We start from the raw sequence: 72,089 nt of genomic DNA, 5'->3' as shown, positions 1-72,089 counted from the left end.
ATATTAAAAAATACTGAATTTACAGTATAAATTAATGTTAGATATTGATAGGGAATTAATCCATGAAGGCAGACTTAATTAATAGCAATTCATATATGACTCGGTCTATAAAGCAGTTCTTAATGACTAATACCTTAACTCATGATGTTCTGTGCATTAGTTCAGCATTAATGAATGCATATTAACGCAACAGTATTGTCAAGTGTTACCATACAAACAATTAAGGGTAGGGCTCAAAATGCATATTTACAATCATGGCTTATGTCCAAATCTTATGATGATTGGACAAACGGTTGATGAGTTATGGCTCAATATTTGCTTAAAAAAATAGAAATATTAACCTTAATTGTGGTTTCAATTGGATATGTAATTAATTAACTTACATTTTTACCTTTGATTATGTTGTTTAATTATGTATATATTTTAACTGTAGCAAAACATACAGAAATGTATGCACGTAAATTAACACCAGAAGTTGTATTTCTATTTTAACTTGACTGTGTGTCATCTCTACCTGAACTCTCACCTGTGGTTTTGTCACCTCATACAGAATGAAAGATCAACAGCAGTTTAATGCTCTTTTTCCTGCTGTATTTTCCATTTTTAAATCTCTGCACAGTTAAATGTGACTCTCACATCTGCGCCATTGTTTTGTTTAAAAACTGTTATGTTGAGAAAAACCCTGGCTTTCTGCTGCAGACCTCGTTCTTCTCTCCTCACAGCGGTAGTGTAACTACCACATGAGTAATAAATAAATGCATTAGTGTCACAGTAACCTCCATATGACCACATCACTGACATGAGTTCAGTCTCAGTGAGTGTAGATTTGTAAACTTTGGGCACTTGGAGAATGATTAAGCCCACAAATGTACATCCAGCTCCATCAATCTCCCATGAAGTGGTTTGTTAATCCAAACTCCTCTGGCTGACAGAAGTGTTGGGTGGAAATGTTTTTCCAGCTGTTTATGCCTCCTCCCATTTTCTTCCTGACTGCACAAGTAGGGGATTAATCTAATAAAGAAACAATTAACAATCTTCTTTGTCAGCAGTAAAACAGCTGGCTCGACCCGGGCTGGGCGGCCAGTGGCCTCTGCTATGGTATTTGTTAGTCATTTGCTGAGGATGGATTAACTTGGAAACGGCATTTGACTTGTACTGTAAACTCTGGGCCCCCTTATTAGGTCAACATGTTTCCTGCTGCTGAGACGGATGGGGCTGAGTTTAGCAGTGGATGTATGGGTGAAGCAGAGGAAGAGGGTGGAGGGGTCAAGTGGGCCAATAGCAGGTGGTCACCAGCTTCGTGAATGAACAATAATGGACTGCATCTGTTCTACCGAGAGGTTTTGTTTAAGTGCTTTCTGACTGTACAAGCCTCCAATGTGAAACTGGTTACACTGGAAGCCAAGGTTCAGACTCTGTTGCTTTCTGTTCATTCAAGCAGAAAAATCAGCTTCCTCTTATGTGGTGACAGAAAGCAACTTTGTAGTTTTATCAACTTTTATAACAGTATGATGAACCACCCCCTCCAAAGAGTGATGATTCCTGAGAAAATATAATAAATAAAAGAAGAAAAAGATGCATTTCACAAGCTGATATTCAATCTGATGCATTGATTTCAAGAATTTATAATCAATAAAAACTGAACTTCTTATTGCAATCCAGTCGATCCTGATCCGATGTAGAAATACAAACATGCACATGTTTCATCTACAGCCAAAAATTCATTTATTAGAGCAATGTTTACATCTTTGGAGCCATTTGTTGGATGCAAAAAAGTACAAAAAGAAAAGCAACAATGGAGCTGCATTGCACAAATAAAGCACTAAACACGAGGCCATATTTATCTAATAACATCTGAAATGTTTAGACCAAAACCATCAACTATTAGAATGAAAGGAGAGAATGCAGTTGCTGCAAGATGATTATATGTAAGTGTAAGTACATGTTTTGTAATGGAATGGAAGAGAAACACAGATGGAGGAGGCTGTGTGTGTAATTGTGTGTTGTATTTGTATACACAATTGTATACACAATAACAGTTATTTATCCATCTTTGACTTGAGGTTACTGTGTAAATAATAGCACCTTCTGGTAATGTGTTGCTCATACTAATATCAGGGAGCTGAGCACCAACTGAAACTGAAGACATCTGCAAATTTAAACTCGTCCTCAACTGCTTCCTCTAGCACTTTCCGAGTTCAGATGATACTGTGGTAAACCTCTCTGCGTAAATCCTGTAATAGTCACTCTGAACATTACAGGAACTCCCTGCAGCATCAATAGCAGTAGTTAGCATCTCTGTGTTTTCTTTTGGCCCATTTAGAAAACTGCCATGTGATGGATCAGCAGTTTAGAGTATTAACCACTAACCGGCTGCACTGGTTGGCCCGGATCACTTTGTCTCAGCTGTCCACTGGGGATCAGAGGATAATTCACCCATTCAACACATGGCCAATGTCTTGACGTGCACACCACCATGGTCCAAATGCTCAACTAATGTAGAAATATGCCTTTAGTACACCGTAAAATGCTGCAATGGGTTGTGTTCACATGAAGCTCCTAAGTTCCTGTACACCATCTCTGCACACTCAGGATGTATACAGAATATTGTGTCCCAGCTAAAGTCAGCTACGTGTAGTTGTTATTGCATGTAACTGTAAGCAGCAGATGAGGGGGGTGGGGGATGGGCGGGGCGTAGGATCGATGCAGAGCCCGCGCTCTGGCCAACGCTGGTGTCTGCCACCAAAAGGCTAGTCAGCAATGGTGCTTCTCTGCGACTGAGTGTACATCGAACAACTGCAACTGAAATTGAACTGATCATGTTGGATACGATAAATGAGAGAGAAGACATAAGGGAAAACAGATCTATTTCTGTATTCATTCATTTTTTATCTTTTATTATGACTTTTATTGTTGTTATTAATGGCTCCTCTGTTTGTACTTGTCTGTGCATATGTTCGTTCCTTATATGTTCTTACTTTTTCCCAAAATCAAACTGCCCTGGTGGATTAATGAGACATGCTACCAAGTGGACCAATCACAGCTGTTGCTGTCAGTGTTGCTGTGACCTGTAGTTACATTTCTGTAGAGTTGCCTCTCAGGCTATGGTGCACCTACAGAGTCGAATCTACACAGAAGTATAATTTGTAAATCCTGCACTGACAACAGACACTTTATGCACAATGAAATACAATAAAGTATGTTTAACCAAGTTGAATGACTCATGGATTGAGGTCACTCTATAAACCGCCTTCTTGCACATTTCCTTTAACACTCAAAAATGAATTTTAGAACCATATTAAAGGCAGCACATACTGCTAATCTCCCAGTAACCACAGATCAGGTGATTTGCAGGTTAAGAGATGTTTGGAGGTCTAAGTTAATCAGATAAATGTGATTGAAAAGTAGAAACTTTTTTAGAACGCCCGGTACATGTATAACCATTATGTTAAAGCATTTAACGTACTGTACAGTTTTACTTTCTGTTGCATTGTCAGAGCTCCAACTTTTACTTTAATTCTTAAGTGCTTTCGGGCTGGATAAGGAACTGTTGCTTGGGTCAGCTATCATTACCCCAAGATGCCTTGTCACTCAGACACCAGTTTTCTTTCAAAAACTCATTTTCATTTTACTGGCTCTGTTCTTCCATTACAACGCTATTCAAATTCTCTGAACTGCTAGATTTGGTTGCTGCTTCTTTTTTTCTGCACATACATCTTCCGCTCTGCACTGTGAGGTCATCAGGTTTGTGAGTCAGCCAGACTTCTGGCTCACAGTGAGCTGTTGAGACAAAGTCATTACGAGTAGCCTGTGGTTCACAGTGAAGTGTTCCCAGGTGTAACTGGAATAAATTCTGTCTCTGTTTTTGTTGGACGCCACGCTGGAACCCTACCTGCACCTGAGCAACAGTGTGTGTTTACTTTGTGAATTCTTTCTACCACAGATCCTCAGCAGATGCAACACAACGAGGAGTGGACGCTGGCAGAGCACATACAGCAAGGTAAAGCTAAGACACCCACAAACTGTGAACCACTCACACAGACTCACACAGACAAGCCAGTCCGTCTGATTTACATCTCTCACACTGGCCATAATCTCGATGTTTTCGTCCAACAGTCGAAACAGCTTGAGCTGACATTTGTTTTTGCATCCACATTTCAAAGTTGACAACCTGCTTCCTTCGAACTGGAAATGCGACGGCCATATATGTGTGTTTGCGCTGCCGTTTCCCACGCTACCTTTGCTTTCGCGGTTGCCTGCGATGTTTAAAAATCTATCGATGTGCACACCTTTGGCACACATGGTCAACAGTTTGTGTCATCTCCAGAAGGATGCAAACTGAAAAACACATGGTTGCTATGCGCCAGGCTACAGCATGGTCAAGTAGCACCTCCGTGCTCCCTCTCTGACTCTGCAACATGCACTGAAATGTGGCACACACCTGCAAACCAACTCTAACTTTAGATTTCTGCACATGAGGTGACTCATACTCAACATTCACGACATTTCAAACCCTTTTTTTCCCTTCTCCTTCACGTCGTAATTGAAAGCTGAGGAGCGTGTTTGCTAAAACTGCAGTTTCAGAATAAATAGAACAATAGCTCCACTGATCTGTGCCGTATTTAGCCTTATTATGAACATGGGCTCAAATTCTTGGTGGCTGATTTAACCAGGCTTGATTTCAAAATCTTTTCACATTTCCTGACCTAGATTTAGTGAGAAGAAAACAAGATGTGATGGCAGCATGTGTAGACTCTCATAAAGTACAACAGATTCTGCTGAATGCAAAACAATCAAATGGGAAGAAGAACTTAAAGCTGCTCCCAGGCTTGGTTAAAAATTTAGCATAGATATCTAAAATATGCTACAGAAGAGTTTAATGTCAATGCAGATTACTGGCAGTAAAAGAATTATATCATTATATTACAAAATATATGTAATTGGTAAAGATTGTAAAGGTTAGAAAAGCTGTGCAGTTAAAGTAGAAATGCTCTGTCCAAATTGAGTTATTCTGAATATTTTATGGGTTACACGGCCGGGTCCAGATCTGGACTGTAGTCCGGCTATTAGTGACCTGATATAAAGTCTATTAAACTATTTTTTAAAATAAGTAACTATACCAAATTTAACTAGTTTTCCAAAATGTATTGCACATAAAAAAATATGTAGATCTTTTTGGTTACTGTGGCACAATTTAATAGAACCTGTCCTAATCTGAAAATTAATAATATTCACCTGCAACTTCATTTCATCATTTGGCAGTAAAATCACAAACCAAACTTTTCTGCGGTAGCAGTTTAGGAGCAAAGCATGAAACTGACTGATGGTTATAGACACATATTGGTTAATATTGGTTTATTTGGTCTGTTTAAAACCACTGGGAGTTTTACACAGTAATGCCGAGTACAAGGGGAGTCTCTGGGACGTCACTGGTACAAAATCTTTGCTATCTGATGTGGTAAAAACCTGCGGAATGTTTTGTTTTGTTTCTTCAGTGAGTACTATCCAGGCCACAGTGGTAACAAGGGAGATTCATCGTGTCTATATTTTACTGTAGCTGGTGTTTCTTTACATTTACACCCACGTGGGACACCGACAGCCATTGGCAGACACGCAGCGATCATCACGGGGGTAACCGGAGCTGATCATCATCATCATCATCGTCTCTGCAGCAGATGAAGACCTTGACGATCCCCTGTGAAACATCCTTTGAGTCAGACGTCTTCCCAAGACAGTGTAGGTGTCTGTACAGTGCACGCTTCTGCCACATTCATGTGGTTCACAGAGGCAGGCAAGCGGCAGCGTTTCAGCGTCAATCACACAGGTGCGTGTTGTGTTTACCCAAGTCCCACAGTGAGAGGTGTCAGTCTCCATATACACGCTGTATCTGTGGCAGCTTTGTCTGCTGACAGGAGGAACTGCGACAAAACAGCAGGGAGATTGGCATCCATCTCGCCCCCCCAGGCGCTCTGCTTGATGCTGTACACATCGCTGGATGCTTGAAATTCCTCGCCCTATAAGAACTGTCTTGCAGGATCTTCTTCCAAAGCTTGTTCTGTCTTCTGATTGGAAAACTGTCAGACTGCTGACTTTTTGTCATCTGGGGAGGGGAAGGGTCGGGGTGGGGGTTTCAAGTAGGTGAAAGGAAGGGTGTGCAAGGATACCGCTCAGAGAACTGTGGCTCAGAAATGGTCCACGGAAGTAAAGTCACAGACACCATTTCAGACCTAAAGTAGTTGAACAAAACGACTCAACTATAAGAGTTTTCTTTTTTTAAACACAAAAATGAAGCAAAACACTCACAATTTCCTGACTTTTCTTACTGTTCCTGTGCTGACTGTTTTCTTCTCTCTTTCCTTGCTGTCAAATAACACACACACACCCAAATCTAAAAGTTGAGCAGTAGATCCCTTTCACAACCACCAGACCTGCCCAACAAAGTCAGATCAAGCAGATGGTAAGTGCTCTGCATAAAAGGGCAGGAAACTAAATCTGTGGGGCACCTGCATGGCAGAGGCCTGGCTTCCATTGAAAACCAACACCGTCTCTACAAATGTGACCAGGAAACCAGAGCACTAATAGCCCCCTGACAATGGACAAACTGGGAGAGCCCTCTCCCTCTTTTGGACTCAGCATGAATGAGGTCATTATGGATTTTGCTGTGTAGTTGGAAGGATAACATCTGTACGGACACAGACTGAAGGTTGAGCTGTATGAATATTTAAAGGTACTATGTCCTGCTTTTTACTACTCTGCACTTTTCACTGGCGTAAACACAGACTTGAGAGCCTCTTTGGACCTCGGCACCGACATTTCTTGTGTAATTTGGAGAGAAAAATGCAGGACTGCATGATGGCACAAACCAGACTAAGGATGCTGTTTTGCCAGAACACTTTAGTTTCTGCTTTTATTCTGGTAAAGTGTTCAGGGTTTCTGGTAATGGCAGCAAGTGGCAAAGAATAGCGGGCTACGTGCTTCTTGCGTCAGGCTTCACCAAACAAACGTTAATCCTCTGCAATTACATAACTGCAGCGATTCTGCAGACCCCCCCCAGTTGAAATAGCTACGCTGACTCCTTTCAGCTCCTTGTTAATGACTTGCTTACTGGTCTGTGGAAACCCTGATCCAATCACCTCCTTTCCACCTCCATCCAAAAGAGATATCCAGTAGCTAACAAGTAGGACCCCTGGTGTGCAGTGTCAACATATACAGAGACAGAAAAAGTTTCCTCAAAGAATCATTATATTTTGTTTTTCCCACTTTCTTCTCCTTCAGCAGGCTTCCTGTGAGCTTGCAACAACGGTACTTGACGAAAGCCTGGATGAGAGCATGGATCATGCACAAGTATGTACACATTGTTGCAGACAATGTGAGGAAACCATGCACGTAGCAAGTTGGAGCCTTGCTCAAAGTGATGATAACGCTGCATCAAGAAATGCATCTCTCTTCATTCCTGTCATTGAGGCTACTGCTTTGGTGCTGCTGGAGTCTTGATGTGCAAGGTTCCAGCAAATAAACACAGGATCGTCTTGCAAAATAAAGTTGGACCTGACTCAGCTCACGAACCCTCATGACGTTTCAGCAATGAAAGAGGGAATGAGATTAACGTTACAAGCATCTTAAATCAGTATCTTTTGCATGGCGGCTGGGCTCACCCTTAGAGATAGGATGAGGACCTCAGACACAAGGAAGGAATGGAACCACATGTCAGTGGAGGTTGTGCAGGCATCTGATTATGATGTGTCCTGGATGCCTTCCTCTGTAGGTATTCCAGGTCAACTGGGAGGATACAACAGTACAAACCCAGAACATATATCCCATCTGGCCTGGGAATGCCGAGCAGAGCTAGAGGATGTTATGTAGGCGAAGGATGTCAGGTCAGGGCTACGTTGTTTAACCTGCTGCCACAGCAACCCAGATCTGTGCATGCCAGCACACATTACAGGCAGATTACATTGTAACGTGACATTGTGACTCCACTGTTTACTTTGCAGTTATGCAGACAAAAGATGAAATGTTTGTTGTTGGGATAACTGTATCTATATAATCTAACCAGTGCCTGTAGCAACACATCCACCTGCTACACCAGACCTTTTCATTTTTTAAGCATTGCTTTTTTTGTATGAAACCTCCATTTGTGACGCAAGCATGGCTAAAGAAAACACCAGCCACCTCCTTAATTTTAGTTCCACCTCGGAGCATGTTGCCTGCCAACAACACACTACTGAGTATGTATGTTTCTATTATACACTATTTGACCTGAATTGATTTTATGTTGTACATATTATGAAGCCCCTTAGGGTACATTTGTGATGGGCTATAGAAATAAAACAGATTTTGACTGTTTTGTGTGGATACCACACACACACACACACACACACACACACACACACACACACACACACACACACACACACACACACACACACACACACACACACACACACACACACACACTAAACCTGAGTTTGAACTGCTTTCATTTGACCATCAATTCAGGGCCCCAAGGGCCAGCCGGGACATATACAGTAAGTCTTTTATTCCCTGTGTCATACAGATATTGAACACAAAATGAATGCGTCAAGGAACACTTGTTACGTGTCTTGTTATTTTATAAGATTTGCTCTCTGGTATTTATAAAACCTTTGTCTGCTGCTACCTGCTCATTTGCACTATTGTATGTTGTACATGTACATTTTAAATGGTGTGTCATGTGGATAGTTTGTATTTTTTTTACTCTACTTTAGCAGAAGCCAAAGACTTCTGTCCACCTCAGAGCAAATTTAAGTAAATCAATCAATCAATCAAACAATTAGCATAAACCTTTATAAGTATAGGTTTTTTATACATTAGCACTTTTTCAAATTAATTTTAATACCTACATTTCCACCTGAGCTCATTTAAACCTTACAGTCTATCTGTATATCTATGCATCCATTTATCCACATCTGTCTGATCCCCTCCTCTCCATTTTAACACCCCATAATTAATTCATTTATGTTTTACACACAGGCAGGAAGGCAGCGCGTCAATTATGCGTCCAGGCTCCCAGGCCACTCCCAGCCATTCAGTGTGAGCCCCTTTAGAGAAGAGGACCTCAGGCTTTAGTCCTTATTCTGTCCACAGATTTGCAAAAGACACAGTCCCATATGCCTCATTGTGTGCTGGATTAGACCTGCCTCCATTCAGCCAAACCTTGAGAGTAACCCTTGGCCGCCTCTCCGCCATTGGAAGCAAACCAATTAGAATCAATTGGCTGTATTCTCTGGGGTGATTAGCATACATGCTCCACTCGTGGGACTTTGACAGTTATTGAAGCTGTCCGGTTTGAGTGCCGTATGCGCGGCTGTGTCGTCACCTCGCTAACTATGGGTGATAATAATGAGGGCTAACGAGCTGGTTTGAAATGGGGACGTGTAAGAATAGGCCATGAATCCATATGTCAGAAATGTGTTTTACTGTTGTGATTATGAATTCTTGAGATATGTTTCAGGGAGGAGGCTGAGTTGTCTGGCTCAGTTCATTTGTAAAAGTCTAGACTAGATGAGCCTCATTTCAAAATAAAACATCCTCTGCCAGAGAGAATGAAATCATAACATGATTTATCTCCTAGAAGCAAAGCTTGTGAGGATCTACACCTGGTGATTTACTCAATTATATTTACTTTTTGATTATTCTCTTAGTGCACTCTTTTGTATAATTTAATATTTTAAAATACAAGCAACTGCCCCATACATCAATTAAGTATTGGTTAAAAATATGTAAAGAATGGACTAAATATGCAAATATGACCAAAAAAGAGCTGATGCCTGACTCAATAAACCTGAAACCTTGTCAGTACAGAGAGCCAGAGTTTATATTAACACAACCACTAACACTGTGTCTGCCACTGCCAGTCACAAGCTAACAAGCAACAAACAAATTAAAGATGCTAACTATGCTCTATGTTCTGATGCGCAAATTTTGGTCACAACAGACTCCTCATCTGAGCAGGCGGTGCTGGTGGGCGGGGCACAAGGCCTGAGCAGATGAGGAGTCTGTTGTGACCAAAATTTGCGCATCAGAACATAGAGCATAGTTAGCATCTTTAATTTGTTTGTTGCTTGTTAGCTTGTGACTGGCAGTGGCAGACACAGTGTTAGTGGTTGTGTTAATATAAACTCTGGCTCTCTGTACTGACAAGGTTTCAGGTTTATTGAGTCAGGCATCAGCTCTTTTTTGGTGATGTGTTTCAGATGTGTTTCAGACCCAGTTTTCCATTTTTTTTCACTTTTTATGTGGGAAAATCCTGTTAAACAAAATATTAAACATAGCAGAGGTGTTTTTTTTTTTTTTTTTACAGAATTTAAAACATGTCTGGAGGATTTAAAAGCTGCATATCACAGATGTCACAGAACATACCAAGCCATCTTGACTGGCCTTGCAATCTGTATCCTTATGTTCAGTCTACAGCAATTATGATGTAGTGTCACATGGAGTTTATGAAGTGTTTCACCTCATTCTTGTTGGTTTATGTGATGATGTTTGCTAATTTAGCAATGCTAATTTAAACAGATTAAGTTAGATAGCTGAGATCTGATCAACATTTTGTCAATAGCAGACCATTGTGAATTCATCCAATCACAGTAAATACATTTTCAGCACGATTCACAATACTGATATCGCATATGTATAATGATTACATATTAATGAATTAGCATAATGGATGACAACTTTCTCTCAGCCATTTGTTTTCTACAACAGTTTGGAAATGAAACCACTTCTTTCCTCCAGCTATGGATGAATGTCATTAAATGCTAAACTGCCAAAGGGTAGTAACTGGAAAACCCATTAACAACAATGACCGGCTAATTAAAAGACAATATTGCTTCTACTGAATACAAAATGTGTCAATAACACACTAATCATCTAAATAAAGAGCCTTGAGCTCATTGCATGGCTAAGCCTTCAAATTTACTGGGATCTGTGTTGGCTGATAATGTGGATCCAGTGGCCTCTGGCATAAATGCAGGCATAACGAATGACGGGAGTCCTCCAGAGGATAGTCCAATGGATGTTTTCCAGCCGATCTTCATTAGCCGCCATCCAGCTGAAACATCTGTCACTGGAGTGCTTGGCACTGTCCCATGGCAATTAGTGAGCTGCTCGCAACAGGTTCTGCTGGAAGATAAACAGGACACGAGCAGAGCCCAGGGCGTGCACACAGCAGCTCCGCACAGGCACAGTGAGGCAGATAGAAGCTTCACCAACAGTGTTGTCATGTGTGTACACACACACACACACACACACACACACACACACACACACACACACACACACACACACACACACACACACACACAGGCTCATCTACATGCTTGCGATGTCCATTATAATCTTGAAATACACAAAACTGAGCTGGCTGCACAGTGCATCTGTTGACACACATACTGAAATATGTAACATCATTCTGTAAATATGACTTCATTCAGTCTGATGCTCATACACATATATAGAAGAAGAAAATAGACATAATTTCTTTGAGCACACACACACACACACACACACACACACACACACACACAATTTTTACATACAGTAACAATCTCTTACTGTACATAATTCTGTTCAATTAGCCCAGTGGTAGGTTTATGAATGACAAGAATAATATATATATAGTCTGTGTTGGGTTGTAGGTTCATGGCTCTAATGCTCTGCCTGAATTAACATGTAAAAGTTTCTATTAAAGAAGCACTGATTGGAACAGTTTTTGTGCAAAATGGAAGTGATTTCTTCTTCTTTTTAAAATCTTATATTTTTATTTTATTTTATTTTTTTTTAGAAAAGTCAACAAAACACAATTGCAAATGGTTGCAGGCACAATTTTGAGTAGTCTGAAAAACTACCTCATTAGCTTTAATTTAATTTAATGTTTTTCAGAATTCACATGTTTCCATTACTCGTTAAGTTTGCAATTTAAAATTGCAGAAAAGAGATGACAAACTTTTCACTTTCAAGTTTACAAAGTGAATGATTTTCAAAAGTAAAAAAAAGGTCTAAAATTCATTGAATATATTTTCAAGTTGCTATTGTGACAGAAAAAAATTTGACTTTTTTTTTTTTTTTTTACTTGTTGGCTACACATACATTAACAACCACAACATGATGATGATTACATGTCATACAAAGCTAGTGCTCTAAACTTGCTGCTGTGTGTCCAGAGTGGCACCAGAGTAAATATGATACAGAAAGAGGAGCTGTTGCTGTCACTGACTTGTGATCATTTGTGACTGGAAACTCTGCAGGTGCTGATTGGCCAGTGGTAAGTGTTTGAGATGATGCTGTGCCCTGTCTCCTTATTATCATTACTGCTTTAGGCCGGAGACAAACTTGATGCGTCACGTGTGTGGCGGCTGCGTAACGTCTTGGTTTTTATTTCGCCATCCATGTTAACAGCTTACAGTGGTCTGTGTGAGATGCCCACCTCTCGCGTGATCAAGAGTTTTAGCATGACACGCATCTCGCGACATTATACCAGCAATATTATATAAAACTGACACGTTCCACTATAGTCTCTGTGCCTAGGCTGCATCGGAACATGTCATAGACATGAAAAAATATAAATGTATATTTTTTCAACCAGGGTCCTGTCGCCTCACAGCAAGAAGGTTCTGGGTCTGAACCCTGGGCCTGGGGCCTTTCTGTGTGGAGTTTGCATGTTGTCCCCATGTCTGTGTGGGTTCCCTCCGGGTACTCTGGCTTCCTCCCACAGTCCAAAGACAAGGCAACATTAGGTTAACTGCTGACTCTAAATTGCCCTTAGGTGTGAATGTGAGTGTGACTGGCTGTTTGTCTCTATATGTCGGCCCTGTGATAGTCTGGCGTCCTGTCCAGGGTGTTCCCCACCCTTGTCTATAAAGACAAGATAGAGCTGCAGTAGCTGCGGCATTGGGTTTACCTGCCTTTTTGCCTGTATTTCACCACTACATCACCAGGCTCTATAATACAATATTGTGTGTATTAGCATTGCCCTTGTACCACTGTGAGAGCAGGTACATTTACACATGCACACACAAAGTTTGAAGATAATTTAGAAGCAGAAATTTAGTGAGTGACAGGATATTTTCTCTTTCTTTAGCATTGGATTATTTATTGTGTTTCGGGGGGGTGTGTGCATCTGAATTCTTGTGTGAGAGCTGGGAGTGAGAGCTTTCTGTTGATGTTGTTCAAGTGGTCGAGAGCTGACCCCCATACCACCACCACCATCACCACCACAACCACATCCACCTCTTTGTCAGTTTTCCCTCCATTGCTGCTTCCCTCTCAGGCAGCAGCACACAAAGAAGCAGTGGAGCGAGAAGAGGGCAGCTAAACATCAGAAATCCCCACTAAGCAACGCAACACACACACACACACACACACACACACACACACACACACACACACACACACTTAAAAACCTCTTTAACAACCCAATGTTGAGTGCTGCATACCTGAGCTGAAAGTAAAATGGATGTCAGGATCAACCAGGAAGGCTTTAACTCTGAGCGTTCCTCTAATGGATGTCACCGTCAGGTCAAAAACATGTTGGTTTAGAGAAGCTGGAGTGTGTGTGTTTGTGTGTGTGTGTGTGTGCATAAGTATGAGTGCCAGTGAGTGAGTGAAAAACAGACTCATCCAAATTATTCAAGATGTGCACTAGACTATATTTTCTCTTTTTTTTTTTTTTTTTATATAATGTCAAATTCACCAAACTGCTTTCAGCTCATAACTTTTACTACTAGATACTAATCAACTGTGCAGAGCCAACAAAAGCTGCACACAATGAGTAAGCAAAGTGAAATTCATGACAAAATGTTGCATTTAGTCATAAAATACAACGTAAAGAAAACTTCCAATTTATTCATATAGGTGGTTTCCAGATGCCCAGTGGCTAAGTGTCAAGTGATGTCAATACCTAATTTAACATGTGGGCTGGTGTAACTGTCAGACTTTTACTTTAGACTTTAATAGAAAAGGTTTGAACATAAAGAAGATATTGCACAATAAATGCAATATCATTAACAACACACACAGTGGAGCTCATGTTTTGAGGCACATCTTTAATGGTTGCATGTGTATTTCCTTTTTAAGATTGTGCCCTGTAATTCATGTTGATAAAACACACAAAAAAGAAAATAAATAAATCAATACATATGTTGGGCTCCAGTCATTTAGCAAGGTCAAATTCATTTAAATGCCGGGCTTGTGCTGTGAGACCTGCTTTAATGTTAATTTTCCAAATAAGTTACAGTAAATTCTTGAGAAAATAACTGAGATGAGAGAAAGTGAACGCCTTCAAGGATGCTCCATTTAGCCAACTCAAAACAACTTTTGATCAGAGCTTATAACTAACAGTTGTCTGTCTTAATTTATCTTAACAACCTCATGCTATTTCATAGTAACACTGGCTGTGTTAATGCTTATAAGTAGTAATTTCATTTAAACCACACTCACAAAACTTCCTTTTGTACATGTATATTTTCAAACCGGTGTTACTGTTTTTTTGTTTGTTTTTAAGTTTATTAATTCAAATCTTGACAGAAAAATGGCAGATGTTTTCCTGTTTTGTTTAAAAAGGCTTTTAGGACTCAATAATAAACATAGTGACACTAATATTTTTTACTACTTTTAACTGCATCTTTTTACACTGATTACATCAAATGCTAATAACCATCCATTCACTCCCGTTCTGTCAGTTCAGCAGGGAAAACGACGACTCGCAGGTCAGCTCTGGAAGGCACCACGTCTCTCCTATAGGAACCCGATGCCCCCCACACAAGCACAGGAAGCCTTCATCTCAAATAAACAAAGTGTGGAATGATGGGAGATCCTTATCGAGATACGCACAGTCGTACACAAGGAAAAGACAAAAGCAAACAAAAAAAAAAAAAAAATGCCACACAGTTTAGCGAAGGCAGGCAAGCAGACGCACGCCCTGACCTCATCCTAGCTAAACAATCGGCTGTGGAATCTGCAAGACAAATCTCAACCCTTCCCAAAGCTAAGATCTGTGGCAGCCATTATTTTTTCAATCTGCCTGACAAATCAGGGAAGAGGGAAACAAGTGGACACTGGTGAAAAGTAAATTAAGATAGGCAGCAGTCACTGAGATTCCGGAGATTATCTGAAAATGTATGGCATTTGGCAGGTGCTGGTGCGAGGACAGAGGCAGATGATCGACAGTATAGACTGTGACCTGTGTAGGAAGCTGTTTAAAAGTAAAAATAAAAACTGTTTGGGGAGAAATGTGAATGAAGGCTGAGGATAGAGACATTTTTCCTGCATGTGGTAACGTCGCCTCTCGCTGTATGCCAGATAATGAGCAGCTAGTCTGGCCCTTTGTATAATTTAGGATGGTAGTTTGTTATTGCACGACTGTGATTATGAATAACACAGAGGCTCACTCCTCCAGGAGTTTAGTCTATTCCTTCTTTCCAGCATTGCGCCAGGCAGACACCCAGATCCCACTGATTAACTGGGACACAGGAAGCCAGCATGTAAACACAGAGGAAGACAAGCAGGCTACTGTTCGGGCACTATATCTGTTTTTATGTGGTGTATTGTGCTTTGTGTGCTATTGTTCGACTTGAAACCTGTATCAGATGGCGTGCTGAGAAAGGAGACAAGGTGACGGTGATGGGAATAAGCTTTGGGCCTCGTCACTACCCTCTGATAAGACCCATGGGAGCGTTTCCTGAATTCTTACCCCTGAGGCAGACAATGCTGTAGTAAAGGTTTGGTTAGGTTGAGCCAGAAAAACATGGTTTGGGTTAAAATAAATATCTGTTAAGATTAGAAGACATTTGTTTCCCGTAGTAAACGCATGTTCAAGGAATAGTTGTGGCTAAAAGAAACAATAACTATCAGGTTGGATAGGGGAAGCAGCAGTCTCCCATGTTAAAGTCCAATTTTTTGTCAAATCTGTTGCCTGTCCTAATTGTCCTGTCATAATTAGTATGGCTGCTTCAGAGTTTGGTCACTTAAACCTAAACATATCATTTGCATTTGCTAAAAAAACTGATGCTGTCTTGACCACTGGATGTTGCTTTAAGGTTGCATAAAGTGACAGAGTTCGATTATAAAGCAGGTCTAGGTTCTGTATTAATACTGTGAAAGTATCAAAGCCTCAGTCCACAGAGAAATGCACACAGCCTGTATTCAGAAACTGAGCCTTAAAACGAGCTGTCAGGACTTTGTGATGTCACAACAGCCACAAATATATTTTTATATGGACATCAAAACATCAGAAAAGTTTAAAATATGGGACCTTCAATGACAGATGACAGGACATGATGGGTCATATTAAGCTGCTTGCACCAACCAACAGTTTTTTTTTCTTTTGTTAAATTAGGACTAAGATCCTTCAAGTATTTTAAGATGCCTACACTCACTTAGACATTATCCAGGCATAATTTTACTTTTAGATTTAAACAAATGTTAGTGTGGCCCATGGGATGTAGGCTGTATGTGTAAGCCTGCCATTGGTCGCCAGTTGCTTTCCGCTTCCTGCCTGTTATTGTTTTCAAAATCTGCTTTGCTACAGGAAAAAACAAAAACCTCCAAACCTGGCAAAAATGCATTTTTTAAAAATAATTATGTATATTAAATTAAAAATATATTAAAATTCTTAAGTATTTGCTGAATGACATACCCTCCTGTAAAACCTCCAGTCACAACGCATACATTAATACAGTAATTTGTCCTGTTGTAGAAACACATTGATTACACAGACACACACATTCACACTCCCTCTAAAGCTTTATTTTGTTAAATTCCCCTGTTCCTCAAGTCAGGGAGTAGATGAATGCATCCCTATATGTCACCCCCTCCCTTTCCTGTCCGTTTTCCTCTTCCTGTGCGCGACCCTCCACGTCTCTTGACACCAGCGACTCCCCTTGTCCACCCGAGACGCAGCCATTTTTACTTAGGTTCACTTAAACGCACCCAGCAGATTTATGTGAGGAATCCAGTGGGTTGTTTGATTCAGGAAGCTAAGGGGATCAGTGCGGGAATTAGAAGCTAATACACACACCCGCAGAGTTGTGTATACATGTGGAAGAAACACAACATGAATTTTCACATGTCCAGGAAACACTAAACCGCAAATACCTACACAACGACGGATATATATTTACACAGACGCACAAACATGCAGAGGAAAGCCTTGTACACAAGACGAGCATTCACGCACACAGGAAACACTCGACCACAAATCGCTGGACACACACACACAGGCAGATCTTATGAGACCCTTATTAAGACAAGTGTTCTCTCAACAAGTCCAACTCCGGCATCGTTTCCTTCCTGAGGTTCACCACAAACATTACACGCCTTCTGGCTGATTCAATACATGGCAGCATTGCTAACAGGGTTGCCAGGTTGGTGGGAGGTAATGGCTTGAACGCCCGAGTGGAGTGGGACAGATGAGAAACACTCACGCACATTCTCAGACGCACATGTAAAGATTAAGATAAGTGCAACACATGCAGAGAGGCAGAAACAAAGAGCGACACAACGCGCCATCACACGACGCTGACAAAGATACAGCACGAACACACACATATCCGCACACGGTCGGAGGGAAAACCCAGAGAGGAGGATGAAGAGATTAGTTTATCATCCACAGTGCTGACAGGTCCTGCTGATGTGTGACCACAAACCAAACAACCATCAATCTTCTCGCTGGAGGAGAAGCCGGACGGAGGAGAAGAGGACGGTGAAGAGTTTTACATGTGAAGGTCCAAACACTCAGGAGTATTTAGCTTGAGTTAGAGAGAGTGCACACGCACCGCTCTGGGAAGGAGTAAGTGTGGTTATTCATCAGGAAAAAAGGCAGCGGTGTAAGAGGAAATTCTGCTGTGCGTCCACTTTAAATGTGGAATGTATGTGTGTGTGTGTGTGTGTGTGTGTGTGTGTTTGTAGTGGTGGAGGGTATGAGAGCAGATGTAGAATTTATGCTGCTCTTTCTCTATGGAGTGGGTGTGTGTTTGTATGTGTGTGTGTGTTAAAGGAGGTTTGGGAAATCCTGACATATGGTGTAAGTAAACTGAACACAGCCCACTGATGTTTACCTACCTGGCCGGTCAGTGATGCTTAAATAGCAAAGGACACCAAATGGGGCAGAGGAGGAAGAAAATGTCATGTTGATCAGTCCAGGTCACGCTGGATGGAGTTCTTGCTGCTGTTTAGGAAAAGTTGTTTTGATGTCATTTCCTTTAGGTGGTGACGTGAATTTAGACACCACAATGGCATTTTAGAAAATACTGATACAGTGGTTGAAAAGTGGAAAGAGGGCCAGTCAGTTCTTGTTGAATTTAAATGAAAATAAATGAATATTTATTTAAGGGTAGCAAGCAAGGGTAGCTCAGCACTTTTATTTTGAAGTTCCTCCTGCAGGGGTGTCCTATTGGGAAAAGGAAGCTAGCTACCTTCGGGGCAGGAGAAAATATCACTACTACCAAACGAAGTCTTGTTCCAAGAACTGATGCTAGCAGATAATATAAGCAACACACACACATAAAATCTGGCGGTCATGAAAGTGTGCATTCACGTGATAATTCACGACACATTGTTCTTCCCTATAGTCTTAATTTAAACTAGTTTATTTATTTTATTTATTTATCAACATGTTGTTGTTTTGCTTGCTTGAATAGGCCTGTCTAAATCCTGATAGATTTTATTTCATTTTTGAGTTTTAAGCCCCAGTTTTAATTAATTTCTTACTTTGCTTGTCATTTTGTGAAATAAATTTAATTAGGAGGAACTGATGACAGAGACACTGCTGTACGTCAGCTAAAGATAGGACATTGTGGCTGAGAAGACAGGATGTATTTTTACACCCAAACCTCATCTACTGCAGATTTATTCCACTGTGTCCAGCTCAACATGTAATCCTGTAAGGTGGCAAAGGCAGTCCATTGTCACCTCACCTGTTTCTGATACTCACGGGCCTGATACCAACACATACTCAAGGACTTTGAGAGTGTGTTGGCATCTGTGTCATTTGTAATGATGATGATGATCCTTTTGGCGTCTCTTGACTGTAACCTCAGATGTGTAGTGGAGCGCACTACAGCGAAGTGTGATGCAGTCGGAGTGAGGATCAACACCTCCAAGTTTCACATTAGAATAAATGTAGATTTTATCAGGCAGGTGAAGCAAAAGCAGCACCATCAAATGCAGGACTTAGTTTTTTAGGATCTTAGTAATAGGAGTATTAGACCCTGATGGTAAAGTTATGGATGATCTTTGACCATTAAGGTAAAAAAAAATGGAGAGAATTTGATCCTTTAATCTATAAATGCCTGTTCCTGCACGTTCCATTTGTCATGATGTGTCTGGATTCCTGCATGTGTCCCTGAGAGTGTGTCCGGCCACAGCAACAGACGACCTAATATTACGAGAGCAGGCTGAGAGGAAGGAGTAGCCCCCCAACACGTCTGCGTGGTGAAAGCACCTCTTCAGCATACAGCAGCTGTTCACATTTCCTGCGTATTGGATGTCGAGCGGTGGCTATCGCTCATTTGCTGAGTGCATTATTAACAGATGGACTTCCCGCGCGGCGCTAATATTGGGAAACGGGAGAAATGTGGACAGCACTGTGGACACACATACAGACAATCCTTGAGCAGCTGTTGCTGTTGCTCAAGAGATGCGTGTGTGCGTGTGTGTGTGTAGATATTCATTGCTCAGTGCACCCTGTGTGTGTTTCTGTGTGTGCTTGTACATGCCTGTGTAAAGGCATGACTGAAAGTCATTTTTTTGTGCATGAGGGCATGTACTTGGTTTGTGTGTGTGTGTGTGGTTCAGCAATGCAGCTTGTGTGGGCCAGCTATGTGGCAGAAGAATTCCCCTTTGACCTTCTCCCCGCTTCATTGATTCACATGGAGTGATTTGATTACCAGTAAATGCATGACTGTCAGCACTGTACATTCAGCTGCAGGGAGGCAGTTGGACGACACTGTTTTTGCTGTCATGTTGGATTGCACCATGATAAAGGGCTGTTTCACCAGTTTCAATCAAGTAAACAATGCAACACAAATGGTGACTTGGGACACAAGTAGAAAACAAGCTGTTCTAACCAGCCAGTTGTCACAGACAGGAAGTGATGAGTTTCCATTAGCAGTCAGGAGTTGTGTGTTTGGAACTTGAGTGAACAGCAGAACTTTTGATGGCTTGTAATGGACACATGTGACTGTATTTTTTAAGGTCCCCTATTTTACACTTTTCAGGTGTTTTATTTTAAGTGTTGATATCCATAAGAATTGTGATTTTAAGAAGTAAAAATCATCTCCAGGCAGTTTTACATCTCCCCTGTCAGGCTTCTCTCCGGAGCTCTAGTAACAACAGGTACCGCTTGTACCTCTCAGGTATTGGAAGGTTGTATTTAGGCCTAATATATAAAACCCAGGTAAGAACACAGTAAACCCATTAGAGGATTTGAGATGTATAAGTGCTGATATAAACAGCCTGAATACAGACAAAGCTGTGAATATCAGTGAACCAATCAGAAGAGAAGATCTGAGCCTCTCTCCTGATTGGCTGACTGTTTTTTTTTGAGTGATCCAATAAAATTACAGGAGATTTAAGTTAAACGCTCACAGAAACCAAATCCTGCAAAGCTGGATGGTGGGGCACGACTGAGAGCAGTGACTGCTTTGTTGTGACATTACAAAGTTACAGAAGTCCTGACGGCTCGTTTTAAAGCTCAGTTTCTCTGTGGACTGAGACACTGATACTTTTACAGTATTAATATAGAACCTAGTAGTTGAATCTCACTTTATACAATATGGGACGTTTAACTCCTTTTGGACTTGAAGATGGATGCGATTGTTAGTTTTGTACCCTACTTCTCCTTTTGTCTGCTGCTTGAATTAATTGAGAGCCTTTTCTGTGAACTCTCAGTAAATATTCTATTATCTTCTGTGGCTTGGATTGTACCTAATTTGCACATTGGTTTTGACAAAAGCGAAAATAAAAAGTAATGCAAATCTAAGTAATTATGCAAAATTATATAAAAGAAATTGATAACTGCTCATTACCAAACAAACAGTATAGACCCAAAAAAACAAAATTCCTCAATACAAAATCCAAAGAAGATACAACAGGGCCAAAAACACAGTTTGACAGGGGATCTCTGCAGCACTGCAGTCAGCATTTGGCACATTTAGAGACAAAATAAAAAATTTCAAAGTGTTTCAAACTTTAAGTTTAGTCTGAAAGCACTGAAAACTCTTGAGTATTGCGAAGGATTGAGTTATCTTAAGGTCACAACTCAATCTGCCCCAAGCAATAGAGACACAGTAGATACACAATACAACACAATGTTGTTCACTGTCCAACACAGATATCAATACACAACATGTTCAGTCAACAAGTGTTCAGTCTTCAGAGATCAATTATCAAAGAATACCAAGCAAGATTTGGCTCCGTACAGTTTCAGATATTTGGGAGCATTCAGTAAACAGCTGCAGCTGACCTCACTGTGATGGATTACACAACTCAAACAAGATTCACTAGTCTGCCAAATGATTTCGATACTGTATTGAAATGATGGAGACCAATTATTGTTGTTATTGTATTGTCTAAAAAAATGCTAAATCCAATGCTTAGCTGTGAGGTCAAGTGTACTTTTTTGGTAGTAACAAGGTCAATACCTCTGGTGTGCTGCTTTTAATCATGTTAAACACTGACTCACATCTGAGGGAAATTGACTATTCTAAGAGTCTGCATGTTTTCCTGCTTTGTTTGTTGAAGTCCATTATTGAAAATATCCACATTCCCATTCTTATTATCTCCTGCATCTGTTCTTTGGTTTCTTGAAACTTAACCTGGCATACAGTCGCTGGCAAAGCATGACTCATTACAACCTCTTCATCTTTCTAACCTTCCTATGTACTTTCTCTGATGCATTTGTCACCTGGGTATGTAAACACAACGGAGCACTTCCTCCATGTTGCCATTCCTAAACTGGGTATTCATTGAGAAGGACATAAACCAGGCTACTTCCTGTGTACCTCAAGCAGCTTGTGATGGCACAGGAACTACACTGAGGCCAGGTTTATCTGAAATGTCTCCTGCCATCCAAAGATGCATTTGTTAACTCAGCCAACCATCAAGAGTCCTGGTACAGTGGAACAGGACACTTGGCGCAGTGCTTTCTGCACAAGGGTTTAAAACAAACAGCTGTGGCAGGAGCACAAGAGCGAGGTGGAAGTAAAGGTTTGATAAAAGCTTTCTGATGCCATGATGCCAACTTCTTCTTTACTAATAATGACCAGTCAGAATTTACAGCCTGGTCTAAAGGGATCTAACATGATGTCACCTATGTGCTGCAATCTCCATGGTTTTAACAATGTAAATAAATTCTAAGTGAGTGTGATTTGTCTCATTACTGGCTCAACTGTAGTTGGTTGTATCTACGCAAAGAGCAAAAGTAGAAAGAATGGTATCATGTTCAACAAACACCAACTTTTCTGAAAAGATATGAAAGCCTTAATAGGAAGTAATATGATGAAAACTAGGGAAAATCACTCACTTTTTTTGTCCTATGTTTAGGTTTGTCTTGAGTCAATAGCAGTGTCTCAATTCAGGGTCTTCATCCTTCGAAGACTACATTTGACGGCCAACTGCATCACAGTTGCGTGACCAGCCTCTCCCATTTCGTAGGCTCCTTCAAATTCTGCAGAGAAATGCATCCTTTGTTTCCCAGACAACGGAGGATCCAACGATTCATTGCTTGCAGGTGATTAATCACTTTGCAAAAAGAGAATATGGCAGACTCCAAATAAAACAACACCTGTGGATATAGAGTAAATACTTCGTAGACCAGACTCTCTTATTTCTGTTTGGCCTTTCGAAGGATGTCTCCCCTGAATTGAGACACAGTTGACATGTGTTGTGGTGAGGTAGGATTTTATCTCAGATGCACTCATTAAGCTGAAGTTTCCAGTTCAGTGGGATGCTTCATTAACTTCTCAGAGCCGAGCAACAACACAGCAATTTACTAGCTTCACGCTCACGGTAATCCTATAATGACTGAGGTAAAGCCATGAAGTTTAGGGGCAGTTGATGCTATATATGGGTAGAAACTGGGACTGGGATAAAGAGGTTGAAGAGGTTGCATTTGTGAAGCAATAGAGAGGGTAGATTAACCAATATGATTTCATTGAAGGGAAGAATTCTGTGTGCTGGGTCTTTGGAGGTGTGTGCTAAGCAGTCAAAGCTGATAATCCATTCAGTCTAATCAACAGGGCATGTGGGATTTCTACAATGATTATTGAGAACCTGAAGGTTTATAACTTGATGAAGTATCACATTTGTGCTGTCTTAAAAATCTTAAAATGCATCCTGTATTTTTGGTTCTGCCAAATTCTCCCTGCTACATATTTTTGAGTGCAGATCATTTGGGAGCTTTGATTGTCATACTGCATCTACATGCCAAAACAGTTATATAACCAGAAAAGTGCAGCATTTTATCATCCCCTAACATCTACATAAACAGTCTTTTCAGGAGACCTAATATGTCTCATGGCCAGTTGGCATGGCGACAGCAGTGCCAGGGTAATAACTAACCGAATGAAGGCCTGGACCCCGGCGCTGGCAGAGTTGTGGTTAGCGAGCCTGGAGTCCGGAGCCAGCGGTCCTCTTGCTGTCCTGAGAGGCTGCCAAAATCATAACCCTCTTTCGACAAATGGAGCGTGACATGGGGATCCATCTCTGTGAGTGCGGTGGCGCCGGGGACCGATTCCGTCGGGCCTGGCCTGTCTCTGTCCCCACTTTGTGTCTATGGCTCATATGCAACTGTCAGCTGGACACTTAACACGCTGCGTGTCAGGGCCAAACACAGCAACAGATGTCAGGATGAGGTATTGTGTATGTATTTGTTGTGTGTGAGTTTTGAAGAGTGCTGTGAATTCCTGCACAGTTACTATGATGAGTAGGGTCTGTCATTCTTATTGATGCATTGACTGTCTAAACACATTCTAGTCATTTTTCTTTCTATATTAGGTTTTCTTTATTCCAGCCATTTTATGTGCTATCTCTATCAAAAGATGTGTGATATACAGTGACACTGGCTACATAGTAGTCATGGTGTGAATTATACAGTGAAAAGCGGGGAGGGGGGTCAACTGTTTCTCAAAGGCAAAAGAGAACCCAGTAAGTGCAGGAACATGCTTCAGTGAATTGAGGTGTTGGACGTGTGCATTTTAATATTGTTAAATTACCTGACCAAAACTCCTGAATTCCTGAGTGAAAACAAAGGGATGCCTATTGTAAAAAGTAATGTTAAAGGGAAAAGACCAACTGAACTACCACACCAAATGAAATACAAAACATGTATCTCCAACAACTGATCCTTCATTGTCTCACTGTCCATGACTGAGTACCAGTGTTTGCTATCATTAGATAATATGACGTTTCATATTGGTAATGAAATGACAAGTTAACACTGGAAATGAAAGGGCATGCTATCAACTAGCTAACACTTAGCTAAACTGTAATTTAAGGCTAAAGTGAGAAACATTAAATGCTATTGTTAGCTAGCTGATTAGGCCTATATGTTTCAACCACCCCAAACTGTAGTTTTTAATCTCTTTTGGTGGGTCCAAGTCTGAATCAGGGGGGTCAGACCCCCCCTCAATCCCACCTGTAATTTGAACCCTAGGAGTCTTGAAGTAAAGCTTTGTGTCTATAGCACTTTTGTATGGAGTCAAAACATGAGGCTCCAAGGGCTTTACCATTCAATATTAGAGCACAAGTAAATACTAAAAAAGGAAGACACGTGAGAGCATTATAACAAATCTCAGGACAAATAAAGGATCAATTAAAAAAATCAATCTTGAATAACCCAGTGTGGTGGGGCAGCACTGAGGCAGTGTGGCATGGCTGTTTCTAAAAATCCCAAGAACCAAAAATCAAGTGACCTTACTATTACTGTCTGTGTAGGCTCATTCCTCTGTGCCATAGTTTTCCATTGTTAGGAAAAAACTAGAAGCACACAAATGACTCACTCTTGCACTGGACACGCTCCTTTATTACTATAAACACACACACTACAGTATTTTAAGCCAGTCATGCATACACTACCCTGCTGGCAGAAATACACAAGTGCTGGTGCATGAAGTGTGTTATTCCACAGCTAAAAGTAGTTCCCCAAGAGCAGATGCAAGAAGGGATGATTTTGTTGACATTTGCAGGGATAGAAAGAGGCATAATGAAGCTATATTTCACATGGAAATAATAGGATGGATGTTTTTAATCAAGCCCGGGAAGTTAAAGTTAACTCCATGTTTGTTAAGGCAAACTTTGATCAAGAAGCCCAAACTCTGATAAATACTTCAAAAAGGTCTGATTTAGGGGCAAAGACAAGAGCTTCAGTTTTGGTTTAACTGTATAGAAAATATAGAAACTAACAAAGAAAAAGATATTTATGTATAGCTAGAAAGCTCACAGGGTTTCACAAATATGCAAATACTGTACCTACAACAGCAATATAGCTATAGATACAGTAGATAGTACAAATAGCAACACCTATCCCAGGATGCACACATACAAACACTCCAGAACAAAAAAAAGATGAAAAACCAAGTGAGATTTCTGAAACTATTCGTCTTTGCAGAATAAATAATGTACATCACCTTCGTATCACCACCGTAACACGTCTCACTTAAAATGACACAGGGTTCAAAAGAAAAAAAAAATTCCATCATTGCAGCAGGATAAGTCCCTGAACATTAAAACCTGTCTGGTACAGGAAAGGTGAGTCGACTGTAATTACAGGTTTTAGCACTACTAAGGAAAGTAATCTCACCACAGGGCTAAATGGATAATTGATCGCCCTGGAACAAGGTGATTAATGAATAATTGGTGTGTGTTAGAGTTCACCTGATATCCAGCTGACACTGAAGGAGGACCTGCCATGATGCAGAGGACTTTCCAGGCAAACAGACAGGTGCTTGTTCCTCTACACCTGCTGCTGTTTTTCTGTATGTGTCATTTATAGTGCGTCTCTCATGGTTAGACTGAAAGTAAGAACTACATGTATGACAACAATAAGGGGAATGGTGCATTGTGTTGTGCACAGAAGAGAAACTGCATCCATGGTTTGTGACGACCAAAAACATCTCATTTTATTAAAAAAGGATTTTTAAAAAAGAGCAAATCCACTGTGTTTGTCCCACAGTTTAAAAAGAATGAAGTGCAATATAAAAAGAGGAACTGCATCGTATTTAATGTGACACTGTATATGACACCAATTTTAGACCCATCTATAATTTGATTTGATGTAATTACCCCAAACCATTTTGAAGGCTTATCATTCGGAGTTCTCATTTCCTCAAACCAGTTTGTCATGCTACCAAGCATCACGCTGATGCTCATATTTATGGCTGTATTTAAATTAAGCTGTATCCCCCTGGGGTATAGCAAGATTCAAGATACTGCTGATCTGCTTTTGGAGTTTCTCTTTCAAAAACCCACATTTAGTCTTCTTTCATTTGAGCATTACCTCACAGTATATTCAGCAGCTGCATTCCCATTTAGACCCTACACAAGGCCACAACACGATGGGCCCAGCAAGACCAAATCCATTTAAAGCCAGCCTCAATCCCACCTTAAAGCTCCCCATTCTCCCAGCAGGCGAACCCGACAGCTCTTCGCTGATCTGGTGGGTTTCATACCAGTTCCTGCAGCTCCGGGCTGATTGGTTTGTCTCTCCTGGGCAGTCCACAAGGCGAGTGACTGCGGTGAATCCTGCTGCGTTTCCTCGCACCACATACCGAACCACCAAATAGAGGGATTTCTCTTGTGAACATCATGGTGTCTTCAGTGAACTAATTTGGCTCCCTTGCAGGGAGATTAGGAGGGAGGAGAAGAGTGGCTGCAAAAGGGAGAGACTGTGAGAGAAAGATGGAATAGAAGAAACAGCAACAGAGTGCAAACAGGACAAGGCAGTGGGACTGAAGTGGAAGACACAGGTGTGGAACTTTTTGGCAGACATGCTATTTATTACATGAACAGAGTTGCATAAAAAATATATATCTAATGCCCGCATTCATTTGAGGGCTCTTATCAGTGAGGTGTGTGCAGTTTACTTGCATCACATTACAGACTTTCTGGAAACTGAAAATAAGATTTTCCAAACACCCTTCTCTTCTCGCTGCCATTTGGAGCTGCCAGCGTGCAAAGTTGTCGACTGCAGATTAAGAGGAGATTTAGAGAAGTGGAAGAAGGGGGGAAAACGATGCAGAGATGTCAACAGAGAGGGGAAAAGGAAGATTAAAAAAAAGTGAAGCAACACAAGCATGATGAGAGTGTGGAGAGGAAGAGAGGAAGATATGCACATACCCAAACTGAGGGAAAAGTCATACAATTAAATAAATTACAGAGCAAAGGAGCTTGAAAGAAGCCCCAGTAGACTTGTGTCTGTCAGGAACCTTGATGTTTGTGTTGGCCTGGCTTTGGTCACATTCTGTATGTGCACAAATGTCACTCTCATGGCACAAATTTGACACAGTAATTGGCAAGTTTGTTGCATCTACAAAGTAGCATAGTGAATTATCTTCTTAGTGCTTCTTGCTGTTTCAAAGTGCTTTAACTTTTCTTCTGCAGTGCTGGTAAAATGTGGAAGTTAGAAAGATGTCATAACTCAAAGATCATCCACATAATTTCTATGAATTCTGCACAAAATTTTATGGCTCTGAGTTGACGATGTTTTTCAAAATGAAATCTGTCATCTGGAGTCACAAGACACCTCTGATCAGACTTACTTTTTCAAATGCTCTCTTATGGAGCATTGAGCTGTAGGCAAGAGACAGCCACAGAAACTTAAGAGCTCTACTGTGAAGTAAAGAATTATAGAGGATCACTGTTATCATTATGATGTTTGGGAACGTAATTTATTGCCCTCAAGACATTTCTTTCTTTTTCATGAGGCAGTTGTTTCAAACATGGTTTGACTGCATGTTTTAATTAAATACTACTAGGGGGGACTTGAAGGACGTACAAGTTCTTTCATTCAAGTTCCTACTGGTTGAGGGCAATAAAGGTAATTTATGACAGAATGCTCCTTTAAGGTTGGCCTTTCATGGACCCAAAGTCTCTTGATCTTTTTAGTCTATATAATTTCAAAGATAAAAAATGTGCATTAAAATACACATTAACATCTTCAACCTTTTTTTCCTCTTGTACTGTATGTGTGTTTTGTCCGATACAGCAGCAGCATCAGAGTCTCACATACAGTTTAGCTCTCCCCTCTCTATGTTTTCACAGCAGTGAGCTGTTAATGGAAGCGGAGGCCGCTGGCTGGGCCCGGCAATGAAAATAAGACTCAGGTAGGGAGCCGGACTGGTGGGGAGAACAAGAAGAGGAGTGGGGAGGTGGGGATTGTGGTGGTATGTGAGGTGTGTGGGATGCAGCGGAGCTCAGAGGGAGGGAATATTATCCATTTCCATGCTAATACCCTTTGCCTTTTACATTTGGTATCACTTGGGGTGCTGGTAAAGGAATTTCCCATCATAGGATCAATGCAGTGTTACTACCTCAGCGCATTACGGTGACACAGCAGAGATTGTCTGTCAAAAAATATGTTGTCTACAGTGTGGTTAAGAAATCAGAGCAGCAATGAGACAAATCTGGTATTTTGGTATTCAGGTCTTTATTAGTTTTATTCACTGCCTGTACCGCTCAGGTATTGGATGGCTGTATTTAGGCCTAATGCATGAAACCCAGGTGAGAACACAGTAAACCCGTTAGAGGTTTTGAGATGTATAAGTGCTGATATTCACAGTCTGAAAACAGACAAAGCTGTGAATATCAGCCTCTCTTCTGATTGGTTGTCTGTTTTCTGAGTGATTTAATAAAACATAGCAGATTTCAGATAGAGAGGCAGAGAAACCAAATCCTGTAAGGCTGAATGGTGGGTCCAGGTGGGCTGGACTTGGGGCATGGCTGAAAGCAGTGACTGCTTTGTTGTGACATCACAAAGTTCTTGAAGTTCTGATCACTCATTTTAAGGCTGAGTTTCTAAATACAGGCTGTTTGCATTTAACTGTGGACTGAGGCTTTGATACTTTCACAGCATTAATATAGAACCTAGACCTGCTATATAATCAACAAAACAAAACAAAACATGGACATCTACCTTTATACAATATGAGACCTTTAAAGGAGAATTATATAAATAGCAAAATATCTTGACATTTCTGTTTGCTGTTTCACACCATCCAACCCAAATTTTATACATCACTTAACAAAACAAATAAATATAACAGGCTACAACTAATAGTTGTCTCCCAAGTAGAAACTACTGTTATAGGCCTATAAGCTGGACCGTGAGGATGCTCAAATAATTTTCTGCTGTGGTGCTGTCTGAGCAGGCACTATCTGCCAGTAAAGATAATTTACTCTGAAACAATCATGTGAATTGATTTTCTAGCAGAATAATTCCATGGTGTGGTGCCATAAACTATATGAAGCTGTAAAATTCATTATTGGTTTTGGTCATGAGATTTCTTGATGTTAAAAAGATAAAATTATGCTGCCAGGGTTGCTGGCTCAACCAGCAGGTAAATCATTACCATCCCCCTGAACCAGGCACTTAACCAAGCCCAACTGCTACAGTGAAGCTGCTTAGTGGCTGTAAGGTCAGACTGTGGTTGCCCTTTCAGGTGTGAAATTGTGTAACTGTGTGAGTTTGGGGCAGAACATTAAAAAAAACCCACAATTATCCCAGTTAAATAAAGGTTTACACAATAGAACAAGTAGTCTGCACACACCCCATACTCTACACTTAAACACAGAGAAACTAGGGGAGTCCCAACACTTACCTCAGCCTCAACTGTACTGACTCAGTCTTTCCCACTGCCCTGTGACGGTTCACAGCTGGACAAAACAATCCTACACTGTGCAGACTGTGACCCTCGACGGCCAGCGTGGAGCGAGGAAACAGATGCTGCTGCTGCTGCTGCTGTGGGACAGAGAACTGTAGACTCAGAGGACCGTGATGTTAGCTGACTATTATCCAGTATAATTAGTCCCTTAAGGAGAGGACAGGGGTCAGGGTGGTCAACAGTAAGTGGGACGTCTGCATCAGCTGCGAGTCTGTTATCGGGTCAATGACAACAGGCAGACACACCTATAGGTGGTAAAATAGGAAAGATGAGCAGACACTTTTTGTTGTCATTTTTATATTGTCATACAGCACCCCCTAGTGGATATATTCTGTACAAGATTCAGTATTTAAGATTTGGCACATTTTACACACAGGTTATTATCCATAATTGAAATCAGAAAATGAAAATCACACCATGAATAACTAGTAATGCCACATCATGAAAGTTTATAGTATGGTGAAATGAATTTTGCCCTTACCTTCTCAGGAAGGGAGCACCAATTTTTTTGCCTAATCCTACATCCTGTCAGATGTTTAAACTCCTGATTTATTCCATAATAAACAAGTGTGCGTGAGTTAATGAAAGACAGATTGCTCTGCTGAAGACATTAAACAGGAGGGGGAAATGATAGGATCCGTACCCATGAATTTTCTGGGCTCCGGAGGGAAGCACTTTATGGTGATTCCTTTCACAGACCGAGAGCTGGAGGCTCCATTATCACCTTCCTGGATTAAGCTGTGACTGCTGACAGGCACACGGGGTGTATAAATGTCAGAGCATCAGGCCTGCTCCTTGGGTCAGATCGAGGCTTTGCAACGTGCTGAATGAAAAGTGACAGATTCATGAGCAAGGGGCCAAAAGGCACAAAATGGATCAGTTGTGAAGTTGCAATTTGTGGCATTGATTAGCTGAGATGGTTGTGTCTCTTTGTTATAAAGGCCTCTCTTTGCTATTTTAGCCAGATAACCCTATAATCAGGCCGGTCGTCTTACCACATAATGACTCTTTGGTTACTGACACTTTATACCCTTAACTGCTACTTTCTAGGCTTCAAGTCTATTTTCTCCCTACTTAGCAAGTAACTACAGTGATTGTTTGAACCCACAGTAGCATGGTGGTTGAATATCTTCATAGTATTTATACTGATGGAGGACTGTGGCTGGTGCTGATCTGCTGTTTTTGCTATACCTGCACACTCTGGTTTGTTTTAAACACAGCTGACTGTTTTTCAAAAAGAGCATCCATGCACATTATGTGCACAAGAAGATGAGGAAATGATAAATAGAAGCTGTTCCCAGGAATTCTTTACTAACCCTAACCCTAACCCTATGTCTCATGCAACAGTGGTGTAATACAAAAATGTTAAGGCTTTTCTGAAATCCCATGTGATTAAATCCCATATTGATGACTGACAGTGGATGGGCATCCACTGCACAATAAACTGAAGGAAATGAGAAGTGATGGGTAAACTTTTTATATTAAATTACCCATATTTTACACTTTTTCAGTGTTTTATTTGAAGTGTTGATATCCATAAGAAGATATATTTGTGGTTTTAAGAACCAAAAAACCATCTCAGTGTAGTTTTACATCTCCTCTCTCAGGCTCAGATCAGTGAGCCAATCAGGAGAGAGGCTCTGATCTTTTCTTCTGATTGGCTGTTTTCTGAGCGATCGAATAATTATAGCAAATTTCAGGTAAACACTCAGAGAAACCAAATCCTGCAATGTTGGACAGTAGGTCCAGATGGGCAAGAGTGAACGACTGCTTTGTTGTGACATCGCAAAGTTACAGAAGTCCTGACGGCTTGTTTTAAGGCTCAGTTTCTGAATACACACTGTGTGCATTTCTCTGTGGACTGAGCACTTTGATGCTTTCACAGTATTAACATAGAAGTTAGACCTGCTTTATAATGAAAAATGACATGGAAATCTACCTTTATACTATATGGGACCTGTAATATGTAAAAGGTAGAGCACATAATGTGGAACAGCTTCCTTTAATTTGTCTCTACTGAAAGGTGCTTATGTCTTTGCCCTTGACAGAAGTGCACAGAAAGAAATGGCATTTTTACTTTTCCTGAGTGGCCACTGACTAGACGGGGCTCCTTCCTCAGAACAAGGTCAGTCCTCGCCTCTATAATTATTCTGCACATAATTATTGTAGGTGGTTTATTTTTACATGGCTGTGGGACAAAGGTCTTCAACACAGGAGTATGATAGCATTTTGTCCTCATCTGAAAATGGTCTCAGATTGATTTCTCTTAGAAGAAGGGAAACAACTAATAAAGCCGTGCTGTTATGTCTTGAAGGATAAAAGTCAGAAAGACAGAATGTATTTTGTTAGAGTGTTGAAAGGAAAGAACTGCCTTCATGAGTATGTGTACACATACTGTAGACATGTTTAATTTGCTGTGACAGCCTCTGCACCCTTGGTGACCCCTTTTCCCTCCCTTAGCTAAAGAAAGCTAATCCTCAGGTTAACGTTTTGACGAGAGCCCTCTCTTGCTGGCAGCAGCAAACTGTGCTGTCCACGCCAGCCGTGTAGGGGAGGCAAACAAATACCACATGGGAGCCATTTCAGGGGCACAACCAAACAAAATGAGTCTTTAATAACACTCTGCGGAGGGCCATGTAATTGCAAGCGAGTGGAACATTTTCTAATTATAAGCCCTTGCAGGCGCACACGCACTTCTTGCGCCTGCTATAGCCTAGCATGCCCTGTTAGCCCGTGGCTAGCTGTGCGGCTGAAACCACATGAGAAGTTGAAGATTGCAGGCCGTACAGAAGTTGTTTTGCCCGGGCTGGGTTTTCAGTCAGAGTTGGTTAGCTGAGTAAACACTATGTGAAGTGGGCAGGGTGAATGTGCAGCGAGATTCTAAACAAAATCAAGGAAAGTACAAATTTTCCTTATGTTTGGCGCAGGTTTGAAGTTGTGTTGTTTCTGGTTAGCAATTAGAGGATGCGACTGTCAACGTAATTATAACTTCCTAATTGTGGCCAGTGGGATCCAAGTTGGACGCTGGTTTGGAAAACAGAATTTTTCCTTTCTTTTTCTTGGCATATTTCCTACCAGAAATTCCAGTTAGATGTTTGGGTTTTTTTATGCAGTTCCACCACAGAATGTATTTTAATTAAACCTGTTGGACTTACAAAGCAGAGACCAGCGAGAGCGTTGAGGTATCAAGGGAAAAGTCATGTTGAAAATGTCTTTTTTTTTGTGCCATGCTCAGAAAAAGTTCAGCAGAACAGATGTTTGCAGGGTTTAAACCTGGGTCATCTGGCTAAAAGACCTCTGAAAGTAGACCTATTATGATGAAAATAATGTGTGGAATAATTAGTTTCGCCTCTGATGCTCATACAGTTGCCTTTGTTTTCTGGTAAGTAAAGGTCATTTTGACAAAGCCTCATATTTTGGCCATTTCTCCACATATTTATTCATAAAAAAGTAATAATTATGTCAAGTTCATTATATATCTTTGTAAGGTGCAATAATAGCCAAATTGGTTTCATTGTTACATTTTGAAAATGTCCCACATAAGACCTTTTTCTAATAGCCAGACTTGGATGAGAGCTGCTCTACCTCATACACAAATCTCCCTGCTGACATCCACAGAAACCTGGCTGTACAACTGTCTTTATAAACACATAATAGCCTCAACAGCTTCCAGTCTTCCCCCAGTGATTGAGTGATTGATCTCCCCACACTTCTGGTTTACTGATGGCTGCTCCAGCATCCAGCAGCTATAACCCATCTTTGTGGACTCAGAGTGAGCTTGACACCCATAGATCAGATGGCATTTTATCAGTGACGGCTCTATTGACCTGGTGACTCAAAGTAGCAGTCTTCTTGTCTCGAGCACCCAGTGGCTGATCTGCTCTGACCTTTCACCACCGCAGTAATGCTGTAATTAAAAGCCAGACTATAGGAGTTAACAGATGGGGGCCAAAATGCTAAGCAACCGGGGAACTTTTACTAGTGCAACAGCAACCACGCAGCAGCACCTCTGGGCTTCTTCCTATTTGCCTCCATTTTGGATGACCTCCAGTGCTGGCTTTTAATCTGGCAAGAGATCTTTGGGGCTTAGAAATACCACAAGTGCAGTTTCTACAGCCAGCTACAGCTCTTTCTTCAGCTGACTAGAGTTCCTGAGCGAGAGATCACTGGGGTTATTCACAGGGCCAGAAGAGGAGGCTGTTGTGAGGAAAAAGACCATTTTCTTGTCTCCAGTCCCAGCATCTTTGGATGCTGTATTGCTCAGAAAGCCAATCAGAGAGTATCTGATGAATCTGTGATTGCCACAAATCAAGAAAATAAGTGTAACGTCATTTAAGAGAACCACTCCTCAATCTGTTTTTATTTTGTTTGTTAAGGTTATGGTGAGTTCAGCAGGACCGGAGTTCTGGGTGTAGATGTCTGTAGTTATTACAGAAATCCAAAACACATAAGATCACAAGGTCTGAAAGTTTAAAGCAAGCCAGAACCAGCAGTGTATTGATCCACATTACAGCCTCCAACAGTTTTCATCTGCAGGGATCAGCATCAGAACTTTTCAGATTTACACACACACACACACACACACACACACACACACGCACACACACACACACACTTTCATAAATGAAAATCTGTATGCAAAGACTCATACAGCATACATCTGACTCTTACATTAGCAGCCATCCTTCGTATCATTAGAAGTTAGATGATGTGCTATATCTTCTTAAGGCACCTTTACAAATACTCATATTGTCCAAGCCACTAATGAAAATAAATATGTCCATACCTAATGTTCAGTTTGCCTACTCCGGGACTTTCCATAGTTGTGCATGCATCTGCTTTTACAATTAAATATTTCAGCTACATTAACTTTAAGTTGTGCTAAGTGTAAATGACTTGTTTAAGATCCATTTAAATTGTGACTGACTGTCTCTTCATCAGTGTCATTTGATCCATCAGTTATTATATCATCATTATAACTGCTGGGAAACAACTGCAAAAAAACAAAACTATGAATATAAAAAACAACTTTTAGGAGTTTAAAAACTCAAAAAGCTGGACAGTGTTGTTTTTCACTGTATGATGATATCACATAGCTTCCTGCTTGTTCCAATGATTCCCAGAAGCAGTAACATGCTTATATTGAGTTTAATTCTCAAACCTAAGATGATATTTTATTACTGTGCCGTTACCTCAGATGGAAAAGTCTAGATGTCCTGCACATAATGTCAAAGAGTCAAGTGTTATAAACTATATGAGCTGGAAATAAAAATATAGTTGGTCTGAACATGATTTGGCCTTTGAAAGAATTACCTGTGTGTGTGTGTGTGTGTGTGTGTGTGTGTGTGTGTGTGTGTGTGTGTGTAAAGAAAAACTAAGATTGTAAAACTTTACTATTTTTTTTAAGATGACTAACAAATCCAAGAAAGTGAAGCTGGTTCTCATAGTGAGGACATTTTCCTGAGGTTGTTTATGGGACAACAAGCTTCTCAATAACATAAACAATTCAAGATTAACTGTGCAATTTATGGTATATTAGCAAAAAATGAATATAAGGAACCTTTGGCCAAGTTGAGTCATCATCTGAATCATGCTCAGGCTGAAATGTATACAGTATTTCAAACATATCTAAAAGAATACCGATAGAGACAGCCTTTCTGCCATGAATTGAAATACACACACACACACACACACACACACACACACACACACACACACACACTGCTTCTGGATGTCTTTAGCGTCTGGTAAATTTACAGTGGTGAGGTCGGCTGGAGGAGAATGTGTGTTTCTCTCTGGGAGTGTGATGAATAGCGTTTGGCTGGTAACCAGGCCAGACATCCAGTGTGCTCTCCCCCCGGCCAGCCAGACAATTGTTAACATACAACCCACATGAGACCCCACCACCATAAATTAGAGCCATTTAAACTGAGCTGTCGATCCACCTTTCAAACAGAAGCTGACAGACACAGCTCCAGGCCTCCAGCCTTTCCCCTTCTTTTCTTTTTTTCTTTCTTTCTTCAGTCCTCTTCTTGCGTTGTTACGTTATTGTGTCTGTGTCTTATATAAAATATATCTGCCTTGTTTTTTTTTTTATTATTCTCCTCACTTCTTATTTGTCCTCCTTCACAAGCACAGTCTTGACATGTGCCGAAGCTGTGCTGGATGGAAATGTTGACAAAGTGATGATGATGATGATTCCATACTTCCTCGACAAATTTCACAATCCATTAATTTTCCAAAACTTTCTCCTAGAACCAGGAGAAATATGTTCTCACTCCTTAGTTAAAATGGATTTGTGAGATTTGTCACAAATCCATTTTAAGATTTGTGATGCTGCATCTTTACCAAATCTCCCAGGATCTATTTTTTCTACTCTCAACTCAATCATCTCAAGGTAGAAAAGAACCATGTGTAGTGTTTGTGTAACATATGGAGAAGGGTGTAGTTACATAACTACACAGGTGCTTTTTAAAATGATGTATTGTGTATTGATTCCTGATTTCTCCTGCAAAGTGCTTGTGGGGAATGTTGTGTTTTCAAATACTTTGTTGAAACACAACATGATTTTTTTGTGGCACCAAATACAGACCCTGATTTTCCTCCCCAGGCCCCTTTTGGCATTTTGAAACTCAACACATTTGAATTCTAATACATCAACACTGAGCTGGGAGGAAGTTTTGGTCATTATTTATCTAACATGAATTTTAAAGTGCTGCACAGAGGACGCAGGTGTACAGACATAATTTTCTGTTGTAGCCTGCAGGTAGAGGTGGTTATGTTTCCTCTACTTAAGCACAGAGAAGAGATGTACAGGAATGGCAAAACCAGATATTTTTTATATTGCAAACCAAACACATGAATCCAGTAATAAAATAATATGGTTCAGCTATCACATCACAAATCCACATAAATAAGTGAGCTCAGAGTTTTTGTGTGTGGGGTTTTTTAGCCAAAGAGCTGATCTGCCTCAGAGCGATTTAACAGTTTGACCTGACAGATGGATGAGGCTGACAAGAAAAGCTAAGAGTACTGCCAGGACCCAGAGCTGCACAGTGTCTGCCCAGAAGATTTATTCTGATCTTTCTTTTTTATTATGAAGCCAGCGTGTTAAGACGACCAGTGTCACTTCCAAGGCTTTGTCATGTTTATTGTGATGCAAAGACAAAGAAATCACTTCATTTAATGTGATTAAAAAGTCCATGTTCTTCGTGGATTTGAAAGTCGTGTCTCACCTCAAAGAGTTTTTGTTGCCTTTCACTTCTGGTGTCACTGAGACCCACTGTGTGCATTTATATAAATGTTTCATTTATATAAATGTACACTATGATATACTATATAATATACACTAAACAGATTTTCATGGGATTCATACCCAATAAAATCGTCATTCATTATTAATGTGATGTGTGCTGTATCATTAATTCTCATAAGAATATTTAGGTTCAGCAGTAGCCTCCAGTTTGTGGACAGTGGTGAAGGTAAATATGATACATTAATTTTCTTAATATGGTTCTGTGCTGCCCTCTTATGGCTGTGATGTGATTAAGCCATAAACATTCATTTGCAGTTTATTTTTAATTTTTTTTGTTTTGTTTTGGGTTTTTTTTCAAAAATAAAACACATTTTATTTGAAGATAATGTTGTGTCCCAAGTATAATTTAAGCTGAGATTTACACTGTAGCACTGGCCACGTGCAATAAAGTGCAAAAAGTGATAATTGGTGGGATTCATTTGATTGAGTCCAAAAATGAATTAACAAATAGAGGATTTCCTCTTTTATGTGAATCATTGGGCACATTAGAATTTGGAAATTAGAGTCAACTTTCTTTTTGTGTAAGATATAATTTGCATTTTCAAGTTCCAGAAAATATCTTATATCTTTGCTACCAACTAGCTTCTTAATCAAGTGCTGGAACAGAGAAGAGTTGGATACTTGATCAGAACTGTGATAATAAATAAGGATTTTTTTTTTTCATTCATGTGGATGTGATGTTTCAAAACATCATTAAATTTTCTCTGTCTGGAGTTGAGATTGTTATATTTGGATTTAAGATATTTTTAAGACTTTTAAATTCCCAGCCCACTGTATCTGTAAATCATTAGAGACATTTTTATTATCAGCTGTGAATCATCTTATAGAACAAGATAGATAGTTAAATTTGATTCTTTATGGTCTTATGATGAAAGGTAAAGTCTGCTTTCTGTTGTGGTTTTACTCAACCCTTTTACTCTAAATATATTACCCATGTGCCCCTGTGATTTTGCATATGTGCTCTTATCTTGATATGAAGTCAGATTGGTCCTTCCTTAACAAGCATGAGTGTATCTCTCGCTGACAGTTCTGTCATCCATCGCTGTAGGCACAATAACACAATCATCCAGCAGGAGGCACCACAACACAAGAAAATAATTTGGACTCTACAAACATGTAACTTTTTTTTTTTTTTTTTTTAAATCATGCAGTAATGACTCAAACATCCCCACACTCCCCACTGTGCGGACACCACGTCTGAGGCTTCTCAAATATGCTTCAAGCCCCAAATTACAGCCGTGTGAATGTTCCAGGGAAACTTTCTGCCACATACATCTCATTTTAAGTGCATAATAATATTCTCATTGCATAGCTCTGAGGCAGCGCTGGACCACTGTCATACCTCCACATGCTGCCATGAAAGTGTAGCTCTGCTGAACACACACACACACACAGACATACACACGCACACACACACACAGGCAGGAGGTTGAGTGTTTATACTGTATGTAAAGGGATTTAAATTGCCTGCTTTATGTACGCTGAATGAGAAGCCCTGACACCTCTGTGGGTGTATCAGTGCTGCACCATCTGTTTTCATTGTGTTCATTCCTCTGAATAAACTCACTCTACTTCAGCTTTGAGTCCATATCACACTGGAAGGTGTCAAATAATTGATGTTCACAGCAGCAATTCAAATACTGTCTACCATGAAAATATGAGTCCTTCCTTCCTAGTGGTTTTTTTATTCGCTCAGTGATGGAAATATGTGGACAGCAGTTTCCATAACGAACACCAACGTTTCCACTGCCTCTCGCGCCAATATAATTTAATAGCCGTCATGGTAATTGAGCCAGTCTGTTAGGTGTTATGTGTTAATGTGTCTTAATTACAGAATTGACTCACAGGGCCTTGTCTGTATGGCGAAGGGGAGAGAAAAAGTGGCCTTTAATAAAATGAAAAAACCCCCGAAACACTGAAAAGATAACTCTGCACATTTTATTAAACTTATATTAATGATTTCATTATTCAGAGCAGATTGGATTAGTATTCCGCTCTGAACCCCTTTTAGCACGGAAAACAAATGGATCTGGAGTCAATGTTTTCATAATGAACAAGACTTTTTTTTTTCTCTCCAGTCTGTCTCATACAAGCTCAATCCATTTGTAATATCTTTCAGACAGGCTAAAGTGTGGGATAGATTTATGCCCACGAAAGGCTGATAAAATTCTTATCTGTGATTAAAATTCACTCGTCTCTCATCGTTAATATGCTTATTAGATTTTTTTTTTCTCCCCCTCTCTTTTTATTTGATGGAGAGATTATTACAGCTTGCGTAATGGTGGCATTGTGGCGCTTGTATCTCCACACCATCGCCTCCAAAAGGCTAAGGCCGGTGTGAAGTTTGAACTCAGACGCCGGCCTGTGAGGCCAAAACTTTTCTCTGTCACAGAGATCAGAGAAGTGAGTCGGGGCTTTGAAGGAAAGAAGGGAGAGAAGACATACATTTGTGACCTTTAGAAGAAACACTTCATTGACCTATAAAGAAGTGAAAGATTTCTCCCTGCAAACCTATGACAGTCATTTTGACCGGGCCTCTCAGCTCTGACCTTTTTCAACCTTTCTTGATGTGAAGTTTTTGAATGTTAGTTGGAGACCAGTTGGCCTTGTGGTTAGGGGGAGAGACTGCTCTCTACCCAAAAGGTTACAGATTGAGTTCTTGCAAACAGCTGTACCAACTGAATCCTATGGATTTCAGAGAAACATGGTGAGGTGGTTGACACTGTCGACAGGTTTCTGATGGGAGCCTGTAGTTTGGGTTTTAAGCCACAGCAGCCATATTTCTGTGGAAGGAGCTACTGTAGCAAGCAGGAATATACTGGATGTGATAGGCTAAAAAACCTGTCAATCAATCAGCCAAACAAACCCCAAACACACTTGTATTTAAATCTTAAAGGTGCCCCGTGGACTTTTCTTGTAAACTTACCAAAAGAAAGTTGTATCCTTGAGGTCTGTAATTGTTGAATTCATTTCCTTGTTGCAAAACTGCCCCCTCCCCCCTTATCTTAAGTTTCTCTTGCAGTCTTCTTAGTCTCTGCTTTTAAGGATAAAGTTGAATATGTGAACTAGGGAAGTCACAGTGTACAAGTATTGACAATAACTGTGATAAGAAAAATTGAATATTAATAATGTTAATAATACACATATGATGATATCATGATGGCAGATGTTAGGACTTGTGGATCTATTGTTTATGAGAGGTTACAGACTCTCTGCACCTCCCTACACTCTGACATCATCCGAGAAATAAGTGGGGAAAGTGGGATACAAGAAAGAAAGAGAAAAGGAAGTGTATAGCTGGTCAGTTGTAAAGATTTGTTTGTGAGTTTTTATAGAAATGGTTGATGCTGTTAAGATGTGAAATAGAGTTAACCAAATAAAAAGAAATTACTTTTTGTTTCATTTTTCTAACATTAAGCGCTTTATTTAAAGGTGCACATTTTTCTAAAGCCCATGGTCCACACCTGTCTGAGTGAGCAGGGCCTTTAACGTTCCTTTAATAGAGCAATGCCTGTGAAATTCACCTCTAAGGAGGACAAGCAAAATTAGTCACTGAGACTGTGACAAAAATCATAAAAGTTACTTGTGTCTGGTGGCTATTACTGCTCATGCTAACAGGCTAACAACTTCTTCAGATTATATCCTAGTCATAAATATCTATTAAAAAGTATCACTTCCTGTGTGGCAGATCATTTTTCATTTCAAGGGAAGGTCTACCAGACTCTGAATATCTAGAAGAGAGTAAAATCAGAAAATAAATCAAATATTATGTGAACAGCACATTTTCTGGAAGTTAAGGCTAACAATAAAACAGCAGAAATATGAGCAGTAAAACGATGGGAGACTAATGAACACAAAAAATAAAAATGTATATGGTGGGAACAATAAAATGAAAACAATAAAATGGAAGACAATAAAAACATTTTAAAGGAGAAACAATAAATATAAAAAACTCTATGAACTGGAGAGAAAAGAAGAGTTGTATGAAAATGTTTCATTGCTTTACTTTATTTTAGGGCCACTGAGTATGTGACTGCTGATTTGAAACAATAAAAGTAAAAACAAAGTGTGAGATATTGTAAATATATATTATATTTTACCATCTACAAAGAGACACCTGAATGGATTAAAAAGACCTTTTTAAGACAGAACACCTCTCTGTGGTTCATATATCTTGCTGTGCCCCAAACCATTACAACAATAGTTATCTGATTTTCTATTTTTATTTGATATGTTTATGTTCAGTTTTTTTTCCATCTCTGAAGTGCTTTACTGATTTGCTCACTTTCCGCTCACACAACTTCTGGTTTATTAAAACTCTGAACAATTCACTGTATTAACTAAGCATCCTACGGACGCCAAAAAAGCCATACTCATTTTTTTTTTTTTTTTTTTATCCCATTATCATGAGATAATCGCATCATCATTATTGCATCATATTATCAGGAGAAAAGCTAATTCTTGTTGTCCTGAGATAACGAGATATTATCAGGAAAAAGCAATTGTTTGTTATCCCGAGATAACAGGTGAAAACTATTGTTTTGTTTTTTTTGTTGTGTTGTCATAACTGGATAATTATCCTGTTATCACAAATTTGTTTTCTCCTGATAATATCTCATTATCTCGAGATAACGAGCTTTGTTATCTCAAGATAATGTAATAAAAAAATATTTGGGGGTATAGCCTTTCTTGGCTTCCATAGTATCCAGCTGTTGATGTGTTGTATAGTAATAATCTGTTGTCACTGCAGGCTGTGAGATCTGTATAATAAAATTAGTGTATATATGAGCTGCTGCTGTCTTGTCCTAATTGTGAAAGTGATGATTTTATTGTGTGTAGTTTCTGGATTCTGATGGCCTGCGGCAGCGAACAGCACATTTTTGGAGAAAAATGACAGTGTATTGTAGCTGAAGCTAACATGACAGGCCCCCTACCATATCATGCACTGCACACATTGCAGTCCTGTCAGTCAGCATATTAAACACACACAGACCCTCGGCACTGCTGCACCCCCTGCCCCCCCCACCCTCCCTTCACTTCATGCTGATTTTCATTTCGTTGCTCACAGCAGGTGCCAAAGAACCGACTCCCAGATTTAATGCTGGGCTCATTTCCCAGGTCAAGACTTTATTGATTGATATAGAGTACAATTACATAACCCGCTATGCATATCCCCCCACCAGTTATTAGTATAATTTCCTTTATTACGCCCTCTGTGAACTCTGAGGGAGCACCGCAGGCCACAAGCTGGGAGCGTCACTTTCTTCTGACTGCCAGGTATTAAAGTCCTGACCTGTGATTTCAAAGTGTCACAGCTGCCAGAGTCGTTTAACTGTGACAATTACATGACTTCAAATGACAGCATGATTCTGTCTCTTCTATTTCTTATGTCTCACTACCGCTCTTGTCACAGCTTACGATGTAAAATAAGCCCTATAATGAGAAGTGATAATATCAGATCAATATGTCATGTACCCAATGTTCTCACACACTGACAGAAGAAATATGTCTACTCTCTTTTTTTCTGTACAGACAAGTGAAAATATCTGCAGGCAGAGTGAGATAATTTTAGTTTTTTCATTAACATTTGTTTCAAGACAGTTCTTCAAATAAGTTGCCAGATCTTGATTCAAAGCTGAACCACATAAGAGGTTAATGGAAAAATCTTCTCATCTATCAGCCTGAATCTCAAACCAGGCAGCAGTTTGGGATTTAGAGAAGATCTACTCTGGTTTTCAGTTGCTGTGAATTATAGCTGATGGAAAATGCCTAGTATTTCATTGCGTCTGGCCTTCAATCCCAACAGACTGATCAGCATTAAACCGATCACAGTAACCTATTTCTTCTTTGAAATATTATCAGAGTAGTTACAATTGGAAAGAAATGATGAAACTGGGAAATTTATGCAGCTGTCAGATGGAAAGAGAAAAAAAGGAAGTGGATATCCAGATAGTGGTGTAATCATGGAGGTAGTAATCATGGACAGGTACAGTATTTTGGGTGGAAGCTGTCTTTATTCAGCATAAATCTATAACTTCTTTAAGCTGTACATGATGATAATCTGCATGGTGAAGCCTGGACCACTGACTAAATGTGGATCTGCTGTCTGGTGGTTGTATTCACTCTCAGTGCTCTGTCTAACAGGTTGTTACTTTTCTGCCTGACAATCTGAATAAAGTATGTTCAAACAAGAACTGCTGCAGGATGTAGCAGATTTTATGATTTTTTTTTTGATGCATTAAATTTAACAGTATAACGTGAATAGTAATAGATTTAAATGGCTGAATGCATTTCAGCTTTTGCAACTGCAGATTCAGTGCCAAGTGGCTTTGATGCCTTTGAAACAGATGGAGAAAGAATTAGTGCAAACCAAAGAAAGAGAGAGATGAACATTTCAAAGACAAAAATAAGGATTGGTTAGGATGTTTAAATTCACACAGTGGAAATAACCAAAGAAATGAAAGGGATCCAAGCACACTACAGTGCTCCAAATCCTTCTCTTGGAAACATAATGTAGTTGCCGACATAATCTTGTTAAAAACTAGCTAGCCATGTCTTACGTCATGCTAACCACTTAGCCTTATCTGTCAACGCGAAAACTTTAAATGAAATGGCTTAACACAAGTCGTGGTTTTGGGATAAAGTTTCTATGTAGGCATGTGTCAGTTAATATTGTATGTGACAGACTAAAAGTCAGTAGTGTATCGTTAAGCAAGATAGCAACTTAGCTAACTTCGCTAAGTGCAAACTTTCAGCCATCTTTGTTGTGGTTGAAACTTTACCTTCAGACAAAGAGGGGACATTGTGCAGAAAGATACACATTTCAGCCTTAGCTGACATCACTCAAGAGGGATTATGGGAAGTGAAGTTCCAGCTGCCATCCTCCTTGAGTTTTCTCCTGGCTCATGACAACTCTTGAAGCTGTTTCGGTGACAGATTTTCAAATTCCACTTGCAGCTATTCTTTTTTTCCCACTTGCAGTGAGAGTGATGAGAGAAATAAGACTTGATAGTAGATCAGCAGAGTAACTGGGGCCACCAGGTCGCCAGCTACTCCACTGCAGATCACAGCTTTTAAGTATAAAACACAGATCAAACTTCAGTGCAAGCTTGCCTGTCAGTAAGAAACCCTCACTATGTAAACACTGCTTGTCATCAGAATGGATGGGTTTGGGCACGGAGCCGCTGGCCTGTGAGGTCTGTGTTATTGTGGTGAATGGATGGGAACACTCACACACTTAAACACACACACCCTTATGACTCATCCAGTGTCTCTGTTTAGTTACTTGGCTTTCAGACGCGCAGGGAGTGTTCTCGTCTGACAGACACGCCCCAAACACACGTGGAGAAACACGAGGATTTGCAGACGGGTTCATCCAAGGATTCACCCTGCTGCAAATCTACAAGTGTCAGTGTGGCAAGTGTGAGCACATTTCCTAAAATGGCATTTAGGCCATCACAGGAGTAAAACACAGACTAATGAAACGACTATGTGAAACACATATTTGGTTTCAAAAACTTTCACACACTAGCTTGTAGGCAGAACTGGTTGGCACTACTTCACAAGTAAAACTAGGTGTTCCATTGACAAAATAACCACATGTGAAAATATAACTCAGCACCATTGGTTTGCTGGAAGAGACTTTTTTTTTTTTTAACTAACATGTTTCAGCACAGTCCCTTTAATCAGAGAGTTTTGCAGAAAAGATAAAAGAACAGTTTATATATAGACACTGCACGATGGCTGAATCTCCAATTATCCTGTGAGAACAAGACACATACTATACATGATGCGTGGCCAGTCTCCAAACGATGATGTACCTCCGATGCAGAATAAAAAAGTACATGAACAGAAAAAACAGCCACAGAAAAATTTAACACTGAAGAAGTAATAAATGACTTACTTCTTAAGTAAACGGAAAAACTATATCCTCGTTCAGCTAACTCAGATACAAGCTTCTCAGATTATTCATCTATTTTTTGTTTTATAATATGGATTTGTTTTTATAATAATATAACAATGATAATGATAATAATAATAATATTTATTGTCCATGGATGTGGAGATTTTCCTTTGGCTTCACAGGCTGGTTAAAACACATCACAGTAACTCACAAACAATGAACACAACAATAAATTAGCACAACATGCACAGTGGACAACAACAATAACAGACATGATTCCGCTGTGAATGATGCTTATGAGTTTAACAAAGTTGTTGCAGTTGCTGTAAAGGACTTTCTGTAAATGTTCTTGGTTACTATTGTGGCTCAACAGCATCTTCCCCAAGGCAATTTTGTGAATTCTTTAAAAGATGGGACACAGTTTGTGAAGTTGCTTAACCTGAAAACACAAATGTTTAACTATCATAAATATGTTATATAAATATGTTAACTCTTTTAGTCCACCTTAACTGTGTCAGCACCAATAAAAGAAAAGGCCCCCAAAAATGTCCACTCATATCTCACGTATGAATGCACTAGTTGTGTGCTATGGTTTTATTGTTTATTGTTTCACTTTTGTATGGACAGCTAATCATATAGCATGAGCATTATGTTGCATTATGGGAAGTGTGGGATTCAGTGTTTTTGGAGCAAAAAAAGGGGTAGCTTGACCATGCCTAAATTTTGACTTTTGTTTTTCCTCCAATTTACACTTGCATTATTCACTTTATCTTAAAATGTACAAATTAATATAGATATATTGTTTTCTCTGGACGGCAGCCATAGGAAATAAAATGGAATTCTGGCACTGAACAAGTATTTATTAAAAAGCCAATATCGGCCTGATATATTGGTCAGATCAGAAAAAAACACAAAACAAAAAAAAAAAACACACAGGCACACGCACACACACACACACACACACACACACACACACAGTTTCCACCATACAAAACCACCAGACACACATGCATCCATGCAGACGCAAATACACAAAATCTATCTCACACACAGACACATGCTTGCTTTCTCTCTCTCTCTCGCTCTCTCTCTCTCTCTCTCTCTCTCTCTCTCTCTCTCTCTCTCTCTCTCTCTCTCTCTCACATGCAAAAACACACTTGCAGACATGCCTATTCATGTAGGGGGTGTTGTTATTAACAGGGCACATTAATAACAATACTGCAGGGCTCCCATTGTCTCCCAAACGTAATTATATTATCCATCATGCTTCTGGGCTGCACTGACACACAACCCAACACGGCTGGGGGAGTCTCGCTGGGGCTGCTCGACCACCAGCATTACCATAGATAATGTTTAATTATGCTAATTCGATTGCAATCATTTTAAACAAAATGACAACATGCTTGAGCTAATGAATATTTATAAGACAGAGGGAAAGAAGTTAATTGCGCTTTATTAGTGTGCTGGGGGAAGTTGCGTTTGGGACCTGCATGTGGAAGGGATGACTGGACTGGAGTGTGGGGGAGGGAAGGAGGGAGAGAAGGGGAATGGAAAACCTTCGCCACTGACGATGTCACTGACTCATCAGACGGCATTCACAGCCTAGAGGTACTGCTTATGTACTGAATGACTTGATAAGAGCAGAATCAGGACTTTTATTTCAAAATGGAGCAGTTTTTTCTCTGAAAGAGACAATTTAGTGAGGTTATCATTGAGTCTGTGTGTGGGGCTGAAAAGCATTTTGTCAGAGAAAATCAGAATCTACGTTTGATAACACAGATAACTTTGCTGCTATGAATCATTTAGAGCTGATCATCAAGAGCAGATGTCACCTGATTACAATCACTAATTAATGCGGAGCTGCTCATTTATTTTTCTGCCATCATTCGCTAAATGTAGTCATCACATGTTCTAATTACCTCATAACTAAACGTTTGCCAGGAAAGGAATAATTAATGGGTTTTAAATTAAAGGGTTAGTTCACCCAAATTACAAAACGCTAATTTCCTCTAGCAGTTTGCAGCCATGAAGGTATTTAGGCTAGGGAGTGCAGCTCTCACTGAAAGCTACAGCGTAAGCTATAAAGAACATGAGCATTTCCTTGGGAGAATTTGTCTATGGAGATGCACTGTGGGATATGTAGTAGCCCATTTAGCATTTTGGGATGTTATAAGAAATCTAGTGCTGAAAAAGCCTACTTTGGCCTCTGTTACATCTGTTTATCCAATATATGTCTCCACTTTGAAATAGTAAATCCTCACAGTATCCCTTTAAATTCAGTCTAATCTGATTAGCACTAAATGGGCTCTGACTTTGTTTCTGTAACATTTATCATCTTTAAATCAATCAAACTTCATGTTTAAAGACCCCCTCTGATGAGTTTTTAACTTTGTTCATTAACATGTCCATATGGTGTTTCTTATATAATACAAGACACATCATGAGTGAAATAATCAGTCAACGCCATGTCTGTATTTCCACCTTGAACTTTCAGAGGGCCAGAGTTTGCATTACAAGCTAACAAACAGCATAAACAAATTATAGTTTCTGAGTTTCTCTGATGTTTCCTCCTCTAACCATCTTGATGCTCTCTGCTCTTTCACCCGTCAACCAGGAAGTAAGAGTAGATGAGCTTCTAGCCCCAGTTTTTGATTTTCTTTTTTTTTTTTTTTTTTTATCATGTAACCATGTAAACGAAACATTAATTGTAGCAGAGGATTTTTACAGAGTTTAAAACATGTCTGGAGAGGAACTTTTAAACTGTAGCTTTTTTAGACCCTGTTAAAATACCCTGTTGAACAAATCAGTATAGATAGATGTGATTTGCCTTGTTTCCCTACATGAATCAGTGTGAATGTGTGCTGTTCTACTGTGCAGACTTTAGGAGATTTGTCTTGAAATTGCAGACAAATGCCCTTTGACTTCACTATTTCTATCCTCCCTCTTTGCTCTTCTTCTTCCTCACACACACACACACACACACACACACACACACACACACACACACACACACACACACACACACACACACACAGATGAACACACACACACTAGCATATATCTCTTTAGAGGAAAGTGCTGGGTTCAATTTCAGGCAGGCCATTTCTCACTGTCAGTAATGTACATAACCCGAGCACAGAGCTGGGGCTGATGGGTAACATGATTACTTATTATGCCTTTCTACGAGGAGGGAAATGATATTAAAAGTTGCCCTTTTTACATCTTGGGGAACAGCAGCCCGGCACACGGCGGCGGGCCGTGTCAGGCGCTGGCAGCTCGCTGCAGGGTGCAGCTCATAATCCATCTTGATCTCATTAGGACGGCACGACTGATTTTTACTGAAATGTTCCTTTAGATGCTGCCACAGGAATGCAGAGAGGCTTTTTTGGTTCAGGCGATGCATCCATGCTTTCAGCTGACTAAGCGCGAAAGGGCTGAGCGCTGCACACGCCAGTGCTGGCTGGAGTTGGCAAGAAAGTGAGAGAGAGAGACTGAAAAAGTGTGTGTGTGTTCTTGTATTTCAGTACTTATGAGGACAAATGTTCCCACTAGTGTAGAGAAGTGAGGATACATCCCAAAACAAGGCTGTTGCCAGCCAAAATGTATTTAAGGGGTTGGAAATTAAAAGCAGGCAAAGTTAAGACAAGTTTTTACTTTAAAGTAAGTGTTCTGGTTTGGATGTAATATATAGGAGGAAGAATGAATGAATACAGAGAAAAGAGGGAAGAAGAAGACAGGGGAAAAAAATGTTCACACACAAGGGAAGAGATTAAAAAAAACAGGTGAAGAAGTGAGGTTGGGGCCATAAGAAGGGGGGAGAGATACTGTAGAGAGATAGTGGGTGCAACAGAGATCAGACTTCTACTCTACTTCATGGATTTAGCTTGAAGCAACTTGCCAGGATCTGACACGAAACTCTGCAAACTCACCACGTTGTTTTTCATTCACCCTAAACGAGAGTTTCACTTCAACATACTGAGTTCCCATTCAAATGTCATGTCATCTCTGGTTGTTGCATAACATCTGGCTGAACTCACTGACCATGTGTGTGTGCGTCTGCACACTGGGGGGCACCGTTCCACAGTCCAGAGGAGGCTCACTGTTCGAATCACTGGTGAATGCTTGAATAAAGGTCCAAGGTTCTTTGTTTTTGTATATTATTAAAAGCTTAGAAATTAGTTTGCATCCTCTTTATCCAACACTTTACAAACATCGTCAGGTTCGTCCTTGCAGTAATGAGCTTGGCAAGTGCTTGCACTTTGCATCCAGACGTATTGAGCATATGTCAGGTTTACTTTATATAAATGATCTTAATGGTCAGGAGGATAATTTTGCTCCAGTATCACTGGCTCTTAAGGAGTATGTACTTTGCTTTATAGAGATTGTCTTGCCAAAAGCTTCTTGTTTTTAGGATTTAACATTAACATTAAGTGCTATTTACTGTGTGTAATTTTTTGGAGCACAGAGCAACAGAACAACAACTTCCATATTTTTATCTTATTCAGGTTTCCTGGTGAATCTCTCGCAGCAGTTTGCAGTGATTTCTATGGTAAAATAAGCTCCAACAAACCAATGTCAGCTGTTGTTCTTGGCTCAGGCAGTAATCTGTTTTCATGGCTTTCTGATTGTGCATTAGTGTGAGTCCAACCATCTGAGGAGCACAGAGGAGATGTGTTTGACCCCTGGGAGGTGTGTGAACATGGTCCTGCCAATCAGGTCAGCATCAGGTCCATTCTCAACGGAAAACCCACGATTAAATTTTCTGCACCAGATCATAATTTTTCATGTAAATTTAAGGTTGTTAGTGTCCAACTTTTTATCTTCTACCTTCTACACACACTCAGTATATTAGCTGTGTTATGCAATAATAATGTCAGGGGCACACGGTCAGGAGAAGCAAACCAGGCAAATGCTTGGGGCTCCAGAGAGGAAAAGGGGTCTTTGGTGGCCCCTCATATTGTCAAATTTCGCAATGACAACTAAAAATACCCTTAAACCTCCCATAAAAGCAAAAGACAGTGTCCCAAAGCCCCCCTAAGTGGGGACCCTAATGATGTATGCTGTAAATAGCATCTACCCATTTCCTGTATGTGAGGCATTTAGGGAACATCTGTAAATTTAAGCATCTGCCCATAGTCTGCATATGGAAGGGAGGGGTTTCTTCAATGGGTTTCTTTGCTTGGGTCCCCCCAGAATCTAGGATCACCACTGATGACGTGATACAGTAACCTGTCAGAATGCTAAAGACATAGAAGAAGAAACCAGCTCATTTCTAGGTCTCTTTTCAGGAAATACTGCGAGACCAAACCTCAGACACAGCACTGGACTGAGAAGAATCTTTGCTGTAGTAGCCACAGGTCCTGCAGAATCGCATCACACCCACTGCTCCACAAAACTTTTCACATACTCCAACATTACCATCAAAGAACAACTATAAAACGATGAATGCATTTTTCTGAGTGTCAACAGACACAATGAAATTAGTACTTGTCCAATCAAAATTTTATCCATTAGGATCCTAAAAAGTCTAGACAAAGAATTGGAGTAAATGATATAACTTTTGCGTATAGGGAGCTAACAGGCCGCAGCCAACACCCAATCATGCATCATTCAGGTTCTGCCTGGGAACATGGCATCCAGTTGTTTTAGAGACTTCTCTTTAGGGTTTGTATGTTGTTAGTTGCTTCAGGTTTAAAACCAAAAGAGCTCTTGCCTTTGAGACTTAAGATCTGTGAGCAACCTTGGAAAGACTTGTTCCTCATTGTCAGTTGAATTTCTTTGTCAGTTCATCTAACATCCAGAGGTAATGTGCTGCTGGCTGCAGGGGTTGTGCAGTGTGTCTTCATTAGTGCAGGGAATGTGTGGATTTAAGAATACATTTGTAATCTGAACAAACAGATGAGATTAAAAAAAAGGCAGCGGTTGTTGTGAAGATGTTCAAAGGTATCAGGATTTATACATGTATTGATTGGCTTGTGAGTCCAACACAAGTTTTCCCACGGGGGCCGGTAAAATATGTCACATCACACTGTATTGTATCACAAGTACTTGACATTAAAAAGGTTCAAGGTCCAGAGCCGCAGCGCCGTGATCATTTCTATGACATTATTAAAGTCTCCTCAGACGTCAAAGCCGGTGTTTAATAATAGGGAGACCCATTCTGTCTAGTCAGGTTCATTAACTACAGTACTGCGTGTGCAGGGCGGAAACATGTATTGGTTTCTATAGCAACTTCACTTCACCTCGATATTTTTCTGCAGGGTATCTCTATTCATCTTGTTCAAGGACTGACAGTCATCGACATTGTCTTGTTGTGGTACAGAGAGCAGAGCTACTCAAAGAGACTGAAATCTTTCCATCATGTTTTTATTCTTTTGTTTTTTTGTGAAACAACCATGTTTCACATTTCTCCAGTGGTTACAGTGCTTCAAATTGCAGCACAAATTATTCAAATGCTTGATTGATGACCGAGCATTTGGCTGACTCATTGATGGATGGGATGTAAATCACACAGCAAACAAATTGATTTTGTCACTGACTGACGGATATTTAAAGTTGTGAGATGATATAACAACTGTGGTCAAGTTAACTATAGCTCAGTGGCTCAAATTGCAAAAATCACCAATATAAAGCAGAGGACACAATAAACAGCTAATTCGTCATTGTTGTGACGACTCTGAAATAATCTTAAAGGGCCACTCCACCAATCTAATGGAGATCAGTTTACTTATTAGGGGGAGTATTACTAAGCATGTGAAAACCAACAAGTCCACCAGCCTGGACCTTGGTTGTTTACAATAATAAACAGGTGGAGAGTATTGGTAGTGGCATATTGGTTAGGACAATAAACAGTAATGGCTTGGTTAGGTTTAGGAAAAGGTTATAATTTGGGTTAAAATAAGTACCTCTTCAACGTTAGATGATCTTTGCTGTCATGCTCACGATAATAATAACGAACGGTCATGGACAAAAGAACGAACATAAGCTGCTACTTTCACATGGGAATCAAGTTGAATAATGTGTTACATGGCTGTAAAGAGATCTTTTACAGTTTTGGATGCACTCCCTGGAAACTGTCTGGAAAGTGCGTCCAAACTTTCGACTGTATAACAAAAGGCTGCTATAAACTAGAGGAGTGGAGTTTGAAAGACACAGGCATTTTGTGTGATCTGACACACCCATGAGTGGCATGAGGGGAGTTTTAGGTCCTGAATACCCTTCTACTAATCATGCTAGGTTATGATTCAATGACACTTTCTTTTATGACACAAGCATGAACTATTCTTTAACAGGTAACATGCCAAAGTTACCTAAGCTTTTTTATAATTGACTCATTGCATGGAGGTGGTGCAAGTGTCACAGTATTATTTTACTTGCCTACATCTGCAGCTGTTGACTGCGGCTGCTGTTGTTTTCGTTGCCTGTAGGGGGCACAAGTAGTTCCTGAAGGTGTTTACAGCTCTGCAGGTGGATGATGGTCTGAGTCTGGGTTCAGGTGCTTCTCATCACTGACACTGTGTAGCTTTGTTAATTAATAATGCTGTTTGAATGATCAAGGGATCAATTAAATTAAAAGAAAAATGAAGTGAAAGATACATCTTGTTTGAGTAATAGTAAATAGTGTTTTGGTGAAGGATTGCACAATAGTCTTTCAGACACATTTTTATTATTTATAACACATCTTGAAATAAATTCTACTAAGCAGTCATCTGCATCCTATTTTTTTTTTCTTCTGATGTCTGCTGGTGTTCGAGTGCATCTCTGGGTTTGAACTTTCCTCCTTAATGCAGGGAAAATGGGGAAGTAGAAGTGCTAGCTCAGCATACCAGGCCCCTGTGCTCTTTATTGTTGGCAGGAGTAACATTATGGAACACGCCATGCGGCAAGGAGACACTTAAACTGCGTGTAACTCAACTCCTCTCTGCTCCCTGAGGACATCCCACTGCCTCCTGTTTCATATGAGCTGAAAAGCTGAAAAATTTCACTAACCTTCACTGCATGAATACATGTGTGTGTCTATTAATGTGTGTGTACGTGTTTCATCCAATAATGTGTGCGATTGTGCTTGCATACTTTAAAGGTCAAGATTGTTAAGTCACCATTTCATAAAGGTAGAAGTCTTAGAAATGCTGAAATAACATTTTTATGTATGGAACTATTAAAATCAGATTTGCTAACTGCTTTACAAAAAGAGACAGTTGAGTTGGTTGAAAGCCTAAGAGGTCCTTTAATCCTGGCACATAAAGCCTTTAAATATGGTTTATGCATGAGTTTCTTTAGTGTGATGGTACTGGTTGAAAACAGTCATGCATTCAAATGAAATTCAAATAAAATTATATTTTACTTTAGAAAAAAATAAATAAATCAGCATCTGTGTCCAAATTTAGAGGGTGGATCCTTCAAAGCATGTGGCCCATGGAGGTGAGTCCTCCTAGAGCTGCAGGATCAGCTCCTACCTAAATGAAATGGTCCAGTCTCTCAGACACCAAAACTAATGGTGCAGTCAGTCTATCTAAATCAACTCTTAAAGCCAAAAACATTTATAATTTATCACCAGGAAGTTGCAGTCAGAATGCCAACAAAGCAGCCAATTACCAGTGATAAAAAGGGGTCAAGTCCTGATACCAGAGTCTGATATTTCACTTTGACACTTGACAGACAAGTGGTAAACAGTGCAGTGGGTGGACTGAATAAGTAACAAAAAAAATAAAGTGATATACCAGCTATCAACAACTGCCTGAATGTAAATGCTTAGTAATATAGCCACTTGATATTTCAGACTTTCCTTGTTAACATTTAAAGCTCCATTAAACATTTGACTGAGGGCTGTGTCCTGCACTTCCCGGCTAATGGTGACATTTATTGGATGAAAACAGATATGTTCAGTTCACCATTCACCAAAAACACGCACACATTCAGTGAACATCATGGAGTCATCATTGACTGTGCATGTACATATCTGCATAAGAATGGTTACGTCTGTGAAAGTTTGTGTGCATTTTGAATGTTTGTGTGTGATGTTGTGTTTTGAAGTTAAAGCTGCCACTAACCAACATGACGACAGTACGAACAGCAAGCTTTTAATATGACTCTTTTGTCAAAACAATATGTTCAGTATTCAGTGTTTATCCCAGATTCTGAAGGGAAGACAAGTCTGTAAAACATGGGAACATTACTCTTCAGGGAAATGAGACTAATATAATTATTTTAAGTTAGCAGCAGAAAGCCTTCCTCTAATACATGCTAGATGAATCTCTGGCCAGGATAAAGCATAAAAAGAAAAAGAACTGAGCAGTCCAATAAATAAAAAGTGCAGGTTTAAAGGCTGATGTTTTAAAATGGAATCTTATCAACAGTTCTCATCCATAAATTTTATATATGATATATATGTCCCTATATCAAGAGTGATATTGCTATTGATATGTCACTTATATTCTTATCACACACACACACACACACACACACACACACACACACACACACACACACACACACACACACACACACATATTATTGTATATTAATGATATATATTTAATATATAATTTATTATACCCGGTTTATTAAAACAACATACATATTTTATAGGATTTTTATTGCTATTATTTGTATAATACTATACAAATAAAGTCTGATGATTGATTGATTGATTGATATAAATATTCTATATGTTTATATATATGTTTTTATTATGAATTTTTTCATTAGTTTTAAAACATCTCTATCTTCCTTTTCTGGCATATGTCAATATATGAAATTGTTCCAATTTCTCATAGGTTTTATATATAATTTTTTACTTATGTGCTTTTTTATGAGTATATCTTATATAGAAATTCAATATATGTACGTATATTACATTTGTGTAAGGAGTGAGCTGTGCTGAATGGCTGACATCTGCCTCTTGATTAAACAGGATCCAGTAGCCCCAGTTCATCATTTTACAAGCATCCCACCTCCTCCATTAGATTTTAAACTGTGAAGAACAACAACTCACTGGAATTTGCCCAGTTTCCCACAGTCATTGGGTTCAAACCTAAAACAAAACACAGCCACTGAACAGAAACTTCACTGCTGTTCCTTAGAGACAAATAAAAAAACGGCAGAAAACAAATGCCAAAAGCAGAAAAAAAAAAAAGAAAGAAATCAGACAAGCTAAGTATTCTCCAGAGCCAAAGCAGCTCACAGACACTGATAAATGTTTTGTACACTGTTGGCTTCTAAATAGAAGCTTCTAAATATAGTTTCAGATCAATGCAATCAAGAACAATCTCCCCATTACAACGAGCGGGTCCACGACTGAAGTCAGATATCTGAGGCGGTCAGATACGTCTGTGGTACAGTCAGGTAAATATAGTCAGTAACAGGAACTAAAGCTGTGTGGCCGGGGACTCACAGCCAGACAGTTTGGCAGTATTGCTTATATAATAACGCTCATGCCAATAAAGGATATTGAGTTGGGGAAAAGACAGAGAGTGAGAGATTCAGTGGAACATGTATAGAAAATGAGAGAGAAGGAGGAAAATAACGCTGGAAAAAAAAATCTGAATATGCTGCAAAAGAGATTTCATATAGCACCCATTTAAAAGCTGAGCATACTGAGTACATGCCTGTAAATTATGTGTGGAAATACAGCACTTCTATGGCATATTCTTGATGATCTAAATTACAGCTTTTCATGTCATTCAAATGTGCCTGACATTTCAATTTCATTTTTTATTACTGTGGAATAATGGCATAGCATCATTGGAGGAAATTCATGATCTATTCTGGGAAATCACTTCCTGAAAATACTGTACAAAAGTGGGTACAACAAATATGATATTCACCCAAGTATAAGATCACAATAATTATAGATGGCATCCATCACTGGGATCATTATTTTTAAATACAAATAAAATCTAGAATATCAATTGAACTCCAAATGTGTTTTAAAGCCAGCTTATATATTTATTTTTTTTTAATGAATTAAAGATGTAATGAAAAAGAATTGCTCATAATAACAAACTTAGAAAGGGCGTTTGGCTAAGTCTGACCAGTACCAAACAGCAGAAAGACAAAGTTAGCATGTGGCAGCTAAAGAGCCAGGCATTTTTCTTACAAGTTGGTGGAGACCAAAATAGATCTAAAACGAGAGTGAATATTTGACATTAATTAGGTACATCTCCAAATGAATGTTAATGTTGCTCCTTGTCTGCTGGATATGAAAGTGGGCAAATGTTTGCTAAAAGCTAAGCTAGCCATAACAAATTTGTAAAGTATGTCATGTTTATCTGCCCCCTAGTGGTTTAGAAAATTTGCTACTGTAGATTTAAGTTGTGATATTTAAATGAATGCATGACAAATTAGTGGTCTGTTTCTGTCCATTTTGTCATTTAACCAACTATCATTAACAGTCTTGGAACAGTTTTTTTTTTTTTTTTTTTTTTCCCCAACAAGAATCAGTATTGATTTATTGACAGCCTCTGACGGTTCACAGGAGCTAATTTTGTGCTCAGGTGACCTTCTCCTTACAGTCAGATGATCAAATCTTTCAGTTTGGAGTAATGACGCTCGCTGCGTTATTGTTTCACCGTGCTGCCGGGCTCTATTGCCTTGTGCCTAATGGACAAAAGCAGAGGAAAAAAAGAGAGGAAAAGGAGGAGAGGAGTGGAGGATAATGAAAACATCATTGTATGGGAGGAGATCCTGATCTAATCACTGAGGAAATGAGGCTTGTGAATGCCCAGTCGTTTGGACTCATTTACACATCTCCTTTAATGCTGCTCACCCATCGATAGCCACCGAGGAGTTCGAGAGAAGAAGAAGAGGGAGACGAGTAAATGGTTTCCCAGTTTAGAGTCTTCTGCTCTAAGTTCAGGAAAAAATACCACAGCTTGGTTTCAACATTACTTGACACACGATGCTGCTATGATGATACTCGATTGTCCAGAAAGGCAGGACAAAGATACTTCAAAGTAAAATTAGGAACCCTGGTTAAATTTATGGCAGCAGTGTGGTTAAAGACAATTTAAGTCTTTGAAACCAAAAGCCAAATAAAATACATATTATTCATTACCTTCATTAAAAAAAGTAGATCTACCATGGTCTACACAACATGAACCACAGTCCTCAATGTTGAAATCAGACGATATGCCCCACTGTCTACCTTAAATTCCTCATTAAAAGTCCCATATTTTACATTTTCCCCCATTATTTATTATATGTTTTGATATCAATAATACTATATATTTGTGGTTTTAAGTACCACAAACTGTCTAAATATAGTTTTCAATCTACCTCTCACTCCCTCTCTGGAGTTCTGGCAAGAATAGGGCATTTTGTGTCATCCCCTGAGCCTCTCTTCTGATTGGTTGACTGTTGAGTGATGCACATCCAGGACAACCTGCTTCCTGACATCCAATGATTATGCATCTTTAAGCTAGCTAACAGAATGACTGCTTGGTGTTGTTTTGTTAATAAAGTTAAAACAACAAAAAAACAATGGATGGTTGGTCCAGGTGGGCTGTGCTGGATTCATAGCTGAGGGCGGTGACTGTATAGTTGTGATATCACAAAGTAAGACAAGTCCTGATGGCTTGATTTAGGGCACAGTTTCTAAATATGAGAAAGGCTAAAGGCTTCTTCTGTCGATTGAGCATTTTGATACTTTCAGTATTTGTGTAGCACCTAGACCTGCTTTATAATGGAAAAAAAGTTTAAAGAATTCTCACTTTCTCCAATATGGGACCTTTAAAGGTGGACTCAGATTTAATATCATTTTAAGTTTTGCCTTAATTTGTTCACCACAAATAGTCAATGTACCACTTCAATAAACAACCAAAGCTGCTGTTATTTTTTCTGAAGAGGGAAAATGAAGAAAATATAAATGGGTCGTTTTAGGCGCTTTAACAAATGACCAATTATGTTGTCTTTCAGGTCAGGACAGGTCTCCGGTCACAGCTAATATTTCCTTCCCCTCTTACAAAATAAGCTCTGAGCATCTTTCCTGCTGGATTGGTGCTTCACTGACTGCCCTTTGACTTCTGACCCTTGTGATAAATGTGTACATGTGTGTGGGTGTTAGAGGAATAGACAGAGAGAAGCTTTACTGAAGTCTTAGGAGGAATCTGGACCAACCCTGCATGTTAGAGTTTGAATTTAGTCTATATTAACTCAGATTTCTAAAGATTAGTTTCATTTAAATTGAATCAGTGACTACTTCAAAGACTAAGGCTGGCTAAACAAAATATTAAAAATATAACCCAAATTTAATTGTATGGCTTATACAGGAAAGGCTTTTATTTCAAGTAAGCATGTATCTGGTACAAATGAAGCATTCGTTCATTCAAAACAGTGAATATGTCATTTTGGAGTGAATAAAATCTTATCGAGCTCGGTGCAATAATTAATGTGTGATTACAACATGAGCACTAATTACCTTCCGTGGAGTCTTTTTAAATGAACTGATATATTGACACTCACATCCTGCAATCTGTTTACTCAGGTTCATCAGAACATATTTTGGACGTAGTTTGCAATCTCATCAACAGTCTGTTTTATTTGTTTTTGAAGGTTCATATACAGAGAAGGTAGCTTGATGTTCATCAGTCACAAAAAGAAAGATTAGGATTATGATAAAAGTGTTGGGATCAGATCAGCTACTGTCTGATCTTCACATGATACACAGAAAAGTGCTGTGTGGCGACTCAGGCCTTAGCTGGTATCACTTTTCAGAATTTCCTAATAGCAGTTATTTTTGAAAGTTGAAGCCCAGTCAGCTGCTTTTGGCGGTCTACGAATCTTGGCGTCTATAAATTGGGGGTAAATTTGGTTGAAAGTCTTTTTTAGACATCTGGACTACATATAAGCTTTTTGACTGTATTTCAGTGACCATATTGTGGTGGGGTCTAAAGGATCCCCAGGACATTTTTCAACAAAAGCTGCACAAAACCACTTAAAAAGTGAAATGCTTCTTTTATATTCACAGCACTGTTGAGCCTGTTTACAATGAGATGCTAAAAGTGGTTTGTTTTCTTCAATCCACAATCTTCACATCTACTTGAACTACACATGATTGACTGCACTCTGCCATAATTTACCTTCTCTACTGCCAGTGAAGAAACAGCTAAATATGAGCATCCAGGAATCCAGTTTGCTCTCAGTTGATTTTGGCTTTCTGAGTACCTGTGACTGCAGGCTAACAGATGTCAACATCTGTCAACTAATACCCCTGCAAGATTTTAATTTAGGGTCATCTCCTATAGCTGGATTGGATTACATTCCCACTCATGATGAACCACAACACAGTTCATGTGAGAGAAGGCTCAGACTTACATTTTCAGGTGTCAGGATGACATTGATTGGTGAACTGAGCTTTTGGAAGGAAATGCTTGGGGTTATAATAAACCACAACAAATGTGTTACACAAGGCTCAGGTTCTGCTGTTCCCACCCCCGAACTGATGCTTCACCACACCCCAGCTTATCTCACACACACTCTTAAATGTATGATCCCAACCTTTTCTGTCAGGACGAAATCTTGCACGACACAGCAAGAATTATCTCTGAGCAGAGTCTCAGCTCCCACATGTGAGACCTTTGAGATAGCTCTATCCTCTTATACTTATCCTTTACACGCAAGTGCGCGTACACACACACTCACACACACACAGTCAGTTTTACACAGCGTGGACTCACAAGCAGGAGAATTCTGATTAGGCTGCATCCAAAGCTGCCACCCACGGGACCCGTGGGAGATATGAATTTGAAAAGACAGTGTAGCGCCGATCCGAAGCGCCTGCATTGCTGGGCAACAGGGACCCCTGTTAAGACCTGCTATCCAGAGACCTGTCAGGAGAGAAAGACACAGACATGATGGGGGAGGAGGGGGTATATGAAAGCTGAATGTGCAGCAACCCACATCTCTCATTAAAAAGGTACAGCAGAACACATTCCTAATACTCATACATAGGCTACTAGCAAGTTAAAAATGTAGTTTTTTAAACTTTTACCTGCAACTAAATACATTTTTATTCAGATCACAAAACAAGACAAGTCCTCATAAATAATTTGTAAAAAATAGCTTTTGAATTGCAGTAGTTTGAGGGAGCTACTTGTAAGTTTTGCAACTGCTACATAACCATCATTAGCATTAATAGCTGTTTACTTAGCATGATGACTTAGTATGTTCTGCATTTACAAGACAAGAGGTTATAATACACGCAGCACTGCTTCTTCAGAGCAGACTGAAAGCTACAGTGACTCAGTATCGGAAAGTGACAAAATGTATAACATATATATAACGACATGTTATAGACATTTTCCATTATTTTCTTTCATTGACTAATGTTAAAAAGAAAGGCTGTTGATATTTCAAATTGGTATTTTTTATAAACAAATTCCATTCCTTAATCATTTCTGATTTTCTTAACTTCTCCTTAACTTGACTGTGGCACTCATCCCCAAACCCACTGATTCCTATAGACACAAATCTTAAAGGACAGGTCACAAGAATACACTCTGATTTTTATAAAGGCTAAGAAACTTCCTAAAACAGCTAACTACACTAGTTTCAACCAAATGTTACTCAAACAGAAGTAAACAGATATAATGTAGATATAATATAGAAAATATTCAAGGCAGCAAGATCGCATATGTGGAATTTTAACAAAAACAACTACACAGCAAATTAAATCATTCATGGTTCATGTATCAAGCTTTGGACAGACCATACTTGTTAGTACAGTGGATCAAATCCTTGTTGGTTTTTGTGTTTTCATGTGATGTGTGTTTTCAATGAAAAATGTATAATTATTTGAGTGAAACATGTTATACTACACAACTAAACTGTATGGAATACAGTCCTGAATGGTATGATATGATTCAGGGTTTGTTTAGATGCTGATTATTTTAGATGAAAAGACAAAAACAATTCATTTGCTTCTGGCTGTTTTGAAAACCCAGTTGCCCTTGAGATTTTGCAACGTGATTTTTATTTATTCCATGAAAACAGAAGCCAAAAGGATATAATCTGTGTGCGTATAAAAAAATAAATTGAAGACATTTTACATGACCAACAGGTCTGAAACTCACCACGGTCCTAGTAAATACCAGCAGCTACCCACTGTATCTGTGACACCAGAGAAATGTGGGTAAATGCTGGAGAAAAGCATAAAGTGGCTTTGTTTTTAAAATATAGTCCTTTTATTGAATATAATTATTACTTCATGGAGGTTACGGCTGTCCCATCTTTCTTTTCTTTTTGTAGCAGTTGTGTTCATTGAAACACTCATGCATCAAACGTTCATAATAAACAGAAACTGAGAAAGAAAAACTGGAAACAGAAAGAAGCTATTGGAGACATTGAAAGAGAATCCTGGTGGGGCCAGAAAAATAGAAAATATTTCAGAGCCGCTCCCAGGGATGATTGGCTTCATATGTTATCCTGTCATTCCATGAGCTGTTATGAGAGGATGGAGTGGGTGAGGAAGGGTGGAGAGAGGATGAGGAGAGATGGAGGGAATTAAGTCAGGGACTGTATAGGAAAGATGAGAGGGAATGAGGAGAGGAGAATAGAAAGAGATGAAGGAGGGAGGTAAGGGGGGGGGTGAGAGAAAGGAGGGACAGAGGAAGCAGCATGAAAAAGAAGAGGAAGAAGGGATAAAATGCAAGAGCGGAGGAGAGGAAAGATGAGTGAATAAAAGGGAGAGAAATCAGGAAAGAAGAGGGAGATGAGGGGAGGGCAGGAGAATTAAGAGGAGATGAAAAGAAAGATTAAGAGGTGAGAAGACAAGAGGAAGGGAGAGGGAAGAAAGATGACTTGTTAAAAAGAAAACTGACATAAAGAAAGGGGAGGGAAGCAGAAGCACAGCCAATTTGACATGAGAAAAGTAAAATAAAATAAAATGGTTCCCTGCAGACTGAATCCTGGCTCTCCGCCTCATCTGTTTTCAGTCTCTGGCTGCTGGATGCAGAGCTCCAGGCCTGGCCCACCACCCTGACTGGGTCACACAAGACTTGGAAAGTACGCCTCCTTCAAGATTTACACCCACGTACACCACCCTGGGAGAGCAGGCCCAACGCCAGAGCTCAACGTGAACCAGCTGTTCTCGGCTCACACATATTCAACCAATCAATAGCTACAACCATTAGAGACACAGAGGGAAAAACTAGTGGTGTAACTGTATTGTTGATCTTGCATAACAGACATGACTTTTCTGCCTGCAGTTATGATATTTCTCAGAATTTGGCCTAGTGGCCCAGCTGTTCCTCATATGACCTGGTAACCTTCATTTTTAGTCATTAATGTAATTACAAAAAATAAGGACAATCACCAAAAACCCTGACGCTGCATTCTACACTTTCTGCTTTCAGGACAGTTTTAGAGGAAAATCTGCTGGTTTGTTTTATGGCATCAATCAAAAAGGCGGACCCAAAACCTCCAATGCAAACTTGTGTTTTTGTTGACGGAGAGACAGGGCAAAAGGACACAGGATGTCTACACTCTTCAATAAAATCAGAAATAAAAACAAACACCAGGGAACAAGCGGAGAGACAACTAGCAGAATATTTTTGTAGCAGGGAGTAACAGTTTTATAGAAACTTGATTGATTTTTGAGGAACTGCAATGCTCAGTGTTGCATTACTTATTAATTCATATTAATACTGTGAAAGTCTTAAAAGCGCTCAGTCCACAGAGAAATGCACTCAGCCTGTATTCAGAAACTATCCTTAAAACAAGCCGTCAGGACTTCTGGAACTTTGTGATGTCACAGCAAAACAGTCGCTGCTCTCTGCCCATAAATGTGTGAAATCTGTGGAACATAAATCACAGAAGTGTGTCTGAAATGTATAATCTGAAATGTAATAATCTTCTGTACTAAAACACAAGACAGTGGTATGAAGAAAGAGCAGCTATGTTCATAATAAAACATGTGCAGTATGTTTGTTTTTTTCTGTTATCAAAAGAAAATGATGCTTCGCTTTTGCCTCCATTGTTTCCCACAATGTGTCCCACATAATCTATAAATCTATTTTATACATCAATCAATAATAAAATAGGTTTTAAACAGCACGTTTTTGTGCTGGTGTTAGGTTTTGATCATTACAGTTTTTTTCCATCTGAGCTTTTAAGATCACAGCTGCCCTGTGAAGATTCATTCGGAGGTTTGTATCTTGATGGGTCAACAATCCACATCCAGCTGAACCAGCTGTCAGACAGGGTCAGAGGTCACATCCAACACCTCAACAGTTAGCACTGGTGTCGCTGCAAAATCCTCAGGCACGTGTGTGTATGACACGCACAAACACACACACATACACACAGAGATATGTCTAAGCACATAAATTATATACATAAATAATATGCATGAATGTATGCAGTAGCTATATGTACTTGTACACACTGGGTCAAAGTTCAAAAAGACAAACATGCTCTCCTTCTCGCTCTCTCAAGCTTTGTTTAATTATTAATCTGCACATAGAAAATGATAAAATATTTTACACCATAAAATATTTACACCTTGTGCAAATGAGATAAAAAGATAGCCCGAGGGACTGAGAGGAGCGTCTAATCCCAAAAGAACAAAGAACACAGAAAAAAAAAAAAAAAAAACTTTCAAGGGCATAAGTGAAAATTCATCACTTTTCTCTTGTGCTTTTTCCATTTTCCACACACTTGTGGAATTTCAACAAGCTGCCACATCCACCCCACTCAGCAATTACCTCCTGAAAACACATGACCTCTGCAGCCTGTTGATGACAGGCTCAGTGGCAGTCTCATGATTTGGAAACTGTGATGGGGATGGTCAGAACATTCTACCAGTGGTTTGGCTCAGATAAAGGGTCATGAATTATTCTATGGCTACTGAAGGAAACATTTCAAGTTCATCTCATCCAGCATTTGTCTTCTCTAAAATGTACCAAACCTGTCTGATTTGTGTTGAAGAGTGTGTGGCTTGGTAGGGGATGAGCAATGAAAATAAAGTTTAAAAAAAACTTGATGTCGATACAGGTAAATATTTGCTTAAGTCGCTAATATTTTAAAAGGTTTTTTCTTATATCATTGAACTGCAAATTCAAATGTCTCACAAAGCATCAACTCAAAAGACATTTTGCTGCGCTTACACCCGCCTGAACTAACGATGAAATGAAACACACCTGTCCGAGCAGCCAATCACAAATGAGCAGCCAATCAGATTGCATCCTGGTCAATTAAATGAGGGGGAACTCAGGATAAGATGGACCACAGTTCCTGCACTCTTCAGTTGTGGAGAATGAAAATAAACCCTCAAACCTAAGATATACTGCTTAATCCATCTCCATATCTGTGTAATATGGTGCCAACAGTGTTTTGGCCAGTAAGAGTCATTATTGTCCCTCTCTTAGTATTTTTGTCTCTATCTAGTCTGGTTCTTATGCTTCATCAATAAATTTGATTCTGGCTCTGAAATCAGCAAAACATCAGTAGCACTTATTTCCTGTTTCAGTGTTGAAGTGTGTTTCACTGCATCTGTTTCTCATCTGTGTCTGCATTGAAAGTGAATGAATGAACATAAGTAAAAATGCAAACAATTCACCCACAGCAAAAGAAAATGACTGACCACCAGTACAGGTTCTAACAAGTTTACAACAAATACCTCTGCACCTGACCTGATTAGCAATACATGTTAAGGCTTTTATTAAAAACAGTACAAAAGGACTCAGCCAGCTTCCCCACCTGTGTCAGTGTGTCATGTGACCACTGACACAGGTGTCACATGCACAGACATGTCACAGGCAATCATGAAGTGTGTGTGTGTGTGTGTGTGTGTGTGTGACAGGACAGTGACCACGCTGAGCGATTTCTTTAGTACTGTTTTTAACAATAAAAGCTCTAACATGCATTTCTAATAAAGTAAAAAAAAAAAACAGCAGTGATGTGAAAATAACACTTGTCCGCTCGAATAATAAAATTCACAGCTTTTCAAATTCATGTCCAAACTAGATGCATTAAGTCAAGATCTGTCTGTAAAACAAGCTTCAGTCAAAACATACTAAAACTGCACTAATCAGTTTGTTTTTTTTTTCTAGTTGCTCAAAATTTATTTTATAAAAGTAAACGTATTAAACGTATCCAGTGCACTCAAAAGGCAATGAATTAAGTAATCAAGGTTACAGCTTTTACCACAGTAAATGCCATACATCTAAACCACCCCCCCCCCCCCCCCCCCCCCCCCCCAACACATGCATGGGCACACAAGCACTCATTGTTTTCACATGCTCAGAAATGCTAACCATGACCTTCACACACACCTGAGCATGCAGACAAACCACAACCACGCTCTTTGTTGCTCTTATCAATTACCTAACAACAGATATGTGATTTGAGAAACGCTGCGCTGACAGCTGCTTCTACACGCCAGACGCTGTAGAATTAGTCAGACAGGCCATTCAGCAGCACAAAGTGTCTGTCAGAGGCACTTATTACAGGGCAGATGCACAGACGAGGTCTCTGACGCTCTGTCACTGATACTCTGGGTGAGGGGGGAGGGGGGGACTCACCTGTGTTGGTGGCGTTGCAAAATCAGGTTTTGGAATTTGCTGAGGAATGATAGACATGTCAGACACAGGAAAGTAAACTGCTGTCAGTCCGGCTTTGAAGGCTTCTCGAGATGACCGCAACAAAGGATAGACTCAATCACCTTGTCGTCTTCTTTTTTTTTTTTTTTTTTTCTGTCACCTGGTTAGCTTCGCCTGCGGGGTCACTTCATCCTTAGGCCCCCAGGCCAGTGTCAACTTCTGCTTTTTATGACCCTGACTGCAGGTTGACCCTGAGCTGCCTGAGGCAGGGTCACGACACACAGGAGAACACCCTTAAATTAAACAGTTAGGACAGCTTTTATTTTCAGGGTGTTTTCTTTCTTTCTCTATCATCAACCCACCCCCACCCCAACTACCCCAGTATCATGTTACACTCTTTGTCTTGTCACCTCTTGGTATGAACGACCTACATTTTTACAGTTTAAATCTAAAGTGGCATTCACAAAGAAATCATTTTATCCGAGGACAGTCAGGGAAGATGGAATAATTGCTTCAGTTGACAAGTGTCAGTTTAATAAAATCTGCCGTGTGATAAGGAAAAGAAATTCCAGCACAGATTGCCACTGCATTATAATCAAGACAGACAGTTTCTGACAATACTGTGAATAAAACAGTCATTTCAGATTGTTTGTTTGTTTTTTGGTCCCCAGCTCCTGATTGTCTTCAGTGGAGGAAATCCTGCAGTAAATCTTATTCAGTGTATATTTTTGCTTCGCTCAACTAGAAATTAACATCGACTCAATTTTTAAATTTCCTCATTATTAGCCTGTGCGAATGTAGCCTGGATCTCTGCTGCAGGAATCATGCACTGCTTCGTGCTCTGTGATAACTCTGTGATAATTCAGTCATCCATCTCATTCATGTCTGACAGTACAGATGCGCCGCTATTTCAATCCTTCAAGCTGGACAAGATGCATGCTGCCTGTTAGTCGCACTATGTGTAAAGTGTATTTTTATGATTCCAGTCTATTTTTTCTGTGTTTATACGGATGTAACCACGGTGATTTTGTATTGAGCTTCAAACACTCCCAAAATGTGGAAGAGCAACAACTGAGTACTGTGCAGAAAGGCCTCCCGTGTAGACACAATGGACCTGCTGTTCCTCTAACATACTCTACATGCTACACCTTCTGTTTAGACATGATGTAAACATCAGATACAACCCACAGGAACATACTGGGAGCAGGCGTGCCAGACCTTTTTGTTGTCATGGTACCATAATAAACACATACTTAAGGTTGTGAAACAGTCAAGGATAAATAAAACAGTGTTGACTATTGGTTGTTAAAGTTCTGTTTTGTCGACCCCTCCGTCCAACCCAACCTCCTCCTTACAGGGACTTTGTAGTGAATATACTACACCACCTGACTTCCTCCTTTATCACGCCCACTAGAGGTCACTTAACAATAAATCGTAACTATGGGTGGTAATAAGCTGGTGCACATATGACGTATGGACTTGTTTTACAGGAAGGCAGCCTTGTGTAAACATTGTGGCCCATTCATTCCATATAGAGCTGATAACACAGTGCCAATAGCACCATTTAAGAAGACGTGTCTTCTTAAATGGGTGATTCAGAGTCTCACAAAGAGACACCCATAACTTTCTTCAAAGCTTTACAGCTGCTTCTTTTCTCAATGGGTGTCATTGGAGAAGATACTCTGGGTCCCATATCTATAAGGTCTTCAGTCAAAGGCAACTGGACTCACTTCAGATTCTTGGATGATATTTCCCCTTCAGAACCGCAGAAGCCATTTGACTGATTCAAGGATCCTGCTACCAATGAAATGTCCATCTTCAAGAGTCTAAAGGAAGTCCTAATGCTTTTGACTCAGCCGCTCTAAATACACCATGAACTGGAGGACCAAGGATCCCTACAGATGTTTTTTGCAATTGCTACTTAGGGAATGTAAGTCCGAGATGAGTGATTAAATCATAGGAGCAAAATGGTTGTGCCTTTGTTGTTGTTTGGTTTAAATGGTGTTCCTGAGACTGGTTTATCACTGACCCCCATCTGTTGGGGGCCACACGACAGCTTTAATGTCAGAGGAGAGGTGCCAGACACTGAACTGGGAAAACCAGAAGTTCTGCCAGCGATTCATGGGATTTGGAAACCAGAATAGTGCAAATGTGTTTTATGACTCACAAGAGCTGTGGTGTAATTAACCAAGGACCCATTAGCTTCATGTAAATATGGCATCAAAGACTTATAGATGTGACCACTGTGCAGCCATGTTTTTGGTGGGCCCACTGGGCTCATCCAGCAAAGGAAATCTCTAAGAACTTTGAATAACTGATGGTTCTCCAATATAACTGAACAATAATAAGCAGAACTACTTCCTTGCGACTCGTCTGTTTTCTGTCATTAGCTCTTATGTGTCTTCTTTATGATTATTCTGGGTTCACAGGAAACACTCTCAGAAAAATGTTGCTCATCATTTTCGCCATACCGGGTAATTAAAGGTCACGCTATCATTTTGCTTATGGAAAAATCATGTGACATACAGTATATTCTAGTTGCGTCTAAATGAAAGTAAGTGCAATAAATCTACCATTTCCCAGCGCTAAAAGTGGAGTTGCCCTTCATTTTGTAAGCAAATTATTTCTAAAGAGGACATGATTTGAACAGACAGGGACAAACAGTATTCAAAACAGACCAGAAAGTAAAGCGGAATTGCATTTGTCCTTTTCCTAGTAATCAAATCTAGTGCAGGATTTATGTGCATCGCCTCAAAGTCCAGCCTTGTATCTTGATGTTTGTTTCCTCTTAGTTTTATCTTTTATTTGTGTCCTTGGTTACCCTGTGAGATACTCTGGGATCAACCTGTTTGTTTCCTTTATAGATGCATTTGACTTTTAGTTGTCCTATGGTCACAAAGTGTAGATACACACCATACAATATCGTGTATCTCAAATCAAACTTAGCTTTTTTTTTTCTGCCATATGCAGTCTAGTTTACTCATTAATAATTTAAACATCAGTTCGACTCAATTCGAAACACTGTATAAAGTAAATGCATATATGAATTCTGTCAAACTATGCATGATGTACTAATCTCTCAAGGCATGACAGCTGTGCCACAGCTAAAACATATGTTGTGGTTACATACAACTGTACAGTATCTGTCGCTTCAGTGCCGGCCGCCACATCTCTTCTTCAGCCATAATACTTGGGTGCACACAGGCACTGTCCAATGTTCAATGTATATTTGCTAAGGGATTGTATTTCTCATTAAATGGGTGTGAAGTCTCATTCGTAAAGTAATAAGCCATGACTCAAAACAAAGATCTGTTTTGATTGATGCGTGACTAATGGCCACAGTTTTCTGTGCGAGGATGGCAACGAAAAGCTTATCAGGTTCTGTTTACATTCATTATTTAGTCATTTGTCTCTTCTGGATACCATCTCTGTTTGGTTAAAAGAATAGAGTTGCACTTTGTGATATAAAAGCTAATTTGCTTTATATCAGGTGAAATATTTTGTGTACTGAGAGGATAGTTGGATATTTAGATGTATTTAAACCTTTGCAGTCGTGTTTTAGAGAGAAACAGTGACTTATGTCTGTTATTTAAAAGTAATCCATCATTGTAAAAGTGTTACATACAGTAATTGTGGCTGGACGTCATGCATATCATGTAGTATGTAATCCATTCATCCATAACAGGTATGTGTATATAGTACATGTTAGTCCAGTAAGTTTCATTATTACAGTCTAAAATCACAATTTTGCTCAAAGTGGCTTCACAATATTGACATGTGTGTTTTTCAATCCTCTGATACGGCCCATAGGACTGTCTCTTGAAAAGTGCCACTACAGCGGCAGGCATACCAGACCTTGGTTGTCATGGTTACAATGATAAAACAGGCAGAGTGGTGTAACAATCACACCATCACCAGGTAAAGATGGTGACTTGGGTTAAAATAAGTACTTCCTCAACATTAGACAAAGTTTGTTGCTATGGTTACAATAATAACAACAATGAGTCATGGATAATAGAAACAATATAAACCGCTACTTCCACACAGGAATCAAACACTGCTCTCCTTTGTCATATTCCTGTGTTTTGTTGACCGACCCATCCATCCATCCATCCCACCCTCCTCCTAACGTGGACTTTGCCGCTCTATAAACTACGTCACCGCACTTTTCCCTTTGCTCCTGTCATAATTACCATGACCACTAGATGTCACCTAGCAAAAAAACGTAACTATGGGTCATAATAACCTGCTGCACAAATGAAGCTGAGTGAAAGCTCAGTCAGGAAGATTATCGTCGCGCATGCCAAGTCACAATCATCATTTTCGCTATCCATAAGCTCACCCACTCATCTTGTCTTTATCCAATCACAGCCTGACACGGCGACTTTCAGCTAATCACTTATAAGATGTGACATTATAAAATAGTTGTCTCTCTCTTCTCTCATTCAGCTGTCATATCAGCACCGTGTTCATTATGCAACCCACCTCAACCATGGACGCCAGAGTACCTCCAATCAAACCACATGATCAGAGTTTCCACCTCATGGCAACGCTCCCATCCTCGCGCTCCATTCCTCTTCGCCACCACTAGTGTCTAGGCTCCGGGGGAAGGGTCCTCTAATCGAGGGACCTCAATACCATGGATCACTTCCATGGTGATCCACTTCCTGCTGGGGTATAAGCACCAAACTCCCTGCTCACAATAAACTTCATTTTACTAAATTTCTCACTCTCATTAGTCCCACCTGATTGAAATGACCTATGGGCTTGTTTTTTACTGGAGGACAGTCTCACAATAACGAATTACAAATTAGAGAAATTATTAAATAAGAGAAACACAGAGATACTAAAATTAATAGAATTTTTAAATAGCCTTTCTGTAATTACAGGGCTAATCTCACTTGTTAAATATGCTTTTGTGTTTCAACACTTTTTAAAATGGTTTTACTTTTCTGTTGCGTAACCTTGTAAACCAGTGGGAAAGTTTTCTTAAAAAAAACTTGTGTGAAAATGGAGCATTAACGCAGAGTAATGTAAATAGGTTTCCAGTGAATAATAGTAGTGCTTTATGATACCCTCATTTCAGTATGGAATGAGGGTATCATAAAGTCCATCATTAACCTCTCCTGTGTTCACTGGGGCAATAATAAAGTTACCAATTAGAGAAATGAAAACTGCCATTTTAACACTCTCAACAAAATAACGTTTTGTGATGCACTATTTCTTTTCCACAGTGGATAGTTTTAACATGCTGAGGTGGACAGGACTGGTTTTAGTTAAATTCTAAAGAACCAGAGAAACAACCCACTCAAGTATAATACACAGCATCACAGGAGCCAAGTGAGGCCTGTAAAATGATTCACAGCCATGATGCAGTGCTTGTGCCGACTGCAAACAGCCACTTCAAAGATTGTACATACAGTAGTAATGTTGTTCGATTCATGCTGCTCGCCTCAAAGAATGTATGAGAAAGGCATCTTTTGTTTTTGTTTTTGCGTATTGTTCCAGGACATTTGCCTTTGCTGTTTTTAATGAGCACATTTAATAGCTAATTGGGAGATTAGCCTCCTTGCCTGAAGGCTGGAAATTGTGTCCCCTACTGTGCTGTTTGCTGTTCAAATACAAAGCTCAGACAGTCATGCCTCTCAGCTTTGGTCTGAACTCATTCTTCGTTCTATCAGTCTGCGGGGAAATGAATCTTGATCCGAAGCTACAGGAATTAACTGGATAATACAGCATTTGCACACAGAGACGAGGTTGCCTTTGTCAGGAGCATTTGATGGTGGAAAAAGTTTGTCTCCGTCTGTTCCACCACAGCTATCTCTGAATGCCACCGACTCTCGGGCTGTTCAGCCTTCAAAGTGATTGACTGACTGATGGATCTGCAGCATCAATAAATAATGACAGATTTGAATGTACATTCAGACAAATGTCATTATGAGAATAATGAATGATATAGCAAAACAGAGGGAGCACTTTGAACCATAGACTCATGTAGAAAAACAAAGCTGTCAAAACCCAAATCTATGAACGGAAGCAGAACATTGATTGAAATAGTGATTATTGATCAAGATAGTGCCATGAGAGAGGCAGCCTGTTACAACAGCTCCTGGGTTTTTAATTGTTTTTATTGTGTTATTGAGCTGTTTTTATATCCATTATTCATTATTTAATTAATTTCTTCTATAGTTCTATATAGTTGGACTTGGAATACCATTCACTGAGACTGTCTTCTTGGAAAAAATGGTCGCCTGTGCAGCAGGTTATTATGACCCATAGCTACATTTTGTTGCTAGGAAACATCCAGTCATCATATTAATTATGACAGGAGCAAAGGGAAAAGTGCAGTGACGTAGTTTATTAACCAACAAAGTCCACGTCAGGAGGAGGTTGGGGTGGATGGATGGGTCAACAAAACGCAG

The sequence above is a fragment of the Trachinotus anak genome, unplaced genomic scaffold (assembly GCF_046630095.1).
Source record: "Trachinotus anak isolate AG129_WGS33_773 ecotype Australia unplaced genomic scaffold, CSIRO_AGI_Tana_v1 ptg000012l, whole genome shotgun sequence".
Lineage (NCBI taxonomy): Eukaryota > Metazoa > Chordata > Actinopteri > Carangiformes > Carangidae > Trachinotus > Trachinotus anak.
The sequence above is the reverse complement of the archived record's forward strand: the minus strand, read 5'-3'. Positions refer to the sequence as shown.